This window comes from Grampus griseus (genome assembly GCF_964374135.1).
Source record: "Grampus griseus genome assembly, chromosome: 1".
Lineage (NCBI taxonomy): Eukaryota > Metazoa > Chordata > Mammalia > Artiodactyla > Delphinidae > Grampus > Grampus griseus.
The window spans coordinates 105,185,512-105,249,983 of record NC_139017.1 but is presented as its reverse complement, the minus strand read 5'-3'; the positions used below and the strand labels follow the sequence as shown (position 1 = coordinate 105,249,983).

Genomic DNA, 64,472 nt, shown 5'->3' with positions numbered 1-64,472 from the left:
TTCCGAGACTTTGGATCATTTTTACTATCATTACTCTGAATTCTTTTTTCAGGTAAGTTGCCTATTTTGTCTTCATTTATTTGGTCTTGTAGGTTTTTACCTTGCTCCTTCGTCTTTAACATATTTTTTTCGTTTAATTTTTTTTTTTTGATAGGTGGGGCTGTATTCCTGTCTTACTGGTTGTTTGGCCTGAGGCGTCCAGTATTGGAGTTTGCAGGCAGTTGGATACAGTTGGGTCTTGGTGCTGAGACTAGGACCTCCAGGAGGCCTTACTCTGATTAATAATCCCTGGGGTCTGAGGTTCTCTGTTAGTCCAGCAGTTTGGACTCAGAGCTCCCACCACAGGAGCTTGGGCCCAACATCCAGCCTGGGAACCAAGATCCTGCAAGCTGCGTGATTGGCAAAAAAAAAAAGGAGCAGTATAATATCAAAGAATAAGAAACAAAATAACATTAGGAAGATAAAAAGTATATTAAGAAAAACAAAAACATAATTGAAACAACTGCAACAAGGTAAAATAAAACCATAACAGAAAAAAGAAAAAAAAACCCAAAATGGTGGGGGAGGGTGGCAGGGGAAAGAAGCCAAAAGGAGAAAACAATAACAAAGTATAAAGAATAAAATAAAATCAGAAAAATAAATGATTTATTAGGAAAAATAAAAATATAAATGAATCAACAACAATGAATCAACAAGGTGAAAGAGAACCCCAATCTAAAAGAGGAAAAAAGAAAAAAAAAAAGCCTTGGCTATGGAGGCAGAGTTTAGGCAGGGGTGGAACTTAGGCAGTGGTGGGGTTTAGGGTGGGGAAGGATCTAGGCAGGTGAGGGGGTGACGTTTGAGCTTGGGGTGGGGCCTAGGCCCAGGACCCATGCGGCTGGAAATGGCCTTGGGGGCAGGGCCTAGGTGGGGTGTCATTCAAGTGTGGGGTGGGGCCTCTGCTTAGGACCTGCGTGGAAGGGGAGAGGCAGCGCGTGGAAAGGAAGGCCTCTGGACTGTGGCGTTCTGGAGTTTGGAGGTAGGGCCCTGAGTGAGGGTGTGTGGGTGAGGTTTAGGCCCAGTGCATTGGGGGGGGTCTCAGAGGGGGTCTCCAAGTGTAGAGGTAGGGCCCTGAGTGGGGGTGTAGGGGCGGGGCTTGGGCTCTGTGCTGCAGGAGGGAGGGTCCAAGGGCAGAGGATTAGGCTCGGAGACTAACAGGCTCGCCAGTGCCTAAGTGGACCAGTAAAGTGCTGGCCGCATTCCCTTCCATTCCTCGGCACCACCCCCCCACCATCTCCCCCATCGCTGCTGGACCCCTAACTATGGGTGGGTCCCACTTGGGGTAGGAACTCCTTCCCTCCCCCAGCCACCCCTCAGGGGTGCTCGTACTGTAGGTCTGGCCTTTACTTTTGCTCCCCTTTCCCTCCCTCCCACTCCCTCAGGACCCATGTGGCTGGAGGGGGCCTTGTTGGGCAGAGGATCAGGCCTGGGATCTCAACAGGCTCCCAGGGGCCAAGTGTACAGGGGGAACCTGGCCACACTCCCTTTGATCCTCTGCCCTCCCAGTGGTCCACCAATTCCCACTTTGGGCGTGGGATCCCTTCCCCCCACCCCCAGCCGCCCCTCAGGGCACCAGTCCCATCCCGCCTCCACTTCTCCTCCCCCTTCACTTTCCCCACATCCCACGTCCTACCCAGTCGCTGGGGGTTCCTCCCAACCCATTAGTTGTCCGTGGTCCCCCACCAGTGCCTGGTAGGTGCCCTAGTTGTGCAGAGACACAAATTCTGCATCCTCCTAGTCTGCCATCTTGACTCTGCCCTCTGCCGAGTACTTTCTTGCTTCAGTTTCTGACATATCTGTTGCTCCAAGGCATCAGGCAGGCTGGCTCCAGACTGGTGCTCACACTCCATGCTGGTGGTAGCCAAGCCCGGAATTCCGCACCTGGAGAAACTTTTCGGCCAGTGGGGCAGCCACAGGGTGGTGGACGGGGGCTCTGCAGGGACAAAGTGTGTCAGCTTGGTGTGAAGCCCTTCTCCCGAGGAGGGGCTGGCAAGGAGGGTGCTCCCAAGTCTGTGCAAAAGCTTTTAAGTTTAATTAGGTCCCATTTGTTTATTTTTGTTTTTAATGGGAGGTAGAGGTAGACTGAGAAAGATATTGCTGTGATTTATGTCAGAGAGTGTTCTGCCTATGTTTCCCTCTAAGAGCTTTATAGTATCCAGCCTTACATTTAGGTCTTTAATCCATTTTGAGTTTATTTTTGTGTATGGTGTTAGGGAGTGTTCTAATTTCATTCTTTTACATGTAGCTGTCCAGTTTTCCCAGCACCGCTTATTGAAGAGACTGTCTTTTCTCCATTGTATATTCTTGCCTCCTTTGTCATAGATTAGGTGACCATAGGTGCATGGGTTTATATCTGGACTTTCTATCCTGTTCCATTAATCTATATTTTTGTTTTTGTGCCAGTACCATACTGTTTTGATGACTTTAGCTTTGTGGTATAGTCTGAAGTCAGGAAGCCTGATTCCTCCAGCTTGTTTTTCTTCCTCAAGATTGCCTTGGCTCTTCAGGGTCTTTTGTGTTTCCATACAAATTGTAAAATTATTTGTTCTAATTCTCTGAAAAATACCATTGGTAATTTGATAGGGATTGCATTGAATCTGTAGATTGCTTTGGGTAGTATAGTCATTTTCATAATATTGATTCTTCCAATCCATGAACATGGTATATCTTTCCAACTGTTTGTGTCATCTTTGATTTCTTTCACCAATATCTTATAGTTTTCTGAGTATAGGTCTTTTGCCTCCCTAGGTAGATTTATTCCTATGTATTTTATTCTTTTTGATGCGTTGGTAAATGGGATTGTTTTGTGATATCTCTTTCTGTTCTTTCGTTGTTAGTGTATAGGACTGCAAGAGATTTCTGTGAATTAATTTTGTATCCTGCAACTTTACGAAATTCATTGATGAGCTCTAGTAGTTTTCTGGTAACATCTTTAGGGTTTTTTTAATGTATAGTACCGTGTCATCAGCAAACAGTGACAGTTTTACTTCTTCTTTTCCAAAAGCCAAAGTTAGTAGAAGGAAAGAAATTATAAAGTCAGAGCAGAAATAAATGAAATAGAGATAAAGAAATCAGTAGTAAAGATCAATGAAACTAAAAGCTGGTTCTTTGAGAAGATAAACAAAATTGATAAACCTTTAGCCAGACTGATCAAGAAAAAAAGGGAGAGGACTCAATTCAATAAAATTAGAAATGAAAAAGGAGAAGTTACAACGGATACCCCAGAAATACAAAGGATCATAAGAGATTACTACAAGCAACTGTATGCCAGTAAAATGGACAACCTGGAAGAAATGGACAAATTCTTAGAAAGGTACAGTCTTCCAAGACTGAACCAGGAAGATACAGAAAATATGAACAAACCAATCACACGTACTGAAATTGAAACTGTGTTTAAAAATCTTCCAACAAACAGAAGTCCAGGACCAGACGGCTTCTCAGGCTAATTCTATCAAACATTTAAAAAAGAGCTAACACCTACCGTTCTCAAACTCTTCCAAAAATTTGCAGAGGAAGGAACACTCTCAAGCTCATTCTAAGAGGCCACAATAATCCTGATACCAAAACCAGACAAAGATGTCAAAAAAAAGAAAATTACAGGCCAATATCACTGATCAACATAGACATAAGTATCCTCAACAAAATACTAGCAAACAGAATCCAACAACACATTGAAAGGATCATACACCATGATCAAGTGGGATTTATCCCAGGGCTGGAAGAATTTTTCAATATCTGCAAATCAATCAGTGTGATACACCACATCAACAAATTAAAGAATAAAAACCATATGATAATCTCAATAGATGCAGAAAAAGCTTTGGGCAAAATTCAACAGCCATTTATGACAAAAACTCTCCAGAAAGTGCGCATAGAGGGAACCTACCTCAACATAATAAAGGCCATATACGACAAACCCACAGCAAACATCATTGTCAATGGTAAAAAACTGCAAGCATTTCTTCTAAGATCAGGAACAAGACAGGATATCCACACTAGCCACTATTATTCAACTATTCACTATTATAGTTTTGGAAGTCCTAGCCATTGCAATCAGAGAACAAAAAGAGAAATTAAAAAATATATATCTTTAGACAAACAAAGAGGAAAACACAACATACAAAAACTAGTAGGATGCAGCAAATTCAGTTCTAAGAGGGAAGTTTACAGATAAACATCTATATGAGCAGACAAATGAAAAAATATCTCAAATAAACAATCTAATTTTACACCTCAAAGAACTAGAAAAAGAAGTACAAACTAAACCTAAAGTTAGAAGAACAAAAAGAAATAGCAAAGATCAGAGTAGAAATAAATGAAATAGAAACTGAAAACACAATAGAAAATGTCAACAAAACTGAGTTATTTTTGAAAATACAAACAAAATTGGTAAACCTTTAGCTAGACTAAGAAAGTAAGAGAGGAGATTCAAATAATAAAAATCAGAAGTGAAGAAGGAAACAATACAACTGATTCCACAGAAATAAAAAGGATCCTAGGACTTTTATGAAGAATTATATGCCAACAAACTGGAAAATCTAGAAGAAATAGTTTTATTTTTAATTTTTTGAAGAGCCTGCATACTGTTTTCCATAGTGGCTGTACCATTTTGCATTTTCACCAGCAGTACACAAAGGTTTCTATTTCTTCTATCCTTGAAAACATTTATCTTCTGTTTTTTGATAATGGCCATCCTAACTGGTGAGATGTGATATGTCACTGTGGTTTTTAATTTGCATTTCCCTGATGATTAATGATGTTGAGGATCTTTTCATATACCTGTTGGCCATTTCTGTCTTCTTCAGAGAAATGCCTATTCAAGTCCTTTGTCATTTTTTAATGGTGTTATTTGTTTGCTTGTTTTTTTGATACTGAGTTGAAGTTTTTTGCATAGTTTGGAAATTAACTCCTTATCAGATACATGGTATGCAAATATTTTCTCCCATTCTTTAGGAGGCCTTTCCACTTTGTTAATTGTTTCCTTTCCTGTACAGAAGATTTTTACTTTGATGTGGTCCCACTATTCTATTTTTGCTTTTGTTGCCTGTGATAAAACAATAATTGAAACAGGATTTTAAAGTTGATACAATACCTTTAACCAATCTGTACACCTTATTTGCATTTCACAACTTTCCCCAGTAATGTCCTTTTTGCTCCTACAATCCAGTCCAGGACCCTCATTGCATTTAGTCATTAGGTTTCCTTAGTCTTCTCTCCTCTTTGACAGTTTCTCACTTTTACATGGTCTTTCTTGACTTTGACATTTTGGAAGAGTACTGGTCAACCACTTTGTAGAAAATCTCTGATTTGGGTATTTCTGATGTTTCCCCATGATTTGATTGAAGATATACATTTTTGGCAAGAATGACTTGGAAGTGATGTTCTTCCATGTTCAGTACCTTGTGCAAATGATTTGTTAATGTGATTTACTGTGAAGTTTTGACTGTAACTTTAATCACAGGTTAAGGTGGTGTCTGTCACGTTTCCTCACTGTAAAGTTATCATTTACTTCTTTCTAATTAAAAAGTACTATTTGGGGAAATACTCATACTATGAGAGTGCATTGTCATCATACTTTAACATCAATGTTTGTTTGTTTGTTTGGTTTGCAGTACGCGGGCCTGTCACTGCTGTAGCCTCTCCCGTTGTGGAGCACAGACTCCAGACGTGCAGGCTCAGTGGCCATGGCCCACAGGCCCAGCCGCTCCGCGGCATGTGGGATCCTCCCGGACCGGGGCATGAACCTGCGTCCCCCGCATCGGCAGGCGGACTCTCAACCACTGCGCCACCAGGGAAGCCCTAATATCAATTTTTAAAGCTGCTACTTTTAGCATACCTTGGTGATTCTTGCTTGAAAAATTATTACTGTGGTGTTTGTCTAAAGATGATTTTTATTCTGATCATTTCATCTACATTTATTGATTCAAGTTCATTTTAGGGAAGAGGGTGTCCCTTCTCCTACATTTAAGTATTTACTCATTCAATTACTTAGTTAATTTAGTATGGGCTCAAGTATTGTTTAATTCTGTGGGGTTTAATATTTTATTATCATTATTTATTTATTTTGCTCAACTTGTCCTATATTTGTTCATTTAGAGCTTCTTCAAGCTGGTTCTTGGCTATTTTGGGCATGCTCCCATCATGTTTTGAGCACTTCCTTACTTTCTGACACCACAAGACATCCTAGGCCCATCTAGAATCTGCCTTGCTTCAACACTGAAATTAAACATTTCTCCAGTATTGCCTGATTCCTTATGTTGGATAACAAAATTATACATGAAGATGTCACACTAGGTGTGTGCATTACTTCTAGCCTCTCTCAGAGGGCAGAGTTAAGAAGAAATACATTTATATATACTAACATGAATATGCATATCTATATTTATTCTTTATCCATTTCTACATATAACCTTGATTTCCTGCTGATATTTCCCATACCAATAAAATACAATAAGGTTTATTCAAGCTTTTCTCTTTCTTTATTTTTAACTAATTTCTCTTGACATGAGAGACCTGGCTCTCATTATCCATAATAAATTTGCTTATATGTTCCATCTTAGTACATAGATACATAAAGTAGTTTCAAAATTGCTGATACATACCTCTGTGATAAGTAAATTTACTATCCAGAGTACGTTATCAGTGTATATTTCTTTTTGTCTTTAACCTTACGTATATAGTCAGAACACTGCATTCCAAAGTTGATTAGATTAGTTCTTTCTTTCTCCACCTTCTCCAGTGTGGTTAACTTATTCATTTATAATACAGTCAGGGTTATTTGTTCCTGCTTGCACTCAAATTTGCCTTTATCACATTGATTGATTTGAATAATTTATATTCTGTGTGTGAGAAACATGGTTCATAAGAGTCATAACTTTCCAAAAAGGTGTACTCAGAGAAATGCCACTTCTTCAGTTTACTATTCTATTCCAACATCACCTTTCATTCTATTCTATCCACACCATTCCCACTCATGCTATACAGCCACCCACTTTTGTTAGTTCCCAGTTTATTCTTCTTGTATTTCCTTCCCACAGATGAACAGATACATGTATGTTTTATTACACACATTTTTCTAAGATGAAATTTCTCACAGTACAGATATATAGAAAGCTGTGCATATAAATTCATAGAAAGCTTTTGTATTCTTTTGTAGCTGCTTACACCACTGTGTGGATATGCCAGAGTTTTTTTAACCACTTTTCTATGTATGGACATTTAGATTGTTTTCAGTATTTTGCAATTACAAACAATGCTGAAATGAACAAACCTACAAATCTTGTGTATATTTATTTTCATATTGTTGCAGCCCTTTCTCCAGGATAGATTACTGGAAGTGGGATGGCAGGGTCAAAAGGTATGGTTTTGTTAGATATGGACAAAGTCCTCTCCAGAAGGATGTGCTACATTGTATTCCCATCCTTTTTTTTTTTTTTTTGCATCTCATTCTCCAGGAAATGAATTTTTTTCCTTGGTATTTCACATCTTCTAACTTCATCACAAAGTTTGCTTTGGAAGTTCTACTTCTTCACATTTAGATCTTTGGAATGAACAAAACTGAGCTTTTTCAGGTCAGGTATATAGTGTCAATAATCAGTAGTCTTCATCTGGAGAAATGTGTCAAATATATCTCTGTACTTCGAAACACATACACTGTCCTAACCAAGCCTTGGTCCTGGATTCTCTTAAGTCTGTCCCTGGGCAGGGTCTGGGTCAGATGGAGGGATTCAGACACCCCAGTGGCTTCCTCCTCTCACTGTACAGGATGCCCCCTGGATCTGCCAAGGCCCATCTTGTCTTCCCACTCATTGGTCCTTAATCTTTGCTCTGTTTCTGCATGCACGTTGTTCACCCAGGCCTGATACCTCAGTGTGACTCTTACTCTGTTGATTTTTTACTCAATCATGTTTTCAGATTTTGATCTCTCTGCGTTTTTTAAATTTATTCTTTATCACTTCCATATGTATTAGCTTGCATATTGCTTTAAATTCATTCAGGTAATGAAGCTACCATCATGAAACATTCTCTGATGAATCATGGCTTATTTTTTCTCTGAATTCTAGTCTACATGGCGTATTTATTTACACAATTGTAGGCATGGCGTCTTTAACCAGGGCTAGGTGATTCGATAATTTTGATACTTTTGTAGAGTTAAAAGCAGTGAAAGACTTCTGTTAGTAGTCTTTTTTGTGTGTTTTTAATTTCAATGTCTCAATCTTGATAACTTGAGGTGATCATGATCCAGTATTTGTCAGCTCTTTGAGATACAAATAAACACAAAACATAACACCTTGGTTTTCAGTCTTACCCTATAATGAAGAATGATTTGCTTCCAGTGTAGAGTTGATTATTTCTGACCTGCTCACACTGAGGGCTTATTTCTAAAAGGATGCCAATCCCGTCCCCTATTTAGTTTCCCAACTCTTCAGAGGAAAGCGGTAAAAGAGCCATTTTTTTCCCTATGATCAGGACCCATTTCCTCTTACAACAGGCCTACAAGATTTGTTGGACAAGGTGATGGTCTGTTCAACTTCATAGCATGAAGCATACCATGATAAAATGGGAATCAATCAATGGCTGACTCAGAAAATGTGGACTAGATGACTTGATGATGAAAGTCCATGTGAAGAGAGAGGTCTCAGTCTTCAGGCCATCTCACTGGGGCCACAGACACGTGGATGAGGCAATGCAGGGTCCTCCACCTCCTACTGATTGACTAGTGGAATGCAGCCACATGAATGATACCAGGTGGTAAGAACTGGTCCCACCAGCCATGTGAATGAGACCAGGTAAAGAACTACCCACCCAACTCACAACATTGCGAGAAATAAAATAATTGTTGCTTTAATCCAGTAGGCTTTGGGTGTTTATTATGCAGCAACAGACAGTAGAGTCCACCAGTTAGGAAAACTGTCTGGCATTATATATTAATACTAAAGTTTAACATAAGCACCCAAGGACTTGGCCATTTCACTCTTAAATATATTGCTATCAGAAATGGATGCACATGTACACCAAAGAGATGCATATAATGATCATATCATCAATATTTATAATACTTCAACAGTGAAAATAGCCAAATTGTTAACCAACAGTAACTAGAGAAGTACATTGTAGTATGTTTGCACAGTATAACTTATAACTCCTTATAATCTCTATAAAAGACTTACAGTATGAAAATTACAAAATTACAGTTATATCCAACAACATGAATGAATCTCCCAGTGGTAATGTTGAGTGAAAGGAACCAGACACAGTAGAATGCCTGTTGTTTGATTCCATTTATGTAAAGTTCACAAACAAGAAAATTTGATCTCTGATGTTAAAGTCAGGTAGTAACTATCTACAAGCTAAAGTGAGGAGTTAATGTTTTAAAGGGGTATAAGAAAACTGCGTTTGGGAGTGTTCTTATTTTTGACCTGGGTAATAATTACTGGCATGTGTTCATTTTGTGATATTTCACCTATGGTACACTTTTGAACTGAGCATTTTTGAGTTCCCTTGTCATGTATTAATTTAAAAATTTAAAGATCTTTTGGGAGAAAACTTACACTAATAGAAAGGCCAGTTGAGGCCTCCAATTATCAATACTTTTTCTCAAAAACAGAGAACAATTAAAACATGCCCTGAACTGCTGCTTCTTCTATGTCACAGTCAGGTCAAGAAATTAGACTCTTTTTAGTCACTGGACAATATCAACCTGATCTAAAGTTAATTTCTTGCCAAAGCTTTCAAGAAAATAGTGTCAAATTCTCAAATGACAAGGCATTGTTTTGATAGAATTTAAGACTCTATTCAACTCTAATATGAGAAAAATTGGGCAAGAATGCATGAATTCTGCCTGTCTCTCTCCTTGCCTTTCCTTTCTTTTGTCTGATTAACACTTTGTGAATGTTAAGGTCTAAAGTTCATCCCCACCTTTCTTCAAGAATGTAAAGTTCTGGTGTCAATTTCAGAACAAAATTTGAAACCTGATTCATGGTTAAAAAAGGTGAGATTGGGGCTTCCCTGGTGGCGCAGTGGTTGAGAGTCTGCCTGCCGATGCAGGGGACACGGGTTCATGCCCCGGTCTGGGAAGATCCCACATGCCGCGGAGCGGCTGGGTCCGTGAGCCATGGCCGCTGAGCCTGCGTGTCCAGAGCCTGTGCTCCGCAACGGGAGAGGCCACAACAGTGAGAGGCCCGCGTACCACAAAAAAAAAAAAAAGGTGAGATTGAAAATGAAAATAGGGCAGGACTACTTCAAATAAGACTAATGCTAAGAAATTAGCTGCTTATTCTCCTGAACAATAAAATCTGCTTTTTATGTCAGGGAAACAAAAATTTATTCTAGGGACAATTAAAACTTTTTGTGAATTGTGTATGACATAAAGGTAAATAATGGTGAATTCTTTATGTTTGTAACCTGAAAAAAGGGCAATTTACCCATTTCCTTTTTAGAGTGTTTCTTCGGACACAATTGGGCAAGAGTCCTTTCCCCACTTCTTTTAATATAACTTTCATGTGTACAGCATTATAATTTGACATTTGTATACACAACAAAGTGATCACCACCACAAGTCTAGTTGCCATCCATCATCCTACAGTTGACCCCCTCACCAGTTTTGTTTACCCCGACTCCCTTTCCCTCTGGTAACCACAGATTGTCTGCTGTATGTATGTTTTGTTTTATTTTATTTGCTCATTTGCTTTTTTTTAGATTCCACATATGAGTGAAATAGTATGGTATTTGTCTTTCTCTGTTTGAGCTATCGATATTTCACTTAGCATAATACCTTCAAGGTCCATCCTTGTTATTGCATATGGCAGAATTTCATTCTTTTTTATGGCTGAGTAGCACTTTTTTTTTTTTTTTTTGGGGGGGGGGGCGTCCGCAGGCCTCTCACTGCTGTGGCCTCTCCCGCTGCGGAGCACAGGCTCCGGACGCGCAGGCCCAGCGGCCATGGCTCACGGGCCCAGCCGCTCCGCGGCATGTGGGATCCTCCCGGACCGGGGCACGAACCCGCGTCCCCTGCATCGGCAGGCGGACTCTCAACCACCGCGCCACCAGGGAAGGCCCGAGTAGCACTTATTTTATGTATAAACTATTCATCTTCTTTAGCCACTCATCCGTTGACAGGCACTTAGGTTGTTTCCATATCTTGGCTATTGCAAATAATGCTGCAAAGATCATAGGGGTGCATATATCATTTTGAACTAGTGTTTTCGTGTTCTTTGGGTAAATACCCAGAATTGGAATAGCTGGGTCACATGGTAGTTCTAGTTTCAGTTTTTGGAGGAAACTCCCTACTGTTTTCCATAGTTGCTGGACCAATCTACTTTCTCTAAAATTTTGAATGTCAGTAAAACTTCCCAGGAACTAATTAAAACCATTGGCAGCTTAACAACCCAGAGAAGTCTCCAAGTGTTTGGGCTCCATCCTTTTTGAAGTGTGAACACCTGGAAAGTTAGAGCTCCAGGCTCCCTGACACCTTGGGAGCTTAACCTAGGCTCAATCCTGGCTGTAACCATTTCTTCTCAGAGAGATAAGAGAAGTTAGATTATTCTTTTAGGTGAGGGCAATTAACCAAACAATGGATACCTCAGTTCCCAAGTTAGCATAGATTGAACTCTATGAAGGTAGGTACAAAAAGTTCATCATATAACAGCAAACTGTGCTGTCCAGTCTACTTATGGGAAAACAGGATACAATTGATTCTAAGAAAACATGTTATATACTGGCTAAAAATTGTGCAATGTAAAAGGATTCATATATGCTTGCATATATAAGTAACATTATTTTATTCTTTCTAGTCATTTCAATCTACCTATATGCTTGTACTAGGTACTGCTTATTCAATAATATAACAAATTTCCTTCTATTTATATTGTTATGGAGAGGATTTTTTTGTTAAGACTTTTAATTCACCAATAATACACAAGAATGAATTTCCTGCCTACAGTGCACATACCTTTCCATATGACCAAAGTTATTGTCTGTAGATAAATTTAGGCATGTTGGTTGTGAATAATTCCATTCATAATAGGTACAAAATTGTTCTATTTATGAAAAAAATTATAAACTAATAAAAAATCCTTGATCATTATATGTTTCAGTAGTAACAGCATTTCTAGCTCATGGTTGGGATTTTAGTTTACTATTTTTATTCTTTCTGTGACTAGTGAAGTTTTAAAATGATTTTGAATTATTTTATAGTCATAGAACACATACACAGCGGTAAATTACTTATCTTTTGAAAAACAAAAATCTTTTGTTTCAAGAAAAAATTTCTGCTAGGTGTTTGGTATCGAAATCCATCTTTCATTCATTTATTAGATGAGTATTTACGAAGCAATGACACTGTACAAAGTTGGTCACACATAGTGTTCAATGTACACAGATGAATTATCTTAATCAGGTAGGTTACATAGGAAATGTGACCACAATGAGAGATTTTACTAGTCCTCTTGATTTGGACAGAAATCAGGGAAACCAGAGGCAATTGATGAAGTTGGAGGGTACAATAAAGGTGTTTTATTCTAGTGACCAAGTAGGAGACAAAGATTCAAGACAATAGTAGCTTGGAACTGGAAATAATTACTTTTTTCCATGTGGTAATTAACATTAAAATAGTTCAGGAATACAGGTGTGCTGCGTAGTTTTACATGCTGACTCCAATTTATACCCATAGGGTGGTTTATAGAATGTGAATTTACCAAATCTAGAATAAAACGTCTTAAGATAAGGTGATTTTTGTACAGGATGTCTTCTTTTCTGAATTAACAAAAAGAGTTTGCTAGCTGGCATAACAGTCAATAATAATAATGAAGTCAGTGTGGCTTAAAATAGAGAATTGAACAGGTCTCAACCCCCTTGTATGAACAGGACATAAGGTAGGGCAGGGGCAGTGGCTCCTGCCAAGTGTGCATGTTCCTGGGTTCGCTCCTGTTGCCCTGCTTCTCCGCACTCCAGAGAGGACCCAAACCCTGACAGAACTTCAAGCTCAGAGGACCTGCCACAGCTGCTCGTGGCATCCACCATGGACTGTGCCTTTGCTTCATACAGAAGGACTTCCCCAGGCTGCACGCTGGTTGTTTAAATGTTCTTGCCTGTGTTACACTCAATGTACACAATGAGCAGAATTTAACCTAAGCCTGAAGAGACCGAAGGAGACCCCCTGACACTGTCTTGTCAGTCTTGCTTCCTTAAGAAGCCACTTCCTGTATTCTTGAAGAGAAGTCTCTTCTATTTTTTTTGCATTTCTAATGAGTTCCTGTAACCCATCTGTAACACTGAAGAATCTCCTTAATAAATCTCCTTAATAAATCCATTCTGTGAGGACTGTACAATACCCAGCTAACAGGTGAGAGAGCACTTGTGACACAGGCTATGCACAAATTTGAGGAGAAGGGGAAAGGAAAGTAGAAATGTCCAGAGTAGCTCACTTCTTCCTGCTCCAAAATACTGTGTGAAAGCATGGTTGTGATGCTGCCTTCCTACAAAATTGTTGAACAAGTACTTGTATAGATCTTTGATTCCTTCAGTAATTTAACAATTATTTATTAATTATCAAGTATGCAAGATGCTTTCACCTGAAGCCTTCTCTTGAGATGTATATAACTTTATTCCAAAAGATGCCCACTTATGACTGAACATCAAAGTAGCGAAGATTCCTTTCACTCTGCTATAATTGTCCTTTCCCTCACTCCTGATCCCTTCCTTTCTCTAAACCATGATCACTTCATGGCACCGACTTGTGTGCATGTTTCTTATTTACATTGCTTGTCATGTGTGTTGGGGAGATTTGATGGGGAAGCAGAACTCATTACTGCCCCCTCACCCCCTTTTCCAGACCATCCAGACATTCGGTATTCAGGGCATTCCTCCACCTCAAAGGTGACACCAGAGGGCCTTTGGGGACTGGACCAGCTGCAGGACTTATTCCAGAGAAATGGCAACTGAGCATAACTCACAACCCTTAAGAAAGCAGAGCCGTCCTATAGATTCCACAGTCTGTCAGCCTGTGGGTGTCATGTTCAGTGAGAAATTGATCCTCGTACCGAAAGCTTAGCTTTCTTTCAACGGAAGCTCCTTGAACAGGTGACAATTATGGTGACAATGAGAGCTTTGCCAATTACTGGCTCTTTCTTTACTCTTTTAAACAATATCATCGTTCTGTGAGCCAAAGGTGCTGGCTTCATTGCTGGCTAAGTTTCCTGGGAGAAAAGTTTATGTAACTCAGAGCACATGGAGTGTCCCTCTCTCAAGGAGAAGAGCAGCAGGTTCAGACAGGCATGCATGTGCTTTCTTCCCGATTCCTCTTAGTACTAGTTCCTAAAACTGTGTACTTCATCTTGAGAACCCTAGGCAGCAGTTAATAGAGGAAGGAAATGGCAATTTGGGGCCCTGATGGGTGGAAGCTCATGTATTTATTCACGTGCATTGTTTGAACACCTGGGGCTTATGTGGTGGACTTTGTGGTGGGAGCTAAATATACAGTGAGGATCATCAAGTAGATGAGATCATGACTCGGTAGGGGAGACAAAATGTAAATAGGTCATTTCAGTTTCACAACTATATAAAAAGTCCTGTGGTCAGAGGGAAACATGGTACAATGGCAGCACAGAGGAGGGACACCACACCCAGTCTCAGGAAATCAGAGACCGTAAGGAATAACAGATGTTAGCAAATAAGGGGCACAGGGGGAGGAAGCCAGGGTGTCTAGTGAAGTCTGTGTCCTGTGTGCAATATCCCTGAATCAAGAGAATTTGTCCAATCGTGGAATTATAAGCAGTTTATTCTAAGTACAAGCGTCAAGCATTAGACAGCTGAGAAGAATTCCTAAAATGCTGAATTGAACTTGAAGAGAAATTTTCCTTTGAAATCACCATCTTTATAAACCTGAGTATTTAGGGAACATTTTAGCCAACATCCCAGGGGACGTTTTATCTGTAAATAAATTAGGGACTAGAATTTCCAGGCCTTACCAAGAGCCCCAAATGACAAGAAAATTAGGATGCACATCTTATACTTTTTGTTTCTGGCTGTAATAAGTAGATTTTTCCTGTTGAGCTGGCATGTTATTTCTAGTAGTGTTTAATACTTTCATCCTGGGACTTCCCTGGTGGCACAGTGCTTAAGAATCCACCTGCCAATGCAGGGGACACTGGTTCGAGCCCTGGTTATGTTCATGGATACCAATTTCTTTTGTATTTTCCAAAGATAGATGATAATATATGCATATACTCATTATTATTATTTTTATTTATTTATATTTATTTTTTGGTACGCGGGCTTCTCACTGTTGTGGCTTCTCCCGTTGCGGAGCACAGGCTCCGGATGTGCAGGCTCAGCGGCCATGGCTCACGGGCCCAGCCACTCCGCGGCATGTGGAATCTTCCCGGACCGGGGCACGAACCCGTGTCCCCTGCATCGGCAGGCGGACTCTCAACCACTGCGCCACCAGGGAAGCCCCCTCATTATTTTTTTAAATTGGTAATACAACTATACACACTTTCTGCATCTTGAGATTTTCTCATGTTAGCACAAATAAGAGTTTCCCTTTCCACTTCAGTGACTGTAGAGTATTCCTTTGTAAGTGTGTCTCAGGATTTACTTCACCAGTATGTGACAGAGAGACTTGAAAGTTGTTTCCAATCTTCTGGAATTACAACAATCCTTCAACAAATATACTACTACATAAGCCATTTTTAACTTGGGTAAATAAATCTGTAAGATAAATTCCTAAATGTGGACTTCTGTATCAGCAGTATTTGCATTTAAATTTTTGGTATATATTTGCATCAGTTTGCACTCTCCCTAGCAAATGTCAGAGACCGCCAACTTCCTGGAACTCTTGCTAGCTGGTGCCCTGTCCAAACTGTACTTCCTGGCCCATCTGAGAGGCGACACAGGTACCTCCTAATTTTACCTTGTACATCATTTATAATCAGTAAAATTGAACACATTTATTCTCTTGGTATATTTTCGCACATTTAAAATATTGTGTTTGTTGCTCTTTCCTCACTGATTTATAAGGGCTCCTTATAACTTAATGAATTGATCTCCATGACTGTATCATAGATTACGACTGTTCTTCCTCTTACCATTTGTTTTTTAGCTCTTCTTAACACTTTTCTATAATTAATCATTATCCTCCAACTTGTTTTCCATTTCTTTAACTTAACTAATTCTCAAAATTGTTTGTTCTTTTTGCATTTCAGGCCCTGGTAATCACTTTAGTAATTCTTTGGTAATCAGTTTTTATTTTTAAACTCCTCTTCAACAAAACTGTCATGAAAACATATTTAAAAAATGAGCTACAGTGTTACACTATTAAAACATAAGAAGCCTTTCAAGATATACTTAATAGGGATTCTCAGCCCTTTTCATAGCCTCACTGAGAAATTTCGTTCCCATACCAAATAATTTATAATGCCCAGGTAGTACTGCAACTAATGCCATGCTAGCCATATCAAGGACCTCTGAAATATTTATGGACTTATTATTTTTAGTTATTTCAATGGCTTCGTTTAGTTGTTCTATCTCTTTATTTAACTCTTCAGCTTGCTTTTTAAATCCTTCTGTAAGTAGTTCTTCTTGCATCTGTAAAAAGGAGAGTCCCTTTTGAAAATAGCCCAAATCAAGATTTTGTATCAAACAACTACAGCAGATAAGTACATGTGTCTACTTCTATAATACCTTAGATGCTTTTTGACATTTGTCTAACATTTGCAAATGTTTGGACCTGGGTAGTGAAAGCATCCAGGGTTTAGAGCTTCCCAAGTTCCCTCAACACCATCTCCCTGGGCACAGAAAAGATGGGCCTAGGTCAGACCTGAAAACTACCCCAGGACTGTGTTCCAGCCCTAATAATGCACTTTGGGAGGGAATGTAGGTGAATTCTAAATATTTGTCAGTTTCATTGAGGTAGGATGACCACACATATGTCACAAAAATGGCACTGCTGACTGTCTTTAGGACACTGTCTATCAAACTCCAGGTTGAGGCAAAGAATGCATTTACTCTAGGTATTTAAAATGAATCAGGCAGACCTGGAAATGAATGCAGCAAATTTTAGAGCTTTCAGAATCCAGTATTTCATACCAGGCACAATCTGATACTTTCAAGAGCAGATGGAACTATTCCAGGTCTCTGATGGTTGTACCAAAATTTCTAAGGACTCTAGGACTGAGGTGCTATTCACTTGGGGCAAATGCGAGCCTATAATCACCACAAACAGCAGTCCAGGAGCCTGGGCCATGTTATTTGTATGCGCCAAACCCTAACACTACAGAAGGTGCTGAGTCTTACAGAGGTAAGTCTTCAGTGCGACCCACATCTCTTTGATGTTACAGAGAATCATATGTCTTTGGATTTCCCTCTGGGATCTGACTTAAGGTCAAATTTCTGTTCTTTTATTCCTGAGAGGCTAGCATTTTGTCCATCAGGCCCTGCCCAGGCCCATCCAGACTTACCTTCAGCTTGTGGTTCAGCATTGTTTCCAGCTCTCCTAGAAGGTATTCTTTTTCCCTAGCCATCTTCTCTTCCAGTTGGATCATGTTTTCCTTGAAGCTTCTCTCTTGTGCCGCCATTTTTTGCTCCTCTTCATTCTGTTTCTCTCTTAGCAGCTGCTGGTCCCTCTCAGCTGCATGCTTCTTAGCACACTCAACTGTTTCACAAGAGTTTTAAAGAGGGAAGAATATAACAGTTATGCTGAGCTGTCACCTCCTTAGCTCAGAGATAAAATGACTTTAAAATGGTGGGAAGGAATCTGAATATTCCTACTACCGCATCAGAAAACATGCTTTAGCATGTGATGCAAAGGCACTGATTGGATGTACATGCAACCCAAACTCCCCTGGTTATTTCCAGATGTAGCAGAGAGGTTCCACAGAAGGAGAGGAAGCTGCCGTGTGAGGAAGTGTTTGTTTTCACACCTGCCAAAGGGAAGCACAAGAGCCACCTTTCCCTTTGTGAGCTCAGCCCTCCCCTGTACCTGCCAAGGCCTTGTCCCGATCAGTGAGGGCTTTGTCTGCCTGCAGGATGGCTTCCTCTACTCCTGCCTGGGACTGCAGGAAGCTCTGGAGGACTTCATTTGCCTGAGGACACAACAAGGAGCAAAGACTTGTCAGGCAGCAAAAGATGTAGTGTCTTGCTGAGGAAATTATTGTTCAGTAAACCTACAGATTGGACCCTTTAACTTCTCCATCCTTTGTAGGATCCCAAAATGGTTACAGACGCCAGAATTATGTGCAATTCTACAAACACCCACCCTCCATTGTGTGCAACTCCTATATCTGCACATTGTTTGGCTTCCGACTAATGCTCATCTACTCTTTCTTTATTACAATTTCATTTATGGATACTTCAACTTGTAGCTTCTATCGCCTCTTCCAGGAAGCTTTCCTAAGCTTTATTCTGAGTTTTGAATGACTGCCAAGACCTTACATTTGCCCTATCAGCCCTACCACATGATGACTGTGTGATCTTAGGCAACTTAGTAAATTTTCCACACCTCATATTTCTCAGTTTTATAGTGGGGATGACAGCAGTACCTAATTCATTTTGGGGGGGGAACTAAATTGATTATCTTGGCAATATGGTAGAGCAGAAAGATCCTGAGCTCTCCTCCTCTCACAGGCACACTGAAGTCACAACTATTTGCAGAACAACCATTGGTGAAAAAGACAGAACCTATCAGAAAAGATCTCCTACAATTGAAGATATAAAGAAGGAACCACAGTGAGATGGGTAGGAGAGGTGGAGTCTCAATATAGTCAAATTCCATACCCCCGGGTGGGTTATTCACAATCAAGAGAATGATTACAACCTCAGAGGTTCTCCCAGAGAAGTGAGAGGTCCGAGCTCCACGCTGGGCGCCGCAGCCAGGGATCCAGCACCAGGAAGACAATCCTCCAGAGCCTTTGGCTCTGAAAGCCAATGGGGCTAACTTTCAGGCGTCCCAGAGGGCTGTGGGAAATAAAGTCTTAACCCTCAGAGGGTGCACTCTAAATCTCACATGCTCCGGGACCCAGAGAAGAAGCAGTAATTTGATAGGAACCTGCGTCAGACCTACCTGCTGACCCTGGAGAGTCCCCTAGAGAGGCAGAAGGCAACTGCCGCTCACCCCAGAGACATAGACACTGGCAGCAGCCATTTTTGGGAGCTTCTTCTACCACATGGACATTGGTGCTGGCATTCGCCATTTTGGAATATTTCCCCTAGCTTATTAGCCCCAAGACCCAGCCCTGCCCTGGTCCAGTGGTCTGCAGGCGCCAGTGCTGGGATGCTTCAGGCTAAGCAACTAACTGGGCATGGACAGAGCCGCACCCACCAGCAGACCTCCTGAGCCCACCGTCGCCTCTGGACATGGCCTTGCCCACCAGAGGGCCAGGGACCTGGTCCCACTCACCAGGCCACAGGCACTAGGCCTGAAACCCCCAGGGCCCTTTAGCCAGAGACCCTGGGACCCAGCTCTACACACCAGGAGGAAGATACCAGTTGCAATAAAACCTCAGTTTCAGTCTGCAGGGCCAGCCCACCCACTAGCAGGCTATATACTGCCTTGGGACCAGCTGGGCTCAGGCCTGGACCAACATGAGGCCAACAGAAGCTTCAAGACACCCCAGATCCAGCAGCCCAACTGGCTGTACCCAACTGTGATCCAACACATGCTCTTGGACTCCTGGGCCCTGCAACTGGACTCCAGGATCTGGCTCTGTCCTCCAGAAAGTTGGCACTAGCCCTAGGACCTGGCCTCACCCACCAGTGCGCAGGCAACAGTCCTGGGGTCTCCTGGACACTTCCTCTGCTCACCAGAAATGCAGCACTAGACCCAGAGCCCCCCGGGGTTCCACAGTCAGCCTCCTTGTGACCAGCAGCCTCTGCACAAAGCAGGACCTGGTAACCAAATGAACCAAAAAGACCCTCTGACTCCAATCTTCTGTTCTTTCCCACTCCCATTACCCCTCACCTTAACTCCTTTCCTGGGAACCAGTTTATAGTCCTGTTCAAACTTGCTCCTTGCTTCTAAGTAGAGACTGTGTCCTCCAGGGACAAAGAAAGTTCCTCCTGAAATACTTGTCATCAAGGATTCTGAAAGCTTCTTAAGCTCAGCCTGACAATGTTTGACAGAGGCCTCTTCATTTTGGATCATGAAAACGTCCTTCTTTTTCTCCATGATGTCCTGTCAGGGAAATATGGGGAAATCCAATAGAAAGAAGCTGTTAGAGGGAAGGTCCAACTGTGATCCTCTTGGAAGAAGTAGTCTGACAGCATCAGGTACATGAGACACAGAATAATAGATGTGGAGTCAGGAGTCTAGTTTTAGTTCCAGTTCTGACAAACTCTTTGTGTGATTTGTATGAAGTCCCTTAAATCCCCTGGGCTCAGTCTCAACATGTGTGCAATGATGCAGTTGGCAGAGGCAAACTACTACTTTGACAGTAGTAGCACTAATAGTGATCCATCCATCAACAATGAACAATGAAAGTACAATTATGAATGGAAGTAGGGTTTCCTCTTCAAACTTGGGTGCTATGGATAAAAATATGTACCTTGCAAATCAACTTCCTACTAATGAATTAAGTATACACTGAACAGAGTTTTGAACTCTTTCTGAATTCTTGTTTCATTGAGGATTTGAGTGTGTGAAATTATAGGAACAGAAATTTTTTTGCTTGTACTTCTAAATTACAATTGAGCTGGTTTTACTCTGTATGTACTAAGAGATCTTTGTAAATTATAGGATGGTCAAGGGAGACTGAAAGTCAAACTTTCAGTGAAGGTGCCAATGGTAAGCAGAATTATGATCTCCAAGAGCTCTCTCTGCTGGTGTCCACACTCTGCATAGTTCCTAGACTTGTGAAGATGATGAACAATTATTCTGTGTTTAGACTATATTACATGGAACAGGTTGACTTTAAGAAATGGAGATTACCTAGGTGGGCCTTACCTAATCACAAGCCCCTTAAAAGATGTTTTCTCCAGTTGGTGGCAGAAGAGGTAGTCGGAGAGATTAGAAACAAAAGAAGGAAACCATGCACCACTGCTGGGTTGCAGATGGAGGGGGGTTCCCCAGAGCGTCCATGTGAGTACCAAGCCCACTTGAACCTTGTTTTCAGCTATGGTACAGGGAGCAGAATACCCATAGACCCTGGGCTGGTATCTGACCTGAAGAACTATAAGCTAATAGATGTGTGTTGTTTCAAGCTGCTAAGCACAGTGTAATTTGTTTTGCCACAACAGAAACTAAAAGCCCAACTTTTAGAAAAGAGATGGACTGTAGCCTGTAGAGCCCTATCACTCACTAGAATCTAAACTCCTTATATGATGAGAAGCACATGAACCATGGTGTCAAAAGGGGGAGTCTAGGTATCATTCCAGAAGAAAGGAATCAGGAGGGATATATTCCAGAGCACATTACCACCAGCTTCTTCTGGAATGTCTGCTTGTCATCCTTGAAGGAGCACTCCATGAAGATTGCAATGGCTTCCGTCTCACAGGCTGCGTGCACCTCCAGAAGCTCCTGGAGCGTGTCCGTGGGGAGCCTCAGTCGCTGGGCCATCTGCTCACCGTAGTGGTCGGCTGCCTTCTGCACGGCCGCTGAGTTCTCACGCTCAGCCAGAGTTATCACTGCGTTCTCCAAACAAGGAACTCCTCCACTGTTGATGGCATCTATGTAGGCCACCACCAGAGTCCCCAACCCTGATTGAGACATGATATTTATGAAATGGAGAGAGAATTCTCACCTGTTTTAATAGCTTTAGAGATTAGCATTCTAAAAATCACTGAAATTTTATTGAATTTGAAGTTTTCTTTTCTTCTATCTATTCTTCTCCTCATTTTCTTCATTCTTGTAGCCTCCTCCTTTTTGTTCTATGAACCCCTTCTTTATAATAACATCACTGTGTCTCCTATTCACTCTACCTTTTATGGTTCTCAAATTCATCCCATTACAATATTAGCCAGATGATTTCAAACGATATGCTCAAGGGTCTCCCAGAACACTTTTCCCATTTTTATACAATAAACCTGTAAGTAAATTACATTACTTGTGGGCACTATTTGTAAATGAAAATGCCTTGATGAAAATGTCATCAAGAATTTCAGGGCAGTGACACAAACATTAAACCAAGCAGGTCCCATCTCAGCACATTACACTGTGACTGTCCAGGTTTCATGTCCGTGAAGCCAGCCCTGTACATAAGATTGTATTTACATTTGTTTCTCAGACTCTCAATGAGCTTACATGGATTCATGGACTACTATTCATTTTCCGATTCATGTAAATTCACAAAATATCTTGCATATCCTCACTCAAAACACTTATCCCGTCAGACACCTCATCACCATGAAGATTTCAATCTTTAACTTTTACATCATTAGTGTAATACTTTCATGAGATTTGGTAGCCTTACATAGGCTTCTTTTAATGAAGAAACATGCATTTACATGTGTTGCATGAACATACATCTTTCCAAGTTACACAGAGAAGAAATCACAATTGCTGACAAACCCAGAGTGCAATCACAACTTCATCACACACACTGAACCACAGAGAGACATGCTGTAGCAAAGGAGACTCACCTCCTCCTGTGACAGTGATTCTTTCTCTTAGGGTCTTGGGCTTTGCATGGGTAAAGATATATGAGCAGAAATGGTTTGATTGCTTCTGGAAATTCTCATCCAGTTGTTTATCTGGCACTTCCTCAATATGGAGTAATAATGTTTTGTCACTTGTAGGCCGGTCAAAGACAAAGCACTTTCTTTTTGGAAAAAACTTCCTGATACATTCTCTGGGCATGTTGGAATTTTGGATTTGGGGACTCCTGCCTGCAGGAGTGGAAAGAGAGCAATCACTGAAGGAACAGCTTTCAGGTGAGGGGGCTGAGGACTTTCATTTCTGTGGATCTTTGCATCACTGTAACTACTGTGCCTGTGTATCTCCTATTATTGAATCACGCAAATCAACCTTATGCTAATCTATTCAGGACATGGAAAATCCCCGCCTCCCGCTTTATTTTTGTACAGAGCTAAGAGTGAAGGAAGTACTTCTGAGGACGAAGGGGAGGAATCCATTCCAAGTGAAGAAACTACTGATTATTTTCCTTACCCTTCCATGGCGTGCAGTGTATCAACTATTTATTAGATGTTTCTTGAATGATAGACTAATCCAAGAAATTGTCAGAAATATTTTTCTGACATTACAGTCCCCATGTCAGAAATGGCATGTAATGTAATGTAATGTCAGTAATGTAATGGTAGACATAAAGATATTTATGATATTGCTGATAAAATAACCCGTGGAAGACAAATGATACTCAGGACAGTAAAGAGAAGATTTATATATCAGAGTAAAAATGTACATACTATGAATATGTTTGGAGATTACTTTAGCATACACCATCTCACGGTAAGGTTAGCTTAAATGAAACTAGGAGACCTCATCCAACCTCTGCATCATTTTACATTGGACGTGACTATCATACAAAGGGATTCTGGGCATATATCAGTAGTTCAACAAATATTTCTTGAAACAATGAATAAATGATTCAATTTAAAAATGAATATTGCTTCTAGGTATCACCCATTATCCTCTCTGCTAAAATAATCTGAGTAACTAATTTATTATATTAACATGACATATACGGTGTTAGGTTCTAGAATGAAGAGTGTGATACTATGAGGAAGAACATATTATGGGTCTGACAGTCTTACTGGAAGGACATGGCAATGCTTTTTTTTCTGAACTCTTTATTGTATAAATAGCCTATCTATCAATATGAAGGATGTAGCTACGTATGCTGGTAAGATACACCGTGTTAAAGGTATTTCAAAAATTAGTTCTTTTGTTTATCTTGTGATTCTGTGTTTCCAATTTGATGGGTTATATTTCTCAAATAGGAAAGGAGAAGCACTTAGACTTAATATGTAATATAAGTATGTGAGCCTTTTTTTCCCATGGTGTCCATTTTTCTAAAATCATTTGGTCTAATATTGGATTATAAATTTCCTCTGTGAGCTTAAGCTCTGGTCACTGGGGTTTTCCCAGTAACAATAACGACTGAAGCCACACCCACCAGTCATTCACCAAGCACCATTAGCATGGCCTCAATCCAACCCCAAATCAAGATTGACATCAAGTGCTGAATGTCAGAGCTCTGTTGATCCCATCTCCTACTGAACCTTCCCCCACCCTGGCCCTACTCTGATACCTGGAATCAACTTCAAGGCGTTCTCCAAGTACTCATCTTCAGTGATGGGGTATCCATCTAACTCCAGCTCCAGCATGAAATCCCGTACAGCCCAAACAAAGTCTGGAAAGAAACTCACAAATTGGGCTGAGTTCTGTACTTCATCAGAGCTGGCAGAGGCTGTTGTCCTGATTAGCTCTGTTAGTTCAGTCACGTAGCTGGGATCTTAGCTAAGGAATGAGAAGTGCCCTCCAACACAATTTCCAGATCTCAACCCCAAACAAGTTTTATCAACATTCCCTTTTGCTCCATTTTCCCTTCTCATCAGCCATGAGAAAGGAGTCATGGGAAAGAAGAAACAGTGTCAGTTGCTATTCCCATAAACTCAATGAAACATGGTGGTTCAGTTCCTGGAAGGATACTGCAGCTGCTCCAGGGCCTGGTGGTTGATGGTGTTCATACTGTTGTAGACAAAGACGCTGCTCAGAAGCACGGCCAGGGCAAAGATCCACGAGTCATTCTTGGAGTCACCCTAGAAAGTACATTGCATCAGGGGACTGAGGACACCCCTCCTCATTCTCTCATTCAGTTGTTCATTTACTATAACAGCTGTCTTGTAACTCAATAGTAAGGCAAATAACATACATTTTCAAGACAGTGCTAAATGCAAATCTTTCTGGTGTTGACACTGACACCTCTCAGGGCCTCAGTTTCATTAGCTGTTAACAGAAGGGAGCGACGTGAAATGTGTCAACTGTTTAATACAGTGCCTGGAACACAGAAGTTATGCAGTAATAAGTGGGCCATGATTCCTTTGCACTTGTTTTCTTGATCATGGGCTATAATAGGGACTAGTGCTATTCAATTAAATTCATCATCTATTCTTTGTGCGTTTAGAAAACAGCAGATACTGCATCTGCTTGTGTGGATATAGAGTTTCATATGAGAGTCCCTGCCCTAGAGAGATGGAGGGGCAGATATACCTGGGAACATTTAAATACATTCAAGATGATAAACCACCAGGCATGGAACCAAGTATTATAATGTAAAAGACAAAGGGGCAATTCCCAAAAAACAGAAAAAGTACTCTGTGCATTCAGAGCAAGAAGTGAATATGTCTGACAGTGATACGATGGTATTAAGACGAAAATAGCTGGGCTTTAAAGATTTGACAGAATGTGGATTTGTGGAGCTATAGGGATCGTGCAGGTAGAAGGACCCACCGAAGCCGATCACAATTGCCAGAAAGTGTGGTCATATAGAGGTATTATAAGGTTACTTTATTTGACTGAAGTAGTGGTTACCCATGTGGTAATAGGTGATGAGGCTGAAAATGTGATTCAGGACAAGTCATGAGTGACTTTGGAACAGATGATATATACTACCAAAATACACTACATGTAGTAAGGACAGCACGCAGTTCCGCTCTGTCAGTTTGCAATCTGGTGTGCTTTAGTTCCCTGACAAATGCAGTTAGATAACAAGAAGAAGATTATACAAACTAAAATCTAGTAGGAATCAGTAGACCATCTTGGGCTGACACTGAGGTGAGTATCGAATATTTCAAATCTGGATTTTAAAATTCACAATTTCTTGATGCATGCCCCAACCCTTGCCTGCAGTGATGAAAGCCAAAGATTCACTGCTACTACTTTAATTTAGACGCAGATTAATATAAATAAGGAGAAAAGACTGATTGCAAGTAACACTGTGAAGACAAAATACCTACTATTATCCCATTTACATTTTTATGGTGGGTCTAGCTCATGTTTTTATAGAATTCATTGAAGGATTCATCTTCAGAGCCCCGAAACTCAGAATAAAATGTTCCTGGTATAGTGGAAGCTTTTCTGGAGATTTTAAAAATAGTTTATTCACTGAAAACATATTTTCATGATTCCTACCTCTAACCCCATATACCTTAACCTGTAGAGCCAGTGGACTCCATGGATTATAGCTTCTACCAGGATGTCTTCCTGAACCTGAACAGCTGGGGTAAGGTCTCACTTTTTTTGTCCATGGCTCCCTGTACTGATAAGACTGTATATTTCTTATCTTCCCAACTCAGCCCTGGGCCCATACCTCACTCACTGTGATAGAAAAGCCCTGGAATTCAGATGCCCAATAAATATTTGTTAACTTGTATCTTTCACCCCACTGTTAAAAATAAGGCGATCTATCCCCAATAACGAAAGTATTGATCTTATTAAAGAATAAATTCAAGGTAAGAGATTTTAGCCTCATTATTCTTAATTGGATTTGCAGTTTATAGGAACATGTTATAAAAGTTGAATTGAGGTGGGAAATTGAGGCGTCAGTGGAGTATCAAGAGCTTACTGGACTCCCCGCCTTACCTTTTCCACATCACCCAGGCCCTCGGTGTCCAGAAGGACCAGGGTGTGGCTCTCCTTGGAGGGGTGGGGCACGCACCACATCCAGATGCCCTTAGTTTCAGACCTCACTGTGGAGCCCAGACGGAAACCTGCAAAGAAAGAAGAGAAAGCAGTACACAGTAAGAGCAGATAGTCCAGGCTGCCCAGCGGTTACTTTGGGTAAACTTGTCGGAAGGTGAGTGCCTGTCTCAGAGGAAGGTGCTTCCATTTCAGCAAGGACAGAAAATCCAACCTCTGTACACATTCAGAACCTTCTCAAGAAGCACTTTGTGTCCCCTATTCACCTCCTAATATTAATGGCTCCAACTGTGTCACATTCCAGAAATAATGTTAGCTCTATTAACCTTTCTATATTTATCTGCCACTGAAGAGCTCCCTTCTCCCCCACTTTCTGATGGACTTTTGCCAGTGAGAGGTACCAGCAGGAGATCAGAAGTCAGCCTCCTGTCCCCCTGGCTTCCACCCTGGTGAGCCACAGTGTCCCAGTGTCTCTGTTCCTCTACTTTGGTCACATGTCCTTTCATTTAGCTCCAACCGGTAACTCTGGTCTCTGCCACATTCTGGAATCTACACACTGCCTCTTCACACTACAGGAGTTATAAAGGCTGCCTGGCCATTGCTCCTGCCGCTCTCTGGCTACTCTGTACCTTCATTGGTTCCCTCTGGCCTGCTGGTGCCCTTGTAATTGTCCCTCCGTTAAACATATTCAGTTATCCTTTAAATGGATTATCTGTGTCCTTTCAGGACGTGGACTGATAGATCAGTTGTTTTTAGTTTCTTTTCCTCCACTTCCTCCTTGTATTTTCCTCCTTTCTGTTCTCCTCTTCAAAAAAGGATGAATTCTTTGTTCACTGACTCACGTGGTGATATAATAGAAGGGAAAGCAGAAAAGACCTGTGAGAACTGCTTGCTTTTCTTTCCAAAGGCTTAAGCCCACAGGGGAAGAGGATATGAGGTATGTGCCTTGGAAGCTGCAGGTAATGGATCTCGTCCAACAGTCCAAGATTTTGACCATATGCCATGTACCAATGCTCCCTTCAACTGAGAATGGAAATGGATATGATGAAATACCTAGGGGAGCCTTGTTCAGCATGGCTCAGGGCCCTCGATTGCCACATCCTGTGCGTTCTGCTCAGAGAGGGTGTAAGACCTGAGATGATCTGCACTCTTCTACATCGTGATGGTATTTGACTGCTTGCTGATTAATACAGAAAAATCTGAACTTCCCCAGGTAGAAAAGACAAGGTGTAACTGGAGCTCATCAGTGCAAGTTATGTGGGGTGAAGAACAGGCAAGAAGTCATCACAAGGAGAAAGAGTAGTGACTTGGTTCTGCTAGCCGACTTTGGGTGCTAACTTTGTTTGCTTGTTTTTGTTCTTCCTGTAATATGACTGGGGTGGTGAGTCACAATTCAGGTGTTTTAAAACAAAACTAGGTTAGGTATTTCCTCAGTAAGGGAAATCACCTCCTTGTTACCTGATGTAATCTCAAGTAGAAAAACAAGAATGTTGTTGAAACCCCTTGTATGTATCTTTTTCTGAGAGTTCTCCAATCTTTAATCCCTCCAAAAATGACCCATTTATTAATTTAGGCTGTCAAGGAAAAGTGTCCTCCCTGATTGGTGATCAAGTTCCTCTCAAAGAAAGACAAACATAAAATGTTTTGTTTGAAGCCAATAAGAGATTACAAAGCAAAAAAGAGAGAGGGAGAAAGAAAGAAAAAAGAGAGATGGGGGAGAGAGAGATACAGAGACAGAGATAGTTTGAGGGAGAGAGACAATGAGATATTCCCAAGGATCCTTAGAGTTTAGTGGACTGAGGTTCTACCCACTAATTGTGCTGAGCCGCTGGGCCACAGAGGAAGGCATTAAGAAAGAAATGGTGTGTGGTCTTCTTAGAACTGCCCAACAGGACATAGGCGGATTGTCCTAAAAATCAACAAGAAACAAGTCAGGCAACTTGGTAGGAAAAAAAAACTCTTTTGAAATAGGAAATGCAAATAGCAAATATGTGACAAGGTGCTTAAGCTTATCTGTAGTGAGGCAAATAACATGCAACTACACAGACACCAGATCAGCAAAAGTTAAAAAGTGTTTTTACCAAAATTTTGGAAGGATGTGGATAATTCTAAATGACTGCTAATAAGCATATAAACTGACATAAAGCATAAACGGCTTTAAATGTTTGATAAGGCTTAAAAGGTTTAAAAAGCTTAAAAGGTTTGATATTATCTAGAAAGGCTGAAGACATAAATACTTCTTGATTCAGCAATTCCACTTCTGGGTATAACATAAGGAAGTTAGTGTACACGTGCACCAGGATATAGATGGAAGAATAATCATGAGAACACCATTTGTTGTTCATCAGCAACAAATGGATGAATAAACTGTGGTATCCTCTGTCAATTGCAAAGTACAAACGAGTGAAAATAATTGCAGACACATAGGACAAGCTAGGTGAACCTCATAAACTTCTTATTGAGAATATGAAGCAAGATCCCAATGAATATCAGAATGAAATTCCCTATATAAAGATTAAGGTATTTTTAAGAAATGTTTACATAGATTGTAAAACCATGTTTAAATAGGAAGAGCGAAAGAATGCACCATGAAAATCAAAACATTGGTGAGCTCTAGGGAGGGTGTGAGAGGGTGTGATTTGTGCTTTTGGGTGCTGGTGATGTTTTATTTTTTGATCTGGGCAGTGATTGAACAGATGATCGCTTCATATTTATCAACTTTATTATATGTATATATATTTTTATGCACTCTTCCGTATGTTTTAGAGTTCACGTATTACAAAAGACTAGTTAGACAAAGAGAAGGGGTATAGTTTATCAAAGTTTTGCTGTGAAATTAAGCCAAAAAGAATGCATGAGATATGGAATATAGGGATTTTACTGTCTGTTCTTCCTTCCATCCCTTTTTAAAAATAAGACATGTTGAACAATATTTGTGTGCTGCTTGGAATGACTCTGGTTTAAAGCCAAAGTGAGGAAGGAGAAAGGAAGGGAATAACGGTTGAAGATGAGCCCCTGAGCAGATGGCAATGGATCAGGACGAATGAGGTGGCTGTTTCCATGGGGTTGGGAACACTTGATTACTGGACAAAAGAGTGAACATTGTGGGGAGATGGGTTTGAAGTTATAAATTTGGTGGTGAGAATTTGAAGTTTTCTTCAGTGGGAGGGGTTAGGCTCTTTCTTAACATGACACTAGAGGAGGATGATCCACAGCCTGTGTTATCACTGCTTCCAAGCAAATGGTCCTGAACAACACTAAACGACACTCACCGTGGTTCTGCCCTGCCAGGCGGTTCATCAGGAAGGATTTTCCCGTCCGATACAGCCCTGCAATGGCCACCACCACCACAGGCTGAGAAATCTGGTCAAGAATCTTCAGTGCTTTTGGATTTACTGTCAGCTGATTGTTCTGGTTTTCCACCAGACGGATGGGGTCCATTATGGTGGATCCAGATGCCATGGGAAGCTGTAACCCAGAGGAACGACTCAGTAAAACACAAGATCCACAAGTTATCTCTCACGATGCACATCAGGCTTCTGCGTTTGGAACTTATATATCAATTTTCTATGTTTTGTATGCTTCTAAAAGGTAAGTATTTAGCCTAGTGTGCCAAGGTCTGTACAGATACATTATGTACATCATCTTATCGATCCTTACATGAACCCTAAAGCAACCTTATCCATGTGATGCAGTGAATAGAATGAGAGAACAAAGCATTGATGATGGAGCCATGAGAACACTAACATTTTGGGGGTACGCAGAGGCAGAATGGAACATGAAGGAGATGAGGAATGACCAGAGACGATTTCTGGAGTTCCAGAATGATTTGGTCACTCATTAATTGCACAAACATTTATTGAGAACCTACCATGTGCTGGAGATTGTTTTAGGGACTCAGTATCAAACAGTGAACAAAATGGGTCCAAATCCCTGCTTCATGGAGATCTAATCTAGTGGAGAAGACAGATAATATAGAAAGTGGAAAAGCAAAATACATGTATGTATATTAGAGGATGGTAAATGATCAGAAGGAAATGAGAGGGAATGGTGTTTAGAGTGTTGGGGGTTGAATTCACATAGAGTTGAATCAGAGAAAAACTTGCCAACAAAGGAAAAATGAATGTGATTGGTGACCTTGATGAGGATAGATGCACTGAATCGGTGGGAACAGGCTGGAAGAGGAGTTACTGTGAGGGAAAGGAGACACAAAGAATGCAGCTCTCCCTCAAACACAACAGGACAGACCTTAAAGGTACCTAACAAAGTTGTGCATGCAAGAATGAATTTATTAACTGAAATTACAGGACATTTCTTATTATTCAAGCTGACAGGGAAGAGAGGCAAGCAACCAGGGTGTTTTAAGGTCTGCCTACATATTTTCCAGTCTCACATCTGGGCCAGGCTCTACTTTAAATGACTTCATCACAATGATTGGGTGTTTCATGATCTCAAGAGACAGACAGCAGTCAGAGAGTTTTAACTGTCCCTTTATTTTCTCAGACAATACTAAGCAACATCCACATGTTCCCATACTTTACTAGCTGTGTGACGAATGGAAAGATTAATTTCTCTGTGCCTCAGGTTTCTCTTCTGTAAAATGGTAACCCTAAAAGTAAAATTCAGTGTGTCATTAGGGTCATTAGGAGGGTTAAATATCTCATAATGCTTACAATGCTCTTAAAATTATGCTGGTACATAGTAAGTTCTATATAAGTATTGTTTTAAAATTAAGTGTCTCTGAAGACAGGGTAATTTCTGAATGAAAGTGGAGGATTAACTTTGGCCTGAAACAGTGACACTTCCCTCCCTGGTTGCAAGCAAGTGGGAGGACACAGCCCATGAGGAAGATGAGCAGGTAGGGGAGGACCAGTGATAACAGCTGAGAAGTGATAACACGGATGGAGGGAGAGACAGGCTGGAGGAACTCAGAGCTGCCCTGGGATGTCCAAGTACAGGTTCTGAAGTCCGGCTGCCAGGGTTCAAACCGGAGGGTTTAAGTCACTTATTGTCTGTTGAGATCTTGAAAAAGGAAGTTACCTCCACAGCCTGCATTTTCTTATCAGTTTATAAGTAAAGCAACAATTCTTGCCTGATTCATTACTGTATAGCTGGTAACAGATAGGCTATCAATTATGAAAAAAGAATTTTCCTGGATTCATGTACTATTTCAATAATCAGCAATTAGACATTGCATTATAAAGTGTCAATGAATTCTGTAAGCTGCAAATTGCCAAGAAATATAAGGTACTGTATCTAAAATCTTTTTATTAGAAAAAACATGAATTTATTTAACAGCCTTCCTCTGTACAATTTCTTTTCTTTTTCTATAGTGGATTGGGAGCAGAGATGGGGGAGTAAAACATGACCTTTTACAACTGTGTTATGTGTTAATTAATAAAGGGAAACCTGGGGAATTCCCTGGCGGTCCAGTGGTTGAGACTCCGAGCTCTCACTGAGGAGGGTGCTGGTTCCATCCCTGGTCAGGAAACTAAGATCCCACAAGCTTGGGCCGTGCCCCACCCATGCCCATCACAAGGAAACCTCACTCACATGGAGTCAGCAGGCCAGAAGGGGGAGGTCTCATGCAGAACTACTGCCTGGAGGTCAGTTACAGGAAGAATTGTCAATTACAGACCCCAGGGGAAAAATCTTCCACGGGAAGGAGTCATCAGGGACAGTCCCCTATAGGAAAAGGTGAACATTGCATCTCCTACAAGAATTGACTACCCGGCAACTCAGTCAATGAGAATCTGTCATCACCCTGAACTCTGACTTTTCTTTACAAACCAACCTTCCCAGCCCCTTCCTTTTCTCTATAAAATAATGTTCTTCTTTGTTGGACTTGCCTGTGGCTTTTTCTATAGTTTGCTTGTCCCAAGTTGCAATTCCTCTGCTATTCCCGAATAAACTCACTTTTGCTGGTAAAATAACTGTTTTATTTTTAAGCTGAATAGCTATAAGCAAGAGAAATTGTAGAGCTTATTTCTGAGATTGAATATTGATAAAGCTTTGTGTAAGTCAATGAGTCTACAAAGATTCTTTTTTAATTCAAAGTATACTGAGGTACCAAAACCAGAAGCTTTTAACTTCAAAACTAAACAAGTGGAAAAGAACAGTGCTACTAGATGGCAGAGGCAATCAACAGTTTCCAAAGGTTACTGTTCAGGAGAATTATCTAAAGTGATAGTTAACATACCCCAATCCCTGTATTTTCAGCAAGTCCAGAAATTATTCTGATGCGATTAATGTTTGGGCCACACATGAAAAACAATGTATGATAAACAAACATGATTAGACCTTAACAGTTACTAATCGTTTTTTTTTTAGTGAGAGTGAGATTGAATTATTCCGTATAATACAGTTCTGTAGTATTCGGAAAATCAAATGTTAAGACAAAAATAATGCAGGGTCAGTTTAGGATTTAAATTGTCTCTACGTCAAGGACCATCTTTTCCCTGTTTCTCCAGTGCCCAGCAAGGCGCAGTCAGGATGTGTCCGAGGAGGGGAGGAGGGGCTAGAGGAAGGGACCGCACCCAGCGCCCCTGCAAGGGGCCGGGGGTTTGGGCCTTCAATTCCGAAAAGTACTTCAGCCCCCTTTCCTCAGACGATATAGCATGCAGTCCTCCCTCTCCCATGCAGGGCTTTTTGCTGCAGCCCTGCGTAGATGCTCGAGGAGGAGCTGCGCACCCCGGCGACACGCCTGGCAGCCGCCCCGGATCCAAAAGGAGACGCTGAGCTGCCCAAGCAACGCGCCCGCCGGGGCGCACACCCTCCGCGCGGCGCTGGCCTCCGCGGCCTCCCCTCCTGCAGTGTGGAACCTGCGCTGGGGGATTTATTGTTGTTATTTAATGGAAATGTGCTTGGAAGGTAAAGTTTAGCAGCAAACTTACGTGCCGCGGTTGCGTCCGGGGTCAAGTTAGCTGCTCCGGCTTGCCCCTAGGGTTCCTCCTGCGTCTGGCTCCTCTGGAAACCGACTCATTTAGAAGCTGAAAAGCCAGCCGATTATAAAAAGCCTTTCTGTTATGGGTTGGGTTTATGAGAAACAAAATCGAAATCGAAAGGACATAAGGACACGGTTTTTTTTCTTTTTCTTTCTTTAATGGAAGCAGGAACCCGAATGAAGTCGGGGAAAGACAGGGAGACAGGGATTCCTCCACACCTGGCTGGGTAAACCCAAATTTGTCCCTTCTCCACAGGTGGCTTAGGTGTCCTTGACCCCATGGTGAACGTTGCCCAAATAATGGTAGGATGAGAGAGTTCAACAGACTGTCTCTCAGGGGCGTCTTTGTGAGAGAAGAGGTTTCTTTATGAATTTTTCTTCACTTGAAAAATGTTTCATTTGTTCATTTCCTTTCTCTTTCCTTTTTAAAAAAGTGTTGTTTTTTTTTTAACCGCGGTGATTTTTTTTCCTTAGCAAGAAAATTACGTGTGTGTATAAAATCCATGATTTTATAGCCCAGACATATTCACTATTATTTTGTTACAGTTCTTCTTTTCTTTTCTTTTCCTTTCTTTTACTAGGGTGCATCCAGATTTGGGGGTTGGGGGTTGGGGGGAGGACTGTTTATAATTTGAGGGTGGATGCAAATTTGGGGGTTGAGAGTTGATTCAGATTCCTTCCATCCTGTTCTGTATCCTTTAAGGCATTGTACTTACCTACAACTTAAAAACTTGACTGCTGCTGTTAGGGAACCAGGTTCTTTTGCTCGAGGAGCTGCAAGCCAAAACACTGAGACGCTGAGGTTTGCAACAGGGAAAAATTTTATTTGTGAGGCAACCCAGTGAAGAGGCAGGAGAACAAGTCTCAGGTCTGCCTCCCAGAAGGAGAGGTGTTTGGAATACTTAGGGGACAAAGAAGCAAGGTGGTCTTAGACCTTGGGGAAAGGTGATCGGAGGTAGGGAAAAGGTGAGGTAATTGGAGTTCTGTGCAGGCTTATCTGAGTTGCATGCTTCTTCATGGGATGCCTGTGCAAATTCAGGGAGATTTGGTTTGAAATAGGTTGGAGAATTTGGGGCTGTGATGACAAAATTCACCTATGGGACAAGCAAGTATATTCTGTGCAGACTCTGATCAGCCGTATTGGTTTCACCTTGTTTCAGCCAGTTTTGTTGTATTACAAGAGGAGGGATTTTCGATCTGTTCCCTTATCTGCTGTTCTGTAAGATAAGCTCAAGAATTTGTTAGTCGCCAGTTTCTGTTACAGGTTTTTAACCCTATGGAGCAGGGTTTCACTACCACATCTGTATTTCAGACTGTAGTGAGGGGAAGGAAGGACAGGGAGAGTGTAGTCTCAAAGTTCTATGGCCAAGACTCCCCAAGAGCAAGTGCTTTGACACATATTCCATATGCAGACTTATCTAGCTTCAAAAGCAGCTAGAAAAGTATAATAATCCTTAGCCAGATTGCCCTAAGCTTATTCTGTAAAATAGAATGATACCATACTTGAAGGTGCAAAGCATGTTATAATTCTAAAAGTATATGCAACAATATTGGGGACAGATTTTTCTAGAATCTTGAGATGAAACTTGGCAGATTCAAGACAAACCCAAGCTGGGAAAATTAGCATGACCTCATAATTCCTGAGCCACCGAGATTGATTTAGGGGGAGATTGAGCACATGACCTAAGGCCAGATAAAGTTAATCCTTTCTCAGTTACCTGGATCCAAGAAATTTCTCTCTTTTTCTGTATCACTCTTGGTCTTCTTCTGACTCTCTTGATCTCCTGTCTTCTGTTTTCATTAACTTTTTGTTGTTGTCAATGAGGGTATAAAGACGTGTGTTTCAAGATGAAGACTGTAAGGCCACTTAGGTATGTTTGGCTCTGAAACATGATGTATATTATTACTTACAAAGGGGTAGAATACATTTGGAGTCTCACTTCCAGCTTCCATGGTTGTAATTGCTTCAGGAAAAATCCAATAATATTGGAAAAGGAAGAATGATTAAAATGGGTTCCTAAACTGAAGGCAGTCACTGAGACTTGATTTAACTGAAATGAAGTGTTTTTCAGTTTCTATTAATTTAACTCCAGAAAAAGTGGTCTAGCATCTTGTTTTCGAAATTGTGCTTATTTGTCACCTAGTGTACTTAGCTTTGGGTCTAGTGAAAACTCTGAGAGGAAGAGTCTCATTTTCACATCCTGCTACTCAGATGTTAGTGAAAGACCACAGCTGTGGATGGACCAGAGTTCTAAGCAGCTCAAACAAAGGCCAAGCATACAATAAACATGGAGTCAAGCAAAAAACAAAACAAACAAAAATACATACCAGTTAAAACTATGCATTATAATGAGATAAGACAAGGAACAGAACAAAAATCAGGGATAAACCTAATGTTAGAACAATCAGACAGGGCGTTTGAAATTGCTATTATTATTATGTTGAAGGATCTAGTGGAAAGGTGAATAACACACATGAACATATGTAAAATTTTTCAAAGAATGGACACTATTAATAGAGTTAAATGGAAATGCTATAAGACTAAAGCACAGTATCAGTGATTAAGACTTATTTTAATGGAATTAACAGAAAAGATGTGGACAAGTTGGTGGAAAGAATCAGAGAAACTGAGATAGATTGATAACAATTAACCACATGGAAACACAGAAATAAAGAGAAAACAAATTATAACTGAGTGTTCAATAGCTGAAGACACCTCACAGGACAATGCCAAGAGGTTTATTGTGCACATAATTGAAAAAAATAAAGTAGAAGTAAAGAAAGAGACAGAAAAAATGTTTGAAGAGAAAATGTCCCAGAATTTTCCAAAATTAGTAAAAGACAAAAAATGGCAGATCAAAAGCTCATAGAACCCTAAGGAAAACAAATATAAGATAAATATGGCTATGCACCTCACAGACTAGCAATAAAAACCAAGCATAAAGAGAAAATCTTGAAACAACTGGTGAAAAAATAGAAATATTACATACAGAGGAACAAAAACTACGATTGGAAACAAACATTGCTAGAAATTATATAAGCTAGGAGAAAGTGGAATAACATCTCTAAAGTATTGAATGAAAAATGTCCACCAGAATTATTTACACAGTCACAATGTTTTTAAAGTGAATGCAAGATAAAAACTTTTAAAGTATAGCTTTCGAACACTTGTATCCTGTTGGTGGGAATGGGAATTGATGCAGCCACTATGGAAACAGTATGAAAGTTCCTCAGAAGACTAAAAATATAACTACCATAGCAAGGGAGTTCTCTTGGGCCTCATTATAAGGGCATTAAACTCATTCATGATTGTTCCGCATTCATGAACTAACCACTTCCCAAAGGCCTAACCTCCAAACACCAGCACATTGAGCATTAGGTTGTCAACGTATGAATTTTGGGGAGACATACACATTTAGATGGTAGTAGAAAAGTTCTCTAGGGAAACCAAAAGACAACAGGGAGACAAAAACAAAAACAGTAAGGAAATTTTAGTTCCTGACCCCACACCCACAACAAGTGGTAAACACAACCTAACCTCTAGACAGATAATGTAAAACCTCACACTAAAGGCATATTTACCTTAATTCCTTTAAACCTATTAAATCACGACAGCTTTCAAGAAAAAATTATGAGGCAAAAAACATAGTCTAAAGAGACGAATCAAGTATCAGAACCAGACTCAGACATGGCAGAAATTTTGGAATTGTCAGACAGGAAATTTAAAATAACTATGATTAACATGTTAAGAGGTTTAATGGAAAAAGAGGATAATGAAATGAAAGAACAAATGAGTAATATAAGGAGAGAAATGGAAACTCTCAGAATCATAAGGAAATACTAGAAACCAAAAACATGATGACATAATGAACAATGACTTTGATGGGTTTATCAATAGACTGGACATGGTTGGGAAGGACTCAATGAGTTTGGAGGTGTGTCAGTAGAAACTTCTCAAATTGAAAAGCACATCGTATTCAAATTGCAGAAAATCAAAGACAAAGAGGAAATCTTGAAAGGAACCAGAGGAGCCAGAGGGATAGAATGCCTTACTCATAGAGGCACTAGGTAAGAATTACATCAGACTTTTTAGACTTTTCTTCTTGCTTGAAAGCATACAAGCAAGAGGAGAATGGAGTGAAATATTTAAAATCTTGAAAGAAAAAGGAACAACAAATTAGAGTTCTGTATCTACTGAAATTATTCTTCAAAATGAAGGAGAAATAAATACTGCGTAGTAACAAGTTGGCCTTCCTCTCTTCACTGGCATGTTATCAGAAGAGGCAACGCCACCACCACCTGGTAGTAAGGAGATCATCTCCCACTGGAGTCGGGGTGGGGGGGGGCACATGGGTCAAAGTAACTAGGCATTCCCACCCTTTATAGACAAGTTGTTATCAGTGGAGGACTAATGGAACCCACCCCCACCCAGCAGTAACAATGAACCCCTCCATCCAAGGCATCCAGAGAGTCTGAAGTGGGAATTTACACTCACCTCACAGTAATGGTACGGCCATTACTCCTCTTTCTTTGCCAGCAAATAGGATTTGATTTCTTATAAGAGGTCACTGGACAATTTAAAATCTGCTCTAAAATTAGAGTATTATCCAAGCTATCAGAAATAAAGGCTTAGATCCTAAAATGACCAGTCATTGTATAAATAGAATGTGAGAACATATTCAACTCTGAATTGAGACAAGTTGGGCAAGGACTCAAGAATTCTTTCCCCCGCCTTCTCTAACTATCTCAGTCCCTCTGATTAATTTTTGTAAATGATAAGATTTAAATTTTATCTTGTTTATGAATGTAAAATTCTGGTATCCATACCGGAGACTTTATTTTCTATTAATATAAGTGAAATTAAAAGTAAAAGTAGAGTAAGGCTACTTTGAAATAGGACTAAAGTTCAGAGTCAGCTCCTTTTTCCCTGACCAAGAAAATCCAGTTATTATCAGGGAACCAAAATTAGTTCCGGGGACAATTGAACCTCACAATTTTTTTGTATGAAGTAACCAAATTTCCTGCTTATCTTTTTTTTTATAAATTAATTTTTATTGGAGTATAGCTGCTTTACAACATTGTGTTAGTTTCTGTTGTACAGCAAAATGAATCAGCCATGGGCTTCCCTGGTGGCGCAGTGGTTGAGAGTCCGCCTGCCGATGCAGGGGACACGGGTTCGTGCCCCGGTCCGGGAGGATCCCACATGCCGCGGAGTGGCTGGGCCCATGAGCCGTGGCCACTGAGCCTGCGCGTCGGAGCCTGTGCTCTGCAACGGGAGAGGCCACAGCAGTGAGAGGCCCGCGTACCGCAAAAAAAAAAAAAAAAAAAAAAGAATCAGCCATACATATACCTATATCCCCTCCCTTTTGAACATCCTTCCCATTGAGTTCACCACAGTGCCTTAAGTAGAGTTCCCTGTGCTATAGGTATGTAGTCTTTTGTTATCTAATTTATACATAGTATCAATACTGTGTATGTGTCAATCTCAATCTCCCAATTCCTCCCATCCTCCCTTTCTCCCTTGGTATCCATACATTTGTTCTCTATGTCTGTGTCATTATTTCTGCTTTGCAAACAGGATGATCTATACCATTTTTCTAGATTCCACATATATGCGTCAATACACGATATTACAATACATTGTTGTTTACTATAGGAACGATGCTGTACAGCAGATTCCTAGAATGTATTCCTCTTGCTCACCTGAAACTTTATACTCATTGATTGGTAACTTCCAATTTCCCCCTCCCTACGGTGCATGGCATCACCATTCTACTCTTTGATTCTATGAATTTGAATATTTTTGATACCTCATATAAGTGAATCATGCAATCATGCAATAATCATGCAATATTTGCCTCATTGTGACTGGATTATTTCATTTGACTGGACATTTCATAATGTCCTCAAGATTCATTCACGTTGTTCCATATTGCAAAATTTCCTCCTTTTTTAAAAGACTAAATAGCATTCCATTGCATGCATATACCATCTTTATCCACTAATCTGTTTATGGCCATTTAGATATTTCCACAATTGGTTATTGTGAACAGTGCTGCAATGAACATGGGACTGCTGATACCACTTTGATGTCCTTATTTCTACTCTTTCAGGTAAATAATGAGAAGTGGGATTGCTGGATCATATGGTAGCTCTACTTTGAATTTTTTGAAGGTACACCACACTGTTTTCCATAGTGCTGAGACATTTTGTATTCCTGCCAATGGTGTGCAAGAGTTTTCTTTTCTTCACAGTCTCACCAATATTTGTTGTCTTTTGTTTTTTTGATAACAGCCATTCTAACAGGTATAAGGTGATATTTCATTGTGCTTTTGATTTATATTTCCCTAATAATTTGTGATGTTGTATATGTTTTCATATACTTGTTGGCCATTTGTACATCTTTGGAGAACTGTCTACTTAAGTTCTTAGGCCATTTTTCTATTGGGTTAGTAGTTTTTTTGCTATTTAGTAGTAAGTGTTCTTATATATTTTGGAGGTTAACCCCTTATCGGTATATTGTTTGGAAATACTTTCTACTATTCTATAGGATGCCTTTTCACTCTGTTGATTATTTTCTTTACTGTACAGAAGCTTTTTAGTTTGATGTAGTCCCAATTATTTATTTTTGTTTTTGTTGCCTATGATTTTGGTGTCATAGCTATGAAATCTTGCCAAAACCAATGTTGTGAAACTTTATGTTTTGTTTTAGGAGTTTAACAATTACAGGTCTCCCATTTAAATCTTTATTTCACGTTGAATTGATTTTTGTTTATGGTGTAAGAAAAGGGTCCAAATTCATTCTTTTAAATGTGGTTCTCTATGATCTCCAACATCATTTGTGGAAGAGATTATCATTTTCCCGTTGTGTATTATTGGCAACCTTGTCAAAGATCACTTGATTGTATATGTGTAGATTTATTTCTGGGCTTTCTATTTTGTTCCATTGGTCTACATGTTCTCTTCATGCCAGTCCCATACTGTTGTGAATAGTGTAGCTTTGTAATGTGTTCTGAAATCAGGAAATGTGATGCATCCAGCTTCGTTCTTCTTTCTTAGGATTGCTGCGGCTATTTGAGGTCTTTTGTGGTTGTATATGAATTGTAGAATTGCTTTTTCTATTTTTGTAAAAAATACTATCAGAATTTTGATAGAGATGACATTGAATCTGTAGATCAGTTTGTTTTGTAAGAATATTTTAACAATATTAATTTTTCCAATCCTTGAACATAGGATGTTTTTGCATTTGTGTCTTTTTTACTTTCTTTTATCAATATTTTGTAGGTTCCAGTATTCAAGTCTTTCACCTCTTTGGTTAACTGTATTCTTTTTGATGCTATTATAAGTGGGATTGTTTTTTTAATTTCATTTTCAGGTAATTTATTGTTAGTGCATGGAAATGCAACTGATTTTTTTTTTTTTTTTTTGCAGTACGCGGGCTTCTCACCACTGTGGCCTCTCCCGTTGCGGAGCACAGGCTCCAGACGCGCAGACTCAGTGGCCATGGCTCACGGGCCCAGCCACTCCGCGGCATGTGGGATCTTCCCGGACCGGGACACGAACCCGTGTCCCCTGCATCGGCAGGTGGACTCTCAACCACTGCGCCACCAGGGAAGCCCCACAGCAGATTTTTGATCATGCAATTTAGTACAAGTCTCCAAAATTTGGTGGCAGAGGTAACAGAAATAAGCTGAGAAGATCAAGCCTGCACTGGTTGATACTGTATTACTGCGTAGACATCCTGACTCAGCATAGACTTGGAGTAAGGCCTGGAGAACAGGAAGGTACTGGCAGCCTAGGTATTTAATTATGTGGTTAATTGTGTAGACGGTCATGAAGTCTTCCTACTCATTAGGACGCTTCCAGACATAAAGTTATATCTCTGAAATGACAATTTCCTCTTTTGAAAAATGACAATATAATGGTACCCGTAACATAACGTACGGATTTGCTCACAGAATATCTGTAAAGCCACTGTTCAGTGCCTGGCAATGAATAGCTATGGTTTATTAGTGATTTAATTCTATGAGATTTTATCCTGCAAGTAGATAGCCTTTAGTAACCAGAGATGGTCAGGGGTAGAAGCAATAAGAGAATGAAATGTCTACTAGTGTTCGGGCTAGAAAAGTCCTTCAACTGACCTAATGCTCTAAATTCTAAGCAGTGCTTTTTATTCAGCACAATGGTAGAAAGAATGGAGATGACACAATTGAATACCTGAAGTTTAGGGCTAGAACCCTCTCCTGCTCTGCCATTAACTGGGCCCTCTCCTTTTCCATCTTCTCAGTCAGTTCTTTCACATGTTCCTGATAACCGTTTTCTCTCTCTTGCATCACCTGGTCATTCTTCTTTTGCATTTCCTTGTTTGCAGCTTCTGCAGATTTAGACTTCATACATTCCACGTAAGAAGAAAAATAAGCGGAGAAATATGAGGATCTTAATTTATTGTTAGAGCTTTATTTTCACACTTTTTGCTTGTTTGTTTGCTTATTTCATGAAGAAAACTTCTTGTTATTTTTGCACTGAGGAATCAGAGGACAGATTGACATAAATATTAGTTAAGAAAAGAATCCCCTAAAACTATGAACTATACTTGCTATTTTTTGCTCTATAGTAATATTCCAGGTGGACTAATGTGGCTAACATTAACATTTCTAGCGCTTTCCAACTATGTAGAGGGTTTTCAGTTATTCTCACCTTCAATCTCTTTTTCTTTTTCCGTAAGTGACTGATCAGTATGTTGAAGTGCATCAGCCACATCTTCCTTGGAATCCAAATATTTCTTCAGTGTCTCTTCTGCTTATTGATGCAGAAGAAGTTAGAATTAGGAAATAGAGACTATGGGTTAAAGTAAAACCTAGCAGTACATCTCTTAATTCAACTTCATTTTACCACCCATTTTAAAATTTAAATACCTTTTCAAACTAAGCTTTCTTAAAACCCAACTCCGGATCCACCTTCAAACTTGCTTCATTCTCAGTCACCCCAATTTTAGTAATTTAATTAGTAAATCTTGTCTTCTAATTGTGTGAGTTAAAAACCTTATGGTTATCCTTTATGTCTTTTTTTTTCCCCCTCACAAATCCCAGGTACCATTATCAGTTAATGATGTTTGCTCTGACTTCAAAATAAAACTAACCAGGGCCCGTCAATTGTCACCTGCTCCTCCCAAACACCCTGGTCCAAGACATCATCACTTCTTGCCTGGACCACGGCATTAGCTTCATAACTGGTCTCCCTGCTTCCTTCCACTCTTGCTCCCCTATAGCCTGTTTTCCTCAAGGCAGCTAGTGTTGTGTTATATTACTTTAAGAAAGATCACTTCAATTTGATGCACCAAATCCTCTGCTGATTTTCCAACTCCTTCCAAGTAAAATTGAAACTTCTCTCAGTGGCCTCCAGGATACTACTTTGTTTAGCCTCTGGCCCCTGAGCATCTCTCTGACCTCACCTCCTGCCACCTCTTCCTTTGCTCACTGCCTTCTTAATGCTTTTCCTGCCATTCCTAGAACATCAACCAATTTATCCTTCTGGATGTTTCTGTCGTTTGAAATTTTCATCCTCTAGATGCCCACTTGGCTCACTCCCTGACTCCTTTGAAGATTCTGCTGAAACAGTACCCCACGATAGAGGCCTTCTCTAAAAACCTACATATAAAATAGTACCACATATCCTTCCTCTCCCATGCCTGTAGTCTACTTTGTGTTTCTTCAGGGCACTTTTTTCACTGTGATAGTGACTTCTCGAGTCACTGTAGTATTATTCTCTCCTTTGCCTTAGTAACAGGACGCTTAATTTTTTCCACCAGGGCACATTGTGGGCCTTGATAAAATGTTGCACTTTCTAGTCAACCTCCTGGTAGCTGAGGTGACCATATGATTAAACTATAGCTAATACCACTTATGTGGAATGTTATATAGTACTTTTTGCAGATCGCCTTAAAGAGAGTTGACCCAGAGACTTTTAACTCTTCTGTTTTTCCCTTTTCTTTCCATCTGTAATATGGAAGTAGTGGGTGAAATTCCAGTAGCCATCCTAGACCATAAGTTGACCTTTAAGATGTAGGCTGGGTGCTAAGGTGCTGGAGCAGAGCAAAGAAGTGGCCTGGGAACAGGGTGATTGTGGAGTTGTCATAGCAGCATGGACTCCCTCTGCCATACTTCTTGTATATAAGACAGAAAATTTTCTCCTTTTTAAGCCACTCTTGTTTTATTTTATTTTTAAATAATATGTACCCAAACCTAATTCTAACTGATATAACCTGAGTATACCAGCACAGAAGTATAGTTAAGAGCAGAGAGTCTGCTACAAGGATTTCTATTCCAGCTGTACCACTTATTACCTGTACATCTTAGGTGAGTTATTTTACTTCCCTGTGCCTCAATTTTCTTATTTATAAAATGAGGACATTAATAACATGTACTTCATAGGGGTGTTGTGAGGATTGAATGAGTTAAGCCCATTTGTTTCCTGAAACAAAATAAGGTCTATATGTGTTAACACTTATTATTATTAGTTTTTTCTGTAAGCTATAATTTGTTGATTGCTGATACTTTGAAAGAACTTGTTTTCTTTTAATTACACTAACCACAGAAATTTGACAAGGTCTAGCATATAGTTAGGACTAAGTAGATAATTCTTGGATGATTGAATGACTAAGTTATTGAAGAAATTCTACAAACATTTTGGGGGGCTCCATCTGTGCTTCCAAGAAGGAATCTGTTATTCATCCCATGGTAGTCTCTCCTATTGGATAAATCAGTGAATGGATCAATGAAAAGCACAGGCACTGTTTACCAATCACATTTTGGTTGATTCCACTGTAGTTTGAAAGTGTCACCTCAGCAAGTCCCCAGAAATGGTACTCAGTAGGTAGTTTACCTGTATCCCCTTTCTGGGGGACTGGTAGTACTTATTCTTTAGCTCCTGCTTCTTCCAAATAGAGATGATAACCTCCTGGTTTAGAAAATATTCCTTGCTTCACATCTTCGTATACAGGGCCAAAAATATCCTGAATTAAAGCCATGCAATAAACTGAGGAAGCTTTCATGTTCTGCTTACAAAAGTCATCTCACTTTGCTTCTAACCCTTCCTGTGAAGTGAAAAAATAGTACAGAAGGTACAGTAAGCCATTATGAGGTTGTTAACCACACACAGATTACTGGAAATGCTGCTTCTGCAGAGAATGTGGCATATAAACATTACACACCTCTCACCATGCTGGGAGATTCTAGAATACCCCTAAATAGAGCGCTGGTTTAAAAAAATACATCTACTTCTCTTTGTGATTATCTGAAGCTTTTTCCCCATGCTTTTTTAGCTTCAGAGAATGATTCTCAAAGCATAGACGCTGTTCCATATAGAAACTTCTCTTTTCAAGTCCCTAATTTAGGAATAGTTTACCACACAAATGTTCAGTAAGACAGGCTTGCAGGGAGTTCCTGGTTCCACCACTTCGTGACTTAGTGACATTCAACTTTCATGAAATGAGGTTTCCTTTTTGTAAAACACACGAAATTTTATCTATGTCATAGATTCCACGTCAGGATTATATGCAGTGGTGCAAAGTATTAAACCAGTGACTTTTTCATGAGTGCTCAAAAGGGTCAATGATTAGTGGTACATTCTTTAAAATGATAATACTTTTGCATATTTTCTCAATACAAGACTAACGAAGGTAATGGAGATTGTACTGCAGGTATTTTCGGTATGGAGAAAGCCTAACAAACAGCATTTTTACCTACATCAAATTATTGAAGAGAACTTGTATATCAAGTGTTTCTTTAGTCTAGAAAGATGTCCATTGTCTGCTGACCTTCACTATTTAGTTTCATCAGAACCCCTGAAAGCAGGAAGGTGTAATTTGAAAACTCCTGCCCTTCAAGCCAGAGAAGGGATTGTCATCTGTCAAGTGATTATTTGTCATACAACAATCCTTCCTTAATTTGAAAGGACTCAGACTTGAGTCCTCAAATAGCATTCTTATAATTGATTTCTCTTCCCTGTCTTTCTGAATATTTTACTGTTGCTTTACATTAAACACAATACGTTTTTAGGGTTTTCACAAAGAAGTGAATCCTCCTGGATAATTAGCAGGGAACATGAAAACACTGTGTCTTTACTAACTTTAAATGAAAAAATAAATTAAAATAATCTTATGTAAATATAATTTTACAGTTTACTTTTTGCTTAAAATATGGCATCCATAGGGTGGAAATTAACAGAAGAGGATATCTGTAATAACCATAGTTGGTCATGGTACCATAGTCTCTAGGACTAAGTCTAAAGGAAGTCTATTCTTTCAGTAAAGATTGCAAATGAGTACACATAACGGAGGTCTGCTGTCTTTGGGAGGACTACTCATATCAAGAAAGGCCCAGATTTTTCTGCCTCTCATTAACTAGAATAGCAAATATACCCCTAATTTTTTCTGGAACACTCAGTCCACATCCTTGAAAGAGTTCTTCAAGACTTCAGTGACCTCTTTCTCACTGGCCCTGTGCAGGTCCAGCAGCTCCTGGAGGGTTTCCATGGGCAGCTGCACCTTCTGGCCCATCCATGGGTCATAGTGGGCAATGGCCTTTTGCACTGCGGCCAAGTTCTTAATCTGGGCCAAGGCCAAGACTGCATTCTCCATGCAGGGCAGATCCCCACTACTGATGGCATTGATGTAGGTCAGCACCAGGCTCTCTAGACCTACAAAAGAGAATTTTAAAAAATAGTGACTATTAGTTGGTGAGAGAGAGAGGAACAACTGTATTCCGTTTAGTCCTGATCATATAAATTTTATTATTTTGTATCAACGGCTAGAGTATTTTTTTTTATGTTTTTCAAGTGTCACAAACAATAGTTTTAAGGATTTTTTGAGAAGAATAGTGATGGAATATTTTGTTAACCTCTAGTTTCAGAGGAGTTTAAAGCTTCCCTTTCCTCCTCCTTCCCTCACCCAAATGGAAGATGTTGGAATGAATGGGTTAGAGTAAGAATATTTTGGGGACAAGATAGTAAGTCTTGATCTTTTCTTAGCCTTACTGTATTTCCCTTTTATATGCTGTACTGTATCTCCCTTCTAATATAAAAAAAAGTCAGGGAGACAATTTAGCATACACAAGCATTTGTGTGTGTGAGTGTAGGGGTACACGTGGTACCGGCCACTAGTCCTGGGTCTGGTCTAAATAAGAGGACCTTTCTAGATAGTCTCTCATCCAAGCTCCATGCAGTGTGATCAGTTCATCCACATTTGCTAGGGATTTATGGTTTTAGCACTGAAAATCTCATATACCAGGAAATGCCAGCCTCAGGCAAACTGGAGTTGTTGATCACCCTACAACTACCAGTTTTTGGCTACAATAATGTATCACCTCACACTGATCAGAACGGCCATCATCAAAAAGTCTACAAATAATAAATGTTGGAGATGGTGTGGAGAAAAGGGGATCCTCCTACACTGTTGGTGGGAATATAAATTGGTGCAGCCACTATGGAGAACAGTATGGAGGTTCCTTAAAAAACTAAAAATAGAGTTATTTTATGATCCTGCAATACTACTTCTGGGTGTATATCCAGAGAAAACTGGAATTCAAAAAGATACATGCACCCCAATATTCATAGTAGCACTATTTACAATAGCTAAGACATGGAAGCAACCTAAATGTCCATTAACAGATGAATGGATAAAGCAGATACGGTACATATATACAATGAAATATTACTCAGCAATGCAAATGAAATAATGCCATTTGCAGCAACATGGATGGACCGAGAGGTTATCATATTAAGTGAGGTAAGTCAGACAGAGAAGGACAAATATCATATGATATCACTTATATGATGAATCTTAAAAAATGATACAAATGAACTTATTTACAAAACAGAAATAGACTCACAGACAGAGAAAACAAACTTATGGTTACCAAAGGGGAAGGGAGAGGAGGAATAAATTAGGAATTTGGGATAAACAGATACACAGTACTACATTTAAAGTTGATAAAAAAACAAGGACCTACTGTACAGCACAGGGAACTGTATTCAGTGTCTTATAATAACTTATAATGGAAAAGAATCTGAAAAAGTATATATATATATATATATATATATATAACTGAATCACTGCTGTACACCTGAAACATTGTAAATCAACTGTTCTTCAATTAAAAAAAGACAACTAGCAATTTTGGGGCACTCAATCCTGGGCCTTCTCTTTCTATAGTTTTAAGTAGTGCCATCTATATTTTAACTTCCTGCTTTGAGTTGATTTTTAAGCTTTCGATTTGTATATTGAAATATCTGGATGATACTCCTTCTTGTATACATCAGAGAAAAATCAATACTAAATGATCCAAATCTAAACAACTTCACCAACTCTGGAAAACTATTCTTCCTCCAAGTATTTCTTTTAGTAAATGACATCTGTTCAAGCAGTTGCTTAAGCTCAGAACGCTGGAGTCGGACTTGACACTTCCTTATCATTCCTTCCACACACCACGCCCATATGCCCTCCATCATCAAGGTTTATGGATTTGACATTCAAAATATGTGTGGATTCTGTCCATGTTGACAATCTCAATTGCCACTATCTTAGCCTAGCATAATCCCTATTTATTATTAAAATATTGCAGTATCATTCATCTTCTCATTGCTTCATGTACATCCCTCCAACATGGTATCTACAAAATACTCAGAAGGATTTTTTTAAGTATAAACATAACCAGTCCTTTTAGGTATGGTTCCCTGAATACTTCTCCAACCATGACGCCACTCTTATTCACTCTACTCTTGTTCAAGTCGCACTTTCTTTTACATTCTTGAAGTCGCAGAGATCTTTACTGTCTTCGAACTTCTCACGTGGTATTATCTCTGTCTGCAAAGCTATTCGAACTGTTCTTCTAATTAACTCCTACTCATTTTCAAGTTCTCATTTTACATGTCACTTTCAGAGACAAATATTCTCTGTCTTCGAATCCAAAGCAGCTATCATTTTAATTTATTGTGCTTATCATTGTTTATCATTAGAGTTAAATAAATTGTTTTAGTACCTTTTGATCCCACCGTGCTAGAATGAAGATAGAGCTAAAATATTTTAATCCACCATTACGCCCAGTGGTTGGTGCATTGCAGGCACTCCTAATCAATTCATATATTTTTTGCATTGATAAACAAGAGAATTGTGTTAAGGTTAGTGGCAAAGCTTTGCAAACATGGAGTATTTGCCTTTTCCTGACTTTGTCAATCATACAACTTTCCTGGAAGGAAATTTCATAAATAAGGAGAGAAGTTGGTGGAGAAGGTTACTACACCAGGATTAGATTCTAGTTTGTTTCCTTTATTTACCTTGCTCATGTGAATATTAGATAACACCAGAAATACTTTTAGTTCCCATATAAAATTCACAAAGTGACACTTGTGTTCTGTTTTCCTTGGCATCATTAGACTCTGTATTTGTCAGAAGTAACCCTCATGGTTCCCACTTCTATTGTCTACAATGGGCAATAGGAAAGTCCAAGTATGGGCAGTGAGAGGGACTCATGAGGCCCATTGACTGTGATGCCCCCTGAGAGAGTCTTGGCCTTGGAATGGCTGAGGATGTAGAAGCAGAAGTCTTCAAATTGTTCTCTGAATTCAGGGTTCAGATCTTCCTCCTGTAGCTGCTCCTGGCGGGTGAGGTACTTCCTCTGAGAAGGGTGGTCAAAGATGAAGCACTTGTTCTCTGGAAGAACTTTCGGATACATAACCAAGATTCATTAAAGCTTTTAGTTTTTTTTATCAGTACCTGGAGGAATGAAAATTTGAGGTAGTACAATTTCAGGCTGATTGCTTCAAATATATGACCCTTCAACTTAGTAATTTGCACAAATCCTATATTAAGAGGTAAATATTAACTAATCATGGATCAGACCAAAAAAATTAAAGGGATAGAGAAATGAAATTTCTTTTCTTCTCCAAGAAGGAGGTAACTTAAAATTAGACCCAATTGATTCATCTAAAGAATGTTTCATTTCCTCTAACAGAACAGCCAGGATAACAAAGTTACGAAATTATAATTTTTAGCACCTAGATAGAAATGGTCATTGTGATATTGTTTTCTCTTTTTTTTGTTAGCCAACCATCAGGCCCAGTAACTTTGCTTTAGCTTCAGTGAAAGCTTCCAGTACTCATCAGCAGTGATGGGTTGCCCATTTGCTTCCAGCTCCAGGGAGAAATCTCTCAGAGTCCACACCAAGTCTGGAAAGAAGCTCACAAAGTCAGCTGAGTCTTTGGCCTCACGTTTACCAGGTGAGGATTTTGCCCTGATTCAATCTGTCAGTTCTGTCACATAGCTGAGATGCTAACATAGGAAAACTGCAGAAAAGGAGTAGCACCTTTTATGCTGTATTTTCTCCCAAAGCTTATCTAAAATAATTTTTCTTAATTAGTTTATTCATTCATTCCACAATTTATTGAGCAACTGCTATGAACCAGGCACTGTCTTAGAACCAATAACATTGCAATGAGTGGGACAATTCTACCATACACATTCTAGTGAGCGAGATAGATGATAAATGAATAAACAAAAATGTAATAAAATCTGAGTCTTGTTAATAATTGTCTTGAAGGAAAATGAACCCAAGCTAAAGGTTAGAGAATAACTGTGTATGTCTGCATGTTGTACTGGTTTATGTAGTGGTTCAGGTAAATTCATCCTGAGATGATCATTGAGCAGAGATCTGAATGAACTGAGGGAGCCAGCCATACACTAACTCATTGGAGGAATATTCCTGGCAGAGGAAATAGCTCCTACAAACGCTCAGATAGGAAATCACTGAGTGTGTCAAACATATAGCAGGGAGACCAGCATGGCTAGGGCAGAAGTCCTAGAATGGATAGGGTCCAGACTATGTCAGCCCTGTAGGCCATAGAGAGTGTTTGAATTTTAATCTAAATTTAATGGGAAGCTATTGAGAAGCTTTGAGCTGAGAGGGGATATGACCTGATGTTTGTTTTTAAAAGATCATCTGGCTGGTGTTGTATCTGTAAGAGACAAGAGTATAAGCAGAGAGAAGCATTAGGCAGTTAAGAGGTAACCCAGAGGAGAGAAGATGGAAGTTTAGACTGGAGTTATCACTGAGGAAGTGGTGGAAATTAGCCAGCCTGGGAAAATACCTATGACAGTGGAGCTGACAGGACTTGTGACTAATAGTTTGCAGGTTATAAAGAAAGGAATCATCCAAGATGAATCCTAAGTTTTTTGGGGTTTTTTTGTTTGTTTGCTTGTTTGCGGTACGCGGGCCTGTCACTGTTGTGATCTCTCCCGTTGCGGAGCACAGGCTCCGGACGCGCAGGCTCAGCAGCCGTGGCTCACGGGTCCAGCCGCTCCGTGGCATGTGGGATCCTCCCGGACCGGGGCACGAACCCGTGTCCCCTGCATTGGCAGGCAGACTCTCAACCACTGCGCCACCAGGGAAGCCCGAATCCTAAGTCTTTGATCCAAAACTGTGATGGTGAAGGAGTGCTTTTGGTCAAAAAAATTAAGAGTTCTGTTTTTTGACACGCTAAGTTTCAATTGTTTCTTATACATCTAAATGGAGACTTGTAACTAGATACACAATTTTGTGCCTGAGAGCAGTGGTCATGATTACTTATACAAATGTTATGGTGATTGACATAACGGTGTTAGTGAACTCCTTGAGGCTAGAAGAGATGGCCTAGGGACTGAGAAAAGAAGAATAGAAACCCAAGAATCAGAGAGCTATAATACTTAGAAGCCAATAAGAGAAAGAAGATGCAACAAAGTAAGCAGAAAAGATATAGCCAATAAGGAAAGTGGAATATTAGGTAACTGTGGTGTTTTAGACACCAAAAGAACCAAGTGGTTCAGAAAAGAAAAAGCCATCAACTTTATCGAACGCTCCTGAGAGGTCAGTGAGTATGAGAGCCAACCATTAGATAGAGGACCATGAAGGTAACCTTGACAAAAGCTAATTTAGGACAATGCTTGAAACTCAGTTTATGGAAATGTTGGAGTTGTTGATAATGACCAGAGCTAAGAATGCAGGAGAGTGGAGGATTAAGATGAGGAGGTGAGGGAACTGAGAGGCCAGAGTGTTAGACGAATGTCTGTTGGGTGGTTTTTTTTTTTTTTTTTTTTTGCGGTACGTGGGACTCTCACTGTTGTGGCCTCTCCCGTTGCGGAGCACAGGCTCCGGACGCGCAGGCTCAGCGGCCATGGCTCACGGACCCAGCTGCTCCGCGGCATGTGGGATCTTCCCGGACCGGGGCACGAACCCGTGTCCCCTGCATCGGCAGGCAGACTCTCAACCACTGCGCCATCAGGGAAGTCCTGTCTGTTGGTTTTTAAAGTCTCTAAGAATACAGTGAACTAGGAGCTAGAATATTTAACAGATGAAAGTTTGTTTACAGGGAAGTGGGTAGATGACTTCGCCAAAGGATAGTGTAGTCTCAGTACATGTGCTTCGGAGGAGTTTCTCTTTTTAATGGGAGAATGAGAAAGTCTCTGGAAGCTGTGATAAAGAACAAGGAGGTTACCTAAGTTTTGTGGGACCTATGACATGCAAGGTGTGGGAGAAAAAAATCACCACTTAAGACCACTTGAGAAGTCTGTGGGGGAAATACTGTCCAGAGAGTATAGATAGAACTCAGTCAGAAGGAACTATTTAGAGATGATGATAAGGATCTAAAGATTTGCTGAATGAGACATGAGTTCTAGAGGATGCTGAGGGCTTGGCAATGGAGATTTGTTGGGAGAGGTCATCAAACATGACTGCAGTTTTGACCCCTGAGCTGGACCCAGGCACCTTACCCTCTCCCCTGTCCTTGGAATGTGCACTCCGCTTGCCTTCCCCATGCTGGAAGTTGCACAAGGACACAGTCTTGAGATAGTAATGGGTGCTGAGACCATCTGGACTGTGTACTGACTGAGCCCAGGTAAGGTCTCTATAGAGACTTTTAAAATTTGGTGGGTGGGTGTGGAAATCTATTTGTCTTCCAGCCACCTAAGACAAGACTTCTAAGTAAATTCCCTTGCTTATTAAACCTGCCACCTGCCAGTCTGATCTGCCATTTTCTTTGGTCTCTCCCTGCCCTCTGGGTACTAAGGTCAGTTTCAGATTACACCCAGGAAGCTCCTGAGGAGATTGTGACCCAACAGGATTAAGTCAGATAGGGCTTGTACAGAGCCTTGTGCAGCTAAGTGTCTAAGGATAATGTGTGACCAGAAAGGCCTGGGCTTCTGGCGGTGATTGAGGTAGACTGGGATGGTGAACATAATGGGATTCATTAAAGAGGGGACTCCGAAATTCTTCTGCAGTTGCCCACAAATGTAACTGGTGACAAAATAAAGCTGTTCTTTCCTAGATTTCATGTTGTCTGGACCACAAAATGGATTCTGCAGCTGGTCCATGGCCTGCTGGTTGATGGTTCCCATGCTGTTGTATAAAAAGGTGCTGCTCAGGAGAATGGCCAGGGCAAAAATTCAGCAGTCATTCTGGTTGTCTCCCTAGAAGTCATTGTAGAAACCACATAGAGTGACTTAGAGCACATGATTTCAATTCAGATGGACAGAGACTGATCCCAGATGTCTCTATTTAACTCCGGAAACTTAGGTTAGTCATTTCCCTATGCAAATTTTTATCCATCTGTACATGAATTTATATAAAAACGTTAAATTCATGGTGTAGTGAAATTTAAATTAGGCATTGTACATAACTGCGTATGACAGTGTAAAGCAAATAAGCACTTGATAGTGGTGGCTATTATGATCATGTAATAGAATTCAAACCTATCTCCTGAACTGAGACTGTGATCCTATTTCTGTTCTCATGACATGTCATGGTGAGGAACTTTTTAGACAATAGTTAAAATATGCCCCTTTAGCAAGAGTAATAATGTATTACAAAGATGTTGTCATCAGATCTTATACTTTGCTTCTCTTACAAATAGCACAGCTGTGGATAACACCATTCCCACCACCTTTCTGGGTTCTCATTCTGAAAAGTCAGATATGTTTGTAAACTGTCTATCAGGTTTAGAGGCCCCTTCAGTAGCCTCACCAAGACATTTTCCTACAATATGAAAGAAAAATGACTTAAAAAGTCATTAGCCATTATTTTATGGGTTTCAAACCTACCAATGGGCCTTCCTGACCACTCTCAATGCTTATATGTGTGGCCAAGGTATGCAACAATACTTAAATTAGCCCATCATTCTCATACTCAGTGTTTACTTTTCTCCCATAAGGCTCACTTTGGTTTGCTTCAAATTGGATCTGAGATCAAATCTTGAGCGCAGCCAAGTAAATATAATAAATGAAAATAATACATTAGTATGATATACTTGAAGCACAAATCAAGGAGTGGGTAATGATAATGCAAAGAGGGCTATTGATCTGACATAAATAGGATTTAAAAGATTTATTTTTTACCTTCTCCACATCTCCCAGGCCCTCAGTATCAAGCAGAACTAGAGTATGTTCTGGCTTCTTGGGATGAGGCACACACCACATCCAGATGCCCTTCGTGTGAGACTGCACCGTGGAGCCCAGAGAAAAACCTGCAAGGGGGCATGGGGTTAAGAAAGGGTGGAGTTTTAATAGCAGATGGATCTTGAAATTGAGATAATAGTTAACAACATCAAGGTTTAAAGAGACAAATGAAAACATAATCAGTATTGATCTTAACTGCAACCAGAAGAAGAGAGAAATTAGAACATTCAGTACAAACTGAAATATTTATTTTACCTTAAAGATCAGTATAAGCTTGATGTTAATCCACATACATTTTAGTAAATGTTTTATTGTTTATTATTATCTGTATTAATTTTCTTTATTACTACCTTACCCCTTCCAGAAAGGCATATTTATACTTTAAAGAGAAAATTAAGGCCAAGTGGTAAGGAAGAGTTGACTCTTATCTTCTAGCACAGAATAAATGTAAGATGCCCATCACTGTATTGAAAGTTAGCTTTCAATATTCCTCCCAGGTCTCTAACGTCCTCTTTTCGCATCACTGAACTTGATTCTGGGAGTGTAGGTGGACAGAAGGGAATCAGCTGGGCTTTGCTAGTGCCACTCACCCTTTTTCTTCCCAGCCAGCTTGTTCATCAGGTAGGATTTGCCTGTGCAGTAGATGCCCACGATAGCCACCCCCAGAACGGGCTGCTTAATGGCAGACAGGATCTTCACAATTTCTGGATTAACTGACAGTCGCTCATTAATGTTCTCAATAAGGCACTCTGGGCCTGGCATGTGCATCTCTGAGGCCATGTCCAGAGTGCCACCTGATCTGCAAGGGAAGAGATGGGATGGAAAGCAATGTCTAGTCAGTTAGCTGATTGAGAACTTTGCAGTTAGGACTAAAATTTGGTTTTCTCCTTGAACTTTGTTCCTTGTATGTTTTAAAAAGTCCTGTGGCCTATTTAAGCCTGTCCTATAGACTAGTCCACTGGTTCTTTTTAAAAGTAACTTGATTTTGAAGGAGCTTAGCCTTACACAAATTCATATATACATTGGATACAGAGTTTCCATATTCCATTTCCCCAGCTTCCCCTAATATTAATATCTTATTTAACCATAGACAATGGTTGAAACAGGATTTTAACATTGATACAATACTACTATCTAATCCACACACCTTTTCCCCATGTCACCTGTTTTCCCCCTGATGTCCTTTTCTGATCCAGGATCCAATTCAGGACCCTTCATTGCATTCAGTCATTACCTTTCCTTAGTCTTCTCTCATCATTGACAGGTTCTCATTTTTATTTTGTCTTTCATGACCTTGTCATTTTAGAAGAGTACTGGCCTGTCGTTTTGCAAAATATCCCTCCATTTGGGTTTTTCTCATGATTCCTCATGATCAGGTTGAGGTTATGGGCTTTTGGCAAGAATACTGTGGATGCAATGTTCTGCCAGTCTCAGTGTATCATATCAAGGGATGCATGATGTCCGTAGAACGCACTCTGGTGCTGTGATGTTAACTTTGATCACTTGATTTATGTGGTGTCTGCCAGATTTCTCCACTGTAAAGTTACTATTACCTCCTTGTAATTAAAAAGTACCATTCGAGGAGATATTTTTGAGACTGTGTAAATATATTCTCCTTAAAGTTTAATATCATTTTTCTTTTTCTTTTTTTTTTTGCGGTACACGGGCCTCTCACTGTTGTGGCCTCTCCCGTTGCGGAGCACAGGCTCCGGACGCGCCGGCCCAGCGGCCACGGCTCACGGGCCCAGCCACTCCGCGGCATGCGGGATCCTCCCGGACTGGGGCACAAACCCGTGTCCCCTGCATCGGCAGGCAGACTCTCAACCACTGCGCCACCAGGGAAGCCCTAATATCATTTTTCAATGCTAATTTTAGCATCCACTAATAGTGATTCTTGCTTGTAACAATTATTACTGTAGTGCTTGTCTGTAGGTGATTTGTACTTGCACCATTCCTTCAACATTTACTAACTGAGGTTCTATTGTAAACAAGAGCTGTTCCTTCTCCTTTATTTATTTTTTTACTCATTCAATTATTTAGTTGTATCAGTATAGACTCACAGATATTTATTTTATTTTATTCTATGGGGTTTAATACTTTAGTATCATTATGTACTTTTTGCTTAATTTGCCCCAGATTTGTTCATTGAGAACTCCTTTAGCCTGGCTCCTGGGTCTTTTGGGCATGCTTCCATCATATTCTGAGCACTTCCTTACTTTGTGGCACCATAGGGTATTCCTGATCTGTCTTCTATGTTGCCTGCTTCAGCTCTAAAATTGGCCATTTCTCCCCGCAGCCCTGATTCCATTCTTTGGGTAACAGAACTTAGATGCCAAGATATCACACTAGATATGTCCATTACTTCTAGGTCCCCTCAGTGGGCCAAGTTAAGAAATGTGTGTATGAATACTAGCATAAGTGTACATAAATCTATATTTATCTATTTATTTCTGTATAAAATCTTAATTTCCTGCTCATGTTTCTAATTCCAATTCAACACAACAGGAATTATTCAAGCTTTTCCCCTCTCTTTAAACTCCTTACTCTGATTATGAGAGCCCCGGCCCTAATTATCCATAATAAATTTGCTTAAAGCGCCCCGGCCCTAATTATCCATAATAAATTTGCTTATGTGCTCAATCCTAGTATATGCATAAAGTATCAATAGTTTCAAAATTGCTAATCTATGCCTCTGTGATAAATAAATTTACTAACTAAAGTACATTATTAGGATTCAGTGGTTTTTGTCTTTAGCCTGATATATATATATATATATATATATATATAGTCAAAACACTGTATTCCGAAATTCTTAGATTTGTTCTTTCCTTTCTCCTCCTCTTCAGCATAGTTATTCATTTGTAATGCAGTCACTTTCATTTGTTACTGTTTATGTTTCATTTAGGCCTCCCCCAAGTCTTGGTTAATTTTAAGTATGTGTTTATTTTTTGAGTATGTAAAACATTACATGGGTCTAAGAGTCAGAGTTTTCCGAAAAGGTGTACTCAGAGAAATGTCACTTCTTCATCTGACCACTCCATTCCCATCCTACCTTTCTATTTTTACTACCCAATTCTCACCCATCCTCTGTGAATAAGTACCCATTCTCATTAGTTTCTGGTTGATACTTCCTAGTTATCCTTTTCATAAATGAGCAGATATATTTTCTTATTCACATTTTCTAGCAGGAAAGATCGCATGGTATAGATATATGGAAATCGCTCTATATCACTTCATAAAAAGCTTTCTCATTCTTTTTGACAGGTGCCTACTCCATTAAGTGCATATACCATAGTTTATTTAACCACTCTCCTACGTGTGGGCATTTAGATTGCTTCCAATTTTTTTCAGTTATAATGCTGCAATGAATAACCCTGCTAACTTTGTGTGTATTTATTTTCATATTGTTGCAACTGTTTCTTCTGAGTAGATTCCTAGAAATGGGGTTGCTCAGTCAAAAGGTAAGAGTCTATACTTTTGTTATATATTGCCAAATGCTCTTCCAGAAGAAGGATATCCCAGACTGCACCTCTACCAGCTCATGTATCACATTTCCAGAAAATGGAGGTTCTTTCCCTCTGTGCCTCACATCTTCTGACTTCATTACAAAACTGCCTTTCAAAGCTTTTCACCTTCACATTTCCATCCTTGGACTGAACACCCTGAGCTGTCTGAGCTCAGGCATATACAATAGGCAGGCTGCATCTGGAGCATGTTGTGTCAAACTTATTTATGTAATGTGGAACACACGCCATCCTAACCCAGTCCTGGACCTGGTCTCTCCCAAGTCTGTTCCTGTGCACAGTCTGGGACTCAGGTTCCCCAGTGGCTTCTTCCTCTCCCAGGCAGGCACCCCTGCAGCTCCCACAGCCCGTCCTGTCTACTCACTCACTGGTTCTTAGTCCTTGATCTGCGTCTGCTTTCACAGGTTTTTCACCCAAGGCTGATATCTCTAATCTGAATCTGACTCTTGATGACAAATTGAAATTGTAATGGAGTAATCATAGTTCACACATAACAAAACTGGAGTCGGGCGGCCATTGAGGATCTAGTCTCAGACAAATCCCTGCACCACGGAGAGCCTGAATTTTCTCTGAACTGTATCAAACAAGGACACCAGCAGCCGTATTTGGGATAACATCTGCCAGCTGCAAATTTATGTCTCAAGGCGCCCCCTTGGAACTATACAACCATTTCAGACCCCAACCGTTGTTGCTTAACAAAGGTCCTTACTTTTTGCCAGCGCCAATTATAATTCTTGACAAAGAACTCATGTAAATAACTATGGTGTTACAGTTTTGAATTTTATAAACTTCTATTTTGTAGTCAGGAGGAACACAATTTAAATGCTTCTTGAATCTGTGTCTCCCAGGCTGAAGTCCTAAGAAACTTCAGATAAACACCACTTATTTTCAATCAAGTCACAGTTTCTGAAATTTTGATCAACACTCTGTTTATATATTTACTCAATTATGTTATCAGATTTTAACTTCTTTGTGTTTAAAGATTGATTCCTTATTATCTGCACATATAGCAACTTGCATATTGCTTTTAATTATCTCAGGTAATGAAGCTACCACTATGAAGCATTATCTTATAAATCAAAGCTTGTTTTCTCTCTGAACTCTGCTCTATATATTTATTCACATGATTTTATTTATTTATTTATTTGAATTTTTGAATATATGAATTTTATTTTATTTTTTATACAGCAGGTTCTTATTAGTTATCCATTTTATACATTTTAGTGTATACATGTCAATCCCAATCACTCAATTCATCACACCACCACCCCCACCCTGCCGCATTGCCCCCTTGGTGTCCATACGTTTGTTCTCTACATCTGTGTCTCAATTCCTGCCCTGCAAATCGGTTCATCTGTACCATTTTTCTAAGTTCCACATATATGTGTTAATATATGATATTTGTTTTTCTCTTTCTGATTTACTTCACTCTGTATGACAGTCTCTAGATCCATCCATGTCTCTACAAATGACCCAATTTTGGTCCTTTTTGTGGCTGAGTAATATTCCATTGTATATGTACCAGATCTTCTTTATGCATTCATTTGTCAATGGACACTTAGGTTGCTTCCATGACCTGGCTATTGTAAAGAGTGCTGCAATGAACATTGGGATGCATGTGTCTTTTTGAATCATGGTTTTCTCTGGATATATGCTGAGTAGTGGGATTGTTGGGTCATATGGTAATTCTATATATAGTTTTTTAAGGACCCTCCAAACTGTTCTCCATAGTGGCTGTATCAATTTACATTCCCACCAACAGTGCAAGAGGGTTCCCTTTTCTCCACACCCTCTCCAGCATTTGTTGTTTGTAGATTTTCTGATGATGACCATTCTAACTGGTGTGAGGTGATACCTCATTGTGGTTTTGATTTGCATTTCTCTAATAATTAGTGATGTTGAGCAGCTTTTCATGTGCTTGGCCATCTGTATGTCTTCTTTGGAGAAATGTCTATTTAGGTCTTCTGCCCATTTTTGGATTGGATTTTTTGTTTTTTTAATATTGAGCTGCAAGAGCTGTTTATATATTTTGGAGATTAATCCCTTGTCTGTTGATTCGCTTGCAAATATTTTCTCCCATTCTGAAGGGAGTCTTTTCATCTTGTTTGAAGTTTCCTTTGCAAAAACTTTTAAGTTTCATTGTGTCCCATTTGTTTATTTTTGTTTTTATTTCCATTACTCTAGGAGGTGAATCAAAAAAGATCTTGCTGTGATTTATGTCCAAGAGTGTTCTTCCTATGTTTTCCTCTAAGAGTCTTATAGTGTCTGGACTTACATTTAGGTCTCTAATCCATTTTGAGTTTATTTTTGTGTATGGTGTTAGGGAGTGTTCTAATTTCAGTCTTTTACATGTAGCTGTCCAGTTTTCCCAGCACCACTTGTTGAATAGACTGTCTTCTCTCCATTGTATATCCTTGCCTCCTTTGTCATAGATTAGTTGACCATAGGTGTGTGGGTTTATCTCTGGGCTTTGTATCCTGTTCCATTGATCTATATTTCTGCTTTTGTGCCAGTACCATATGGTCTTGATTACTATAGTTTTGTAGTATAGTCTGAAGTCACGGAGTCTGATTCCTCCAGCTCTGTTTTTTTCCCTCAAGACTGCTTTGGCTATTCAGTCTTTTGTGTCTCCATACAACTTTTAAGACTTCTTGTTCTAGTTCTGTAAAAAATGCCATTGGTAATTTGATAGAGATTGCATTGAATATGTAGACTGCTTTGGGTAATATAGTCATTTTCACAATATTGATTCTTCCAATCCAAGAACAGGTATATCTCTCCATCTGTTAGTATCATCTTTAATTTCTTTCATCAGTGTCTTATAGTTTTCTGCATACAGGTCTTTTGTCTCCCTAGGTAGATTTATGCCTAGGTATTTTATTCTTTTTGTTGCAATGGTAAATGGGAGTCTTTCCTTAATTTCTCTTTCAGATTTTTCATCATTAGTGTATAGGAATGCAAGAGATTTCTGTGCATTAATTTTGTATCCTGCAACTTTACCAAATTCAATGATTAGCTCTTGTAGTTTTCTGGTGACATCTTTAGGATTCTCTGTGTGTAGTATCATGTCACCTGCAAACAGTGACAATTTTACTTCTTCTTTTCCAATTTGGATTCCTTTTATTTCTTTTTCTTCTCTGATTGCCATGGCTAGGACTTCCAAAACTATGTTGAATAATAGTGGTGAGAGTGGACATCCTTGTCTCATTCCTGATCTTAGAGGAAATGCTTTCAGTTTTTCACCATTGAGAATGATGTTTGCTGTGGGTTTGTTGTATATGGCCTTTATTATGTTGAGGTAGTTTCCCTCTATGCCCACTTTCTGGAGAGTTTTTATCATAAATGGGTGTTGAATTTTGTCAAAAGATTTTCTGAATCTGTTGAGATGATCATATGGTTTTTATTCTTCGGTTTGTTAATATGGTGTATCACATTGATTGATTTGCGTATATTGAAGAACCCTTCCATCCCTGGGGTAAATCCCACTTGATCATGGTGTATGATCCTTTTAATGTGTTGTTGGATTCTGTTTGCTATTATTTTGTCGAGGATTTTTGCATCTGTGTTCATCAATGATATTGGTCTGTAATTTTCTTTTTTTGTAGTATCTTTGTCTGCTTTTGGTATCAGGGTGATGGTGGCCTCATAAAATGAGTATGGGAGTGTTCCTTCCTCTGAAATTCTTTGGAAGAGTTTGAGAAGGATGGGTGTTAGCTCTTCTCTAAATGTTTGATAGAATTCACCTGTGAAGCCCTCTGGTCCTGGACTTTAGTTTGTTGGAAGATTTTTAATCATGGTTTCAATTTCATTACTTGTGCTTGGTCTGTTCATATTTTCTATTTCTTCCTGGTTCAGTCTTGGAAGGTTATACGTTTCTATGAATTTGTCCATTTCTTACAGGTTGTCCATTTTATTGACATGGAGTTGCTTGTAGTAGTCTCTTAGGATGCTTTGTATTTCCGTGGTATCTGTTGTAACTTCTTCTTTTTCATTTCTAATTTTATTGATTTGCGTCCTCTCCCTCTTTTTCTTGATGAGTCTGGCTAATGGTTTATCAATTCTGTTTATCTTCTCAAAGAACCAGCTTTTAGTTGTATTGATCTTTGCTATTGTATTCTTTGTTTCTATTTCATTTATTTCTGCTCTGATCTCTATGTCTTTCCTTCTGCTAACTTTGGGTTTTGTTTGTTATTTTTTCTCTAGTTCCTTTAGGTGTAAGGTTTGATAGTTTATTTGAGATTTTTCTTGTTTCTTGAGGTAGGCTTGTATTGTTATAAACTTCCCTGTTAGAGAAATTGCTTTTGCTGAATCCCATAGGTTTTGGATCGTCGTGTTTTCATTGTCATTTGCCTCTAGGTATTTTTTGATTTCCTCTTTGATTTCTTCAGTGACCTCTTGGTTATTTAGTAATGTAGTGTTTAGACTCCATGTGTTTGTATTTTTTACATTTTTTCCCCCTGTAACTGATTTCTAATCTCATAGCATTGTGGTCAGAAAAGATGCTTGATATGATTTCAATTTTCTTAAATTTACTGAGGTTTGATTTGTGACCCAAGATGTGATCTATCTTGGAGAATGTTCCATGCACATTTGAGAAGAAAGTCTAATCTGCTGTTTTTGGATGGAATGTCTTATAAATATCAATTCAATCTATCTGTTCTATTGTGTCATTTAAAGCTTGTGTTTCCTTATTAATTTTCTGTTTGGATGATCTGTCCATTGGTGTAAGTGAGGTGTTAAAGTCCCTCACTATTATTGTGTTACTGTCAATTTCCTCTTTTATAGTTGTTAGCAATTGCCTTATGTATTGAGGTGCCCCTATGTTGGGTGCATATATATTTATAATTGTTATATCTTCTTCTTGGTTTGATCCCTTGATCGTGATGTAGTGCCCTTCCTTGTCTCTTGTAACATTCTTTATTTTAAAGTCTATTTTGTCTGATATGACTATTGCTACTCCAGCTTTATTTTGATTTCCATTTGAGTGGAATATCTTTTTCCATCCCTTCACTTTCAGTCCCTATGTGTCCCTAGGTCTGAAGTGGGTCTCTTGTAGACAGCACATATATGGGTCTTATTTTTGCATCCATTCAGCGAGCCTGTGTCTTTTGGTTGGAGCATTTAATTCATTCACTTTTAAGGTAATTATCAATATGTATGTTCCCATTACTATTTTCTTAATTGTTTTGGGTTTGTTTTTGTAGGTCCTTTTCTTCTCTTGTGTTTCCCACTTAGAGATGTTCCTTTAGCATTTGTTGTAGAGCTGGTTTGGTGGTGCTGAATTCTCTTAGCTCTTGCTTGTCTGTAAAGCTTTTGATCTCTCCATCGAATCTGAATGAGATCCTTGCTGGGTAAAGTAATCTTGGTTGTAGGTTCTTACCTTTCATCACTTTAAATATGTCATGATACTCCCTTCTGTTTTGTAGTTTCTGCTGGGTAATCAGCTACTAACCTCATGGGAGTTCCCTTGTATGTTATATGTCATTTTTCCCCTGCTGCTTTCAATAATTTTTCTTTGTCTTTAATTTTTACCAATTTGATTACTATGTGTTTCAGTGTGTTTCTCCTTGGGTTTATGCTGCCTGGGACTCTGTACTTCCTGGACTTGGGTATCTATTTCCTTTCCCATGTTAGGGAAGTTTTCCACTATGCTGTCTTCAAATATTTTCTCAGGTCCTTTCTCTCTTCTCCTTCTGGGAACCCTATAATGTGAATGTTGTTGCATTTAATGTTGTCCCAGTGGTCTCTTAGGCTGTCTTCATTTCTTTTCATTCTTTTTTCTTTATTCTGTTCCGCAGCAGTGAATTCCACCATTCTGTCTTCCAGGTCACTTATCCGTTCTTCTGCCTCAGTTATTCTGCTATTGATTCCTTCCAATGTATTTTTCATTTCAGTTATTGTATTGTTCATCTCTGTTTGTTTGTTCTTTAATTCTTCTAGGTCTTTATTAAACATTTCTTGCATCTTCTTGATCTTTGCCTCCATTCTTTATCCGAGGTCCTGGATCATCTTCACTATCATTATTCTGAATTCTTTTTCTGGAAGGTTGCCTATCTCCACTTCATTTAGTTGTTTTTCTGGGGTTTTATCTTGTTCCTTTATCTGGTACATAGCCTTCTGCCTTTTCCTCTTGTCTGTCTTTTTGTGAATGTGGTTTTTGTTCTACAGGCTGCAGGATTGTAGGTCTTCTTTCTTCTGCTGTGGTCTGGTGGATGAGGCTATCTAAGAGGCTTGTGCAAGTTTCCTGATGGGAGTGACTGGTGGTGGTTAGAGCTGGGTGTTGCTCTGGCGAGCAGAGCTCAGTAAAACTTTACTCCCCTTGTCTGGTGATGGGTGGGGCTGGCTTCCCTCCCTGGTGGTTATTTGGCCTGAGGCGACCCAACACTGGAGCCTACCCGGCTCTTTGGTGGGGCTAATGGCAGACTCTGGGAGGGCTCACGCCAAGGAGTACTTCCCAGAACTTCTGCTGCCGGTGTCCTTGTCCTCACGGTGAGCCACAGTGACACACACACACCCCCGCCGCCACTGCAGGAGACCCTCCAACACCAATGGGTAGGTCTGGTTCAGTCTCCTATGGGGTTACCACTCCTTCCCCTGGGTCCCGATACGTACACTACTTTGTGTGTGTCCTCCAAGAGTGGAGCCTCTGTTTCCCCCAGTCCTGTCGAAGTCCTGCAATCAAATCCCACTAGCCTTCAAAGTCTGATTCTCTAGGAATTCCTCCTGTTGCCAGACCCCAGGTTGGGAAGCCTGACGTGGGGCTCAGAACCTTCACTCCAGTGGGTGGACTTCTGTGGTATAAGTGTTCTCCAGTTTGTGAGTCACCCACCCAGCAGTTATGGGATTTGATTTTATTGTGATTGCACCCCTCCTACCATCTCATTGTGGCTTCTCATTTGTCTT

General features: G+C 39.9%; 1 protein-coding gene and 1 pseudogene across 2 annotated transcripts; both read right to left on the bottom strand.

Annotated features, from left to right (window-relative positions):
- Positions 1–14,817: 14,817 nt before the first annotated feature.
- Positions 14,818–33,594, bottom strand: LOC309818373 (guanylate-binding protein 7-like). Its single transcript, XM_082648066.1, has 11 exons — positions 33,520–33,594; positions 29,899–30,094; positions 26,570–26,697; positions 24,638–24,747; positions 24,237–24,433; positions 22,609–22,854; positions 21,446–21,726; positions 19,994–20,206; positions 18,017–18,119; positions 17,496–17,689; positions 14,818–16,623 (listed from the first exon to the last, which is right to left on the bottom strand). Exons 2-11 carry the CDS (start codon positions 30,086–30,088, stop codon positions 16,384–16,386), a joined length of 1,902 nt encoding a protein of 633 aa, XP_082504192.1. The 5' UTR covers positions 30,089–30,094; positions 33,520–33,594; the 3' UTR covers positions 14,818–16,383.
- Positions 33,595–34,471: 877 nt separating this feature from the next.
- LOC309828946 (guanylate-binding protein 2-like) lies at positions 34,472–54,825 on the bottom strand (annotated as a pseudogene). Its single transcript has 11 exons — positions 54,636–54,825; positions 53,986–54,113; positions 52,941–53,061; positions 49,689–49,874; positions 49,096–49,338; positions 45,988–46,265; positions 44,435–44,661; positions 42,267–42,365; positions 41,787–41,970; positions 37,152–37,167; positions 34,472–34,663 (listed from the first exon to the last, which is right to left on the bottom strand). The product of its transcript is annotated as a guanylate-binding protein 2-like (transcript).
- Positions 54,826–64,472: the final 9,647 nt, after the last annotated feature.

Coding starts and splice junctions, on each gene's coding strand:
- LOC309818373 (XM_082648066.1), bottom strand. CDS start 30,088: ATGGCATCTGGATCCACCATAATGGACCCCATCCGTCTGGTGGAAAAC. Junction 26,698..29,898: donor CCTGGCAGGGCAGAACCACG/GTGAGTGTCGTT, acceptor CTTTCTTTGCAG/GTTTCCGTCTGGGCTCCACA. Junction 16,624..17,495: donor TGCTGAACCACAAGCTGAAG/GTAAGTCTGGAT, acceptor TCCTTTTTACAG/ATGCAAGAAGAACTACTTAC.